The sequence below is a fragment of the Solanum pennellii genome, chromosome 9 (assembly GCF_001406875.1).
Source record: "Solanum pennellii chromosome 9, SPENNV200".
NCBI classification, from domain to species: Eukaryota; Viridiplantae; Streptophyta; class Magnoliopsida; order Solanales; family Solanaceae; genus Solanum; species Solanum pennellii.
The window spans coordinates 15957486-16029574 of NC_028645.1; the positions used below are offsets into that span (position 1 = coordinate 15957486).

At 34.7% G+C, this 72089-nt stretch overlaps 2 protein-coding genes and 1 long non-coding RNA gene across 22 annotated transcripts in view; all 3 read left to right on the forward strand.

Annotated features, from left to right (window-relative positions):
- Positions 1-14979: 14979 nt before the first annotated feature.
- On the forward strand, positions 14980-27132 carry LOC114073970. Its single transcript, XR_003574424.1, has 2 exons — positions 14980-15101; positions 26918-27132. It is a non-coding gene; the product is annotated as an uncharacterized LOC114073970 (long non-coding RNA).
- Positions 27133-31320: 4188 nt separating this feature from the next.
- On the forward strand, positions 31321-49320 carry LOC107031681 (ankyrin repeat domain-containing protein 26). Of its 5 annotated transcripts, none has more exons than XM_027911760.1 (16): positions 31321-31472; positions 32331-32589; positions 36970-37014; positions 37257-37319; positions 37449-37511; positions 37783-37845; positions 37986-38048; positions 38238-38300; positions 38495-38557; positions 38734-38808; positions 39007-39069; positions 39267-39329; positions 45673-45732; positions 46273-46413; positions 48293-48388; positions 48477-49013. In XM_027911760.1, exons 2-16 carry the CDS (start codon positions 32383-32385, stop codon positions 49011-49013), a joined length of 1665 nt encoding a protein of 554 aa, XP_027767561.1. In that variant the 5' UTR covers positions 31321-31472; positions 32331-32382. The 5 variants fall into 5 exon arrangements, with proteins under 5 accessions (XP_027767561.1, XP_027767560.1, XP_015088611.1 ...); XM_027911759.1 differs by having other exon boundaries at positions 31364-31501; positions 48477-49320; XM_015233125.2 differs by having other exon boundaries at positions 31364-31501; positions 38746-38808; positions 48477-49308.
- Positions 49321-70108: 20788 nt separating this feature from the next.
- Positions 70109-72089, forward strand: part of LOC107029392 — a 5685-nt gene continuing 3704 nt past the window's right edge. For 4 of the 16 annotated variants that reach the window (XR_001457986.2, XR_001457990.2, XR_001457989.2 and 1 more), the window contains exons 1-3: positions 70109-70273; positions 70364-70555; positions 71803-72089. The exon at positions 71803-72089 is cut by the window's right edge. Coding sequence is in view for 1 of the 16 variants with exons in the window: in XM_027911915.1 (XP_027767716.1) it covers positions 70199-70273 (75 nt within the window). In the remaining 15 variants the exon portion in view is untranslated. The remainder of the gene's footprint in view (positions 70274-70363; positions 70556-71802) is intronic. The other 12 variants (XR_001457988.2, XR_003574530.1, XR_003574534.1 and 9 more) reach the window with 9 other exon arrangements.

Below are 72089 nucleotides of genomic sequence, written 5' to 3' on the forward strand. Positions count from 1 at the left end.
ATATTGAAGACTATTCTGGTTGTTATACACTTCAACATGAACACCATGCAAGTAATGCCTTCATATTTTCAAAGCAAACACCATGGTGGCTAACTCAAGATTATGAGTTGGGTAGTTCTTCACATGCACCTTAAGTTGTCTAGAAGAATAAGCTACTACTTTCCCATGTTGCATAATGACACACAATAATCCCACTTTGGATGCATCACAATATTCCACGAACCCTTGGTACCCTCTGATAAAGTCAAAAAAGGAGCAAAGATAAGCCTATCTTTCAAGATTCAAAAGCTTCTTTCACATCCGTACGACCACTAAACTCTCACACTCTTTTGGGTCAAGGTAATAAAGGGAGATGAAATGGACTCAAACCCATATACAAACCTCCTATAGTATCCAGCTAGACCCAAGAAGTTTCTAATGTCGGATGGAGTCAATAGTCTAGGCCTCTAGAACTCATTCTGTACACAATGGACGAGTATGGGCGATGATACTGATATTGTCGTGACTATTGCTCAGCTGAATCTGGTCATATTCTTGATCAATTTTTGCCTTCTCGATCTTTGAGCTAAAGAGTCTGTAATGAGATTGATTCCATGACATTTGTGAGAGTTTCAGTGTCTACATAGAAGTCACTCAAGCTCAATGAGATGAATTAATGCTTTTGGCAAGCTGAGTTAATGAAGAATAGATAGTCCATCTGCGTCTTAAATTTTACGGAAAAGGGTCAAAATACGCCTGAATTATTGGAAATGGGTCAAATATACCCTCCATTTGATTTTGGGGTAAAAAATGCCCTTACCGTTAGTGTATTAGCTCACTTTTACCCCTCAAAACTAATAGATGCCATGTCACCTTACAAATCACATAAAATTCTTTTTTTTCCTTACTTGGAAATTCAAATGGACAAAAAAATCTAAAAATATTTTTTTTCCTTGACCCATCTTAATGGACACGAAGCATCTGGTGGTGATTGTAACTTTTACCCCTCAGATGCACATCTTGTTATGGTTGTAAGAAACACAAATCTTGCTCATCAACTCATTCAGTAATGGCGAAGAAATGAAACTGATTTGAGGCCCTTAAGCATCGAGGTTTTAGAGCTTGATCTCTTTTATCTAGAATCAGTTGTAAAATTTGAGCAAGAATGGAACTCGAGATCAAGTCCCCTGTATATTATTATCAATAATGCTGGAATCTATTGTATAGTACAACCACAAAAACACATATTCAAGTGAACCATCAAGCCCCTAAATTACTATTTGTTCTGCTTTGCCTTCCTTGAAAAGAGGCTCTCCCAGACAATGGAATGAATTCTGGTAGGCACACAATTGATACTCTCCCAACCAGATGCCTCGTGTCCATCACTAGTCGAGGAAGATGCGTTAAGGGAAAAAATAATTTTTAAAGATTTTTTTGTCCATTTGAATTTCCAAGTCAGAAAAAAAAATAGAGTTTTATGTGATTTTTAAGGTGACATGGCATCTTTTAGTTTTGAGGGGTAAAAGTGAGCTAATACACTAATGGTAAGGGTATTTTTGACCCCAAAATCAAACGGAGGATATATTTGACCCATTTTCAATTATTCAGGGGTATTTTTGACCCTTTTCCGTCGACTTTGTTTGGTTCTTTTTCCTTCTTAACTCTTCCTTTTTTTTTTCCATCTTCCATTTTGCGCTTGAGTCACTTTTGGGCTCATGTAGCATGTTTTCGTTGCGTTGTTTGAAAAATAACGGGTTAGGCCTATAAAAATAATGGATAAAGATACAGTCAAGTATAATTAAGTCAAGTTATGTCCAATCACCTTATAAATATATGTCATGTGTACAGTACAATAATTTATAGTTGAGATTTATTTAAATTATATACTCATTATAATAATAGCTAATAAAAATAACAAAGTTATGAACCTTTTTAAAAAAAAAAACTATCAAATAAAGCAACTAAGTGTATCAAGCTAATATTTTCAAAAAAAAAATTAAGATTGACGGGAATATGCGAACTTCTTCACTTTTTACCAGCCAAACTTCTTGCGGAGTAATTTCACACAAGCTTTCTCCAAATTCTGAGTAATCTTTAAAGTAGATCAAACATAAAAGGGATAATTCAAAAGTACCCCTTCAACCTATGTTCGAAATCTCAAAGACACACTTATACTATACTAAGGTCCTATTACCCCCTGAACTTATTTTATTAATAATTTTCTACCGCTTTTCGGCCTACGTGGCACTATCTTGTGGACCCAACGTTGGTTGACTTTTTTTTTCAAGCTAGTGTCACGTAGGCCAGAAAAAGGTAGAAAATTACTTATAAAATAAGTTCAGGGGGTAATAGGACCTTAGTATAGTATAAGTGTGTCTCTGAGATTTTGGGCATAGGTTGAGGGGGTACTTGTGCATTTTGCCAACTTAAAAACATCATTGAATTCTAAATAGTAATTCAATTAAAGAACATGATAATACATTTTTTTTAAAAATTATTTGGAGGTTTTCAAATAATTATAAAAATATATATAATCAGATTTTTCAAAAGTTTCAAATTCTTTAAAATTAGAATAATTTAAAATTTTCAATACAAGTACGAGGTTTGGCAGGTAAAAAAGTCAAGAAGTCCGCATATTCCCGTCGGTCTTATCTTTTTCTTGAAAATATTAGCTAGGGTAACAGTTAATTATTTTATTGAAAGTTTTAAAAAATAAAAATATTTGACAAATTTATTGTTTTTATTATTAAAATGAATATAATTTAAATGGATCTTATCCATAAATTATTATATAGTACACATGGCATGAATCTATAAGGTCATTGAAGATAACTTGACCTAATTATACTTGAACGGATCTTTATCTTAAAATAATTGATGCAACATCATTCTTATGATCTAAATTATTTAAAAATAGAAGGAAATAAAAAACTAATGCACAATCTTTTGAGCTCTTGTCAACATTCTGTCGCACAAGTCGAGCGTCTATCCCAATATCCCTTGAAATCAATTATGCAAGATCAAAGCATATCTTCAAGGGTTTGAATAGTGCGCTCCGCTTGACCATCCATTTGGGGATGAAAAGCGGTGCGTAGATTCACCTTGGTACCCAACCCTTTTTTGAGCGAACTCCATAACCTAGACGTGAAATGTGCATCCCTATTCGATATGATGTATAGATTACCATGGCGACACACAGTCTCATGCATGAAGATCCTTGCATAATCTTCTGCCGAATATGTAGACTTGATGGGAATAAAACGAGGGAATTTGGTCAACCTATCCACAACAACCCATAACTAATACCCCTGTCTGTATACAATCTCGGGCATGAGTAGCTGACTTTAACTCCTTGTAAATGATCATGTTTTTGCTGGTATATATCTTCTCATTTCGTCTTGAGTTGTTTGTATGTATAGTTCAACCCTTATGTTATTGCGCAAATTAGGGATTTTTCATTTTTTTCAATTCAAGAATAGCTTGGGCCTGAAGTGCTAACCTGGTTGTATATTTGTAATTGTATTGTGTACCTGCAAAACCAACAACATTATTATTTAAATAATCTACCAATTTGTTCCATTTTCTATAGATATGCTCAATCTCCACATTCCCTTTGGTCAAAAACTCCTTAATCCTTCTCACATCAATAGATACAATCGAAGGAATCTCCCAAACACCACCAAATATATGTTTTGTGAATAATGAATCAGTGTCTATAGTCAATGGTACAAGACCACTAGTGACAAAGTACTCCAGCCATGATTTCACTACTTTAAACTTCTACTTCAATGGCTAGGACCTATCCTAGTTGTCTTGACTCTATATGCACCACATCACCTTCCCATTTCTCACACAAAAGGCTAAGGCTCCACTACATTTATTACAACCATTTGTGTTGCATTCAAAGCTTCCCAAAGTTGGCTACAATTTAAAGGGGCATAATATACAAGGAATTTAAACATCACAGGCCAAGAGTTAGGGTTATCTAATGGCCATGGATACCTGACTTTAGTGAATATGAATAACTTCCTATTAATGCCTAAAATCATAGCATGTTTTGAAATATTCCCACCATATCAAATGAGCTTTCTTCTTCTCCAAATACACCAAATGATAAAGACAGGGACTGCCATAACTAAAGGTCTCAACTTATTACCACACACTACATCCCACCATGATTCAATTACTTGTCTGAGTTGTATTAATGGACCCTATAATCTGGCAGTATCTACAAAGAGCTTCTAGAGACTAGTGGTAGTAGAGCGATGAATGAAAAGATAAATCTATAGTTTAGGCCACCTTATCATCACAATGACATTCTACCTAAGTAGTGATTCTCATTCTCACCAGGGCTTCCCCAACAAGGATCCTTTTATGCCACAACCTCCACATAAGAAACAAAACTTTGAAAGGAATGTGTCTCTCCCAGATTTGCATTATATTCTTCTGCTTGTCTTGTCTTGTCTTTGTCTAATCAACTCTCAAGCACTTCCTACTGGAAATTTTCCATTTTCCAGTAGGCATATATCAAGTTTTATCCTTTTCTTCTAAATTTTTCCCTTTGCCCAATGCTTGAATAATCTGACCATTCACTTCATCAGTGAAGTACTCCAGCAATAAGTTAGCATTCCAGCTATCTTCTTCTACTAATTCATGTACCTCCTCCACATTCCCATGTGCATGATTGAGAGTCATGTTGAAATGCAAAAGCACCTAGCTGAGTCCAATTATCAAACCAAACATTGCATGCCCTGATCTTGGTTCCCACCATATTTCTTGATAAAAGATGTTTCTAGACTGTAACATTAGCTTCTATATTTAAGAACCCTCTCTCCATTCCACCATTTGAGGTATATGTCTTTTGCAATATTTGTTTCACATAAAGTTAGACCAAAGAGTACTGTTGGTCCTAAAATTCCAGAGTTAATACCTCAGATGGTCACTCAACTATGCACTCTTCTCTCAGAAAGTCACTCAACTTTCAATTTTCACAGAAAAGTCACTTAATTATGCACTTTTTTCTCAGAAAGTCACTCAACTTTGTATTATGACTCAAAAGTCACTCAACTATCTACTCTTTCCTCAGAAAGTCACTCAATCTAATTAATTGTTTTTTAATTAAAATTTAATGATATTAATTGTTTATGTAACAACCCAATTTTTAAAAAAATTAAAAATACAATTTTAACCATTTAATGATCCACCTACCTAACCCGACCCATTTAAAAATATAATATGATCCTTTTTATTTTTTCTTTCACCTAAATTATTCCCTCTATTTCTCCTCTACATTTTTATTTTCCATTCTCCGTTGTTGCTTTTCTTTTTGTAGAGGCACCAACTACGTCATTATAGATTTGAAACATAAATCACAACAATTGGAAATGAATCCAAATTATACAAGAATGTTGGACCCTGTCGGGAATCCCAAAATTGATTTCGTCAAAAGGTCCTAATCGACTAACTAAGCTTGTGCCCCAAAACGGGGCTCAATTTCATGCCCGGAACAGCCCAAACCACCACATGCTAAACACAAATTAAAGAAAACCAAAAGAGAGACGGCAGCAATGAAGAAGAAAAGAGTTTGGCCTGGTGACTACCGGAAAAAGGAGAAAATGAATGTGGTTTTGGTGGTGGACTCGCCAGAATCCGCCGAAGCTTGTTTGAGTTTGTCACGGAAAAATAATGAACAATAAAAGAATTTCTTAAACCTTAAAAAAATCAAAAAATTACCCCTGAATTTTATCCACAACCCATTAACTTAATGAGCAAGCTATTATTAAATAGGGAATTGAAAACCACCAATAGTAAAATACCACTATTTTAAAATCATGGGCCAAAACCACCGAGTAATAAAATATTTTTGTATGAAATCTTATTCATATCAAAACGAATTTTTGGACTGTGCAAAACATCAAAATGAATATTAACAAATATGACAGACAAAAATTAATGTGAAAAAAATGTAATGAATGTAACCGTGAAGTGTATAAATGCAATTGAACACAAATAATGATTTTGTAAAAAATGAATAAATATTTGAACGTATTCAACCAACTGTGAAAAAATAATATAAAAAAATTAACCGATAGAAATCCTAATACTCTGAGAATAAGGATAAATTTACACCAAATTGCATTAAAATGGAAAAACAAGTATTTTGAACTATTTAAAAAATAAAATACTTAAAAGTATTAACTTTAGAAATAATAGACCAAATTTTGGTGTCAACACTTTGCCCCTTTGTTTGATTAGGATTGATGAAAGAGATCCTGGTCAAACAATGTTGGCGAACCAAACTTTGGTTTGATAAACTTTGAACAATACAATATGAGATGTCAGTAGATATTTTGAAAAATACTCTACATCCACCTACGGGCTGAGAATAACAAACAAAAGGCAAGTATTGAATGTAAACTAAACAAAACTCACATACATCCGATTTTACTTTCAAAATTGCACAATGCAGGTAATGTACCTCTAGAAAGGAGGAGGATGTGAATAATGTGTCATTATGAATGAGGTGACTGCTTAACTTGTCTCTTGAAAGGCAAGTGAACCAATTTGAATATAACATGTCTTGAACCACTTTGAATAAATAGGGAATTGAAAACCACCAATAGTAAAATACCATTATTTTAAAATCATGGGCCAAAACCACCGAGTAATAAAATATTTTTGTATGAAATCTTATTCATATCATAACGAATTTTTGGACTGTGCAAAACATCAAAATGAATATTAACAAATATGACAGACAAAAATTAATGTGAAAAAAATGTAATGAATGTAACCGTGAAGTGTATAAATGCAATTGAACACAAATAATGATTTTGTAAAAAATGAATAAATATTTGAACGTATTCAACCAACTGTGAAAAAATAATATAAAAAAATTAACCGATAGAAATCCTAATACTCTGAGAATAAGGATAAATTTACACCAAATTGCATTAAAATGGAAAAACAAGTATTTTGAACTATTTAAAAAATAAAATACTTAAAAGTATTAACTTTAGAAATAATAGACCAAATTTTGGTGTCAACACTTTGCCCCTTTGTTTGATTAGGATTGATGAAAGAGATCCTGGTCAAACAATGTTGGCGAACCAAACTTTGGTTTGATAAACTTTGAACAATACAATATGAGATGTCAGTAGATATTTTGAAAAATACTCTACATCCACCTACGGGCTGAGAATAACAAACAAAAGGCAAGTATTGAATGTAAACTAAACAAAACTCACATACATCCGATTTTACTTTCAAAATTGCACAATGCAGGTAATGTACCTCTAGAAAGGAGGAGGATGTGAATAATGTGTCATTATGAATGAGGTGACTGCTTAACTTGTCTCTTGAAAGGCAAGTGAACCAATTTGAATATAACATGTCTTGAACCACTTTGAATAAAGTGACAACCCAATTGTCTCTTTGAAAGGCGGACGACCCAATTTGAACATAACATGTCACTTTGAACGAGGTGACAACCCAATGTGTCTCTTTGAAAGGCAGACGATCCAATTTGAATATAACATGTCACTTTGAACGAGGTGACAATCCAACGTGTCTCTTTGAAAGGCGAAGTACCCAACTTGAATATAACATGTAACTTTGAACGATGTGACAACCCAACGTGTCTCTTTGAAAGGCGGAGACCCAACTTAAACATAACATATCACTTTGAACGAGGTGATAACCCAACATATCTCTTTGAAAGGCGTATGACCCAAGTTGAATATAACATAAAACATTGAACGAGGTGACAACCCAATGTATCTCTTTGAAAGGCGGACGACCCAATTGAATATAATATGTCACTTTGAACGAGGTGACAACGCAACATTTTTGTTTGAAAGGGGACGAGCCAACTAGAATATAATATGTCACTTTGAACGAGGTGACAACCCAACGCGTCTCTTTGAAAGACGAACGATCCAACTTGAATGTAACATTCACTTTGAACGAGGTGACAACCTAACATGTCTCTTTGAAAGGAAGACTACCCAATTAGAATATATCATGTCACTTTGAACAAGGTGAAAGCCCAATGTGTCCCTTTGAAAGTCGGACGACCCAACTTTAATATAACATGTCACTTTGAACGAGGTGATAACCCAACATATCTCTACGAAAGGCGGATGACCCAATTTGAATATACCATGTCACTTTGAACGAGGTGACAACAGAACTGTCTCTTTTAAAGTGGACGACCCAACTTGAATTTAATTTGCCTTTTAAAGGGAGATGACAACCTAATATTGAACTTAATATCAATAGTGTATCATAAAATATGCAATAACAATGTTAGTAACAAATATAAATTAAATGCAACATAAATAATACAAACATAGCCCCATATGAACAATGTACCAACCAATGCAACAATTCAAACTTAAGAACATCATGAAATTAAAAAAGTTCTATTTGAAATGGAATAAAAAATAAAATGTGTCATATTGAACGGCATGACACACAAATTTTAAAAAGCATCATTTTATTTGAGATGACAAATTAATTTTTTTTGAAATGTCACTTTGAAAGGTATGATGATCAAAATTTAAATTAGATTTCATTTTAAAGGGTATGACTATCCACATTTAAGGAAATATCATTTTGAAGGGTATGCCAACCTAAATTTAAAAAGATGTCATTTTGAAGAGTGTGACGAGTCAAATTTTTAAAAAATGTCATTTTGAAGGGCATGACGATCCAAAAATACAATTTTAACTATGAAACAGTCCACACAGTTATTTTGAACAAGTATCAACATTGAAACGATGCACAAATTTGGTTTGAACAAATATCAACAATGAAACCATACACAAAGTTGGTATGCACAATATTGCAACTTGGGTTTCAATTCGTTTTTATTTTATGACCAATGAAACATATTTAAACTTGGTTAGCGCCAACAATAGATTGTACAAAAATTTCTCACGATTCTTTCTTTGTCAACTGAGATTGACTTCAAGGTGATTCTTATGTATTCAAGTGGTACCTCAAATGTACTCAGCTAACAACAAGATTTGTCAATCTTGCTACAAACAAATTCTTTGAACTAGACCCAAAATCATGTTTCAAATGCCCTCACTACAAATAAAGTCTCAATTTGCACACATTTAAAGTATTTTGATTTGAAAACATTTGGAAAAGCACACTCATTCTCAGAAAAAATGTTCAATGTATGCAATAGTGATACCATAGGCTTGACTTTCATATAAATCTTCATTAATGTGAGAACATTTGAACTGAAATTATGTAGGATTTGTTAATAGCTTGTAATGTAGGCTTAGGGACGAGAAGGATAGTCATTTCGGATAAAAGTGACTAAATCCTTGACGGGTAGGATAGTGATTTGGGATAAAAGTGACTTAATCCTTTATTTATCATTGCACTAAATTATTCTTTCAATGTTTGATATGTTTTTAGCATTTGATCCTCTTTATTGTCCCTTTCCTTTGCACTTTTTGACTTCTTTTGGAGATTTGCTTGTCTGAGTTTTTCCACTTCCTTTTTATCTTTTGAAGTTTCTCTAGGTTGTTTGGAGTGTTTTTCTTCTTTTGTTGGAATTTTACTTGCTTGAACTTGTGAAAATTTTCAAATTCTTTGTTGTTTTTTGAAGTCCTTTTTGTATTCTGGACTTTCTGGGACCTGGATAACTTTTGTTTGTGACAAATTTGAACTTTGAATATTCTTTTGTAACTTGCACATCTGCAGTGCACTCATAAAAGATATAGGCTAAAATGTGTTTTTCCAAATAAAAGGCTTAAGGCTTAAGGCTCAAAGTTGGGACATACTAAGGGTTAATGTCATTTGGTAGGCTTCAAAGGCTCAAACATATCAAAGAAAGCCTACGATCATTTTTAAAATCAATCATTACTCATAATTTTGCCTCAACAAACATTTAGGCTAAGTTATCGATCAACAAAGCATTACAATTGAATTTAATCAAAAACTCACCACGCACTGCACCTGAAACAGTGAATGTGACTTTGTTTTAGTTTTGAATGTATGCATGAGAATATTTTTCCACGTATCAAAAATATGAATGAGAGGTAATAAAAGAATATATGGTTTAACAAGATGTCAATCTTTTTTATTGTACAAATTATTTTTCATATGCACACTTTGAATTGTTTTGAAACCAACCAAGTCAAAAATGATTTCAAAAATATAACATTTTAACAAGAATAAAAAATAAAGAATATCGAACCCAATAAGGGCTGCATACATATCTCATTGATGAGAATAAGGTTTCTGTAATTCTTTCAGATAGATAAGTTTTTTTGAATAACAAATAAATTTTTTTAAAAGAAAAATAAATAGAATATAAAATTAATGAGCCACATTAAAAGTCCGACAACCCAAATTTAACAAACAAAAAAATCTTTTTTATTATTTAAGAAAACTTGACAAGAATGAAGAAATCGGTGAGTCACATCGAAGGACAGACCACCCAAATTTAACAAGTTTTATTTATTAATTAAAGGAGAAAATGGTCAAATGACCCCTCAACCTATTAGTCAATTCTAAACTACGCACCTAAACTTTACGGCAGTCCTATTATCCCCATGAACCTTTTATTTATGATGTTTTATAACCTTTAAACACTCAACTTTTGCCACACCCAGATATACACATATGTTTGAATACACGCGCTAGGTGGACCCATTTTATTAAATTTTATTTTCTTATTTATTTCAGATACAGATACAATAGACCCCACTTCTTTTAACTTATTTTTTTAAATTAGGTTAAATTCTCAATTCCAAACATAACCACATGTCTACTCTTGATTGGAGTATCAACCTTTCTTCTTCTTCTTCAAGATTAATTGTTCTGCACCTAATAATTTTAACAATACTAGGTATCATGTGATATAATTTTTAAAAAATAAATAAAATCGATTTTTGAATGAAAAATTAGATCTTGAAAATCGATATTTTCTAAATCTTGAAGGTCAACTGTAATGGTGAGGGAGAAAAATATTTCATGATTCTACTTGCTGGAGGAAGGTGAAAAGAATGAGTCTACATACGTTGTGGTTTTATATTTATGAATTGAAGAGGGAAATAACTTATTTTTGGTCATTGATATGGAGAAGAAATTTCAAGCTCCATACCTAAATCTAGTTGACCTTGCAATTTTATATTTATTAATGAGGAAAATAAATTTGAACCTTGAATCTAATAGCGAAAAAACTAAGAGAAGATTAGAAATCCTAAAGGTTCAAGATTTGAAATTGAATTTACCATTGAAGCGTTGAAATTGTTCCCAAGCTTCAAGCTTTTAAAATGGTAGAATAAAAGAAGAAAATGAAAGATTTGTGGGAGAAAAGGGGCTTAGAAATGCAAGTTGTAATTGGAAGACTTATTTTAGGCTGATTTGGACTTACACGTGGATTCCAAAACACAGAAAATACACTTTAGATACATCTTCACGCGCCTAAAGGAGGTGTATTCACCTTCTTTGACATGTTAGCGTTTAAGGGTTAAAAGATATTGAAAATAAAAAGATCAGGGGGGGGGGGTAATAGGACCCCCTTGAAGTACTGGTGTGTAGTTGAGAATTGACTAATACGTTAGGGGGGCATTTGACCATTTTCTCTTAATTAAACAAAAAGTAACAAAAAAATAAGGAGTCACATTGAAGGGAAGAAAAACCAACTTTAAAAAACGTCAAATTATTTTATTTTAATTTTTGAAACGGAGTAATTGAAATGAAAAATGAAGGAGTCACATTGAAGGGCGGACAACCCAAACTTGAAAATGTCAGATAAAATCATATATTTTTAATGAAACGTAAGATAAATAAAATCAAAGATATGCAATGAATATGAAATTAGTAAAAAAAATCATGTGAAGGTATAAGTAACTTGGAGTGATTCCCCATACATTTGGACTCTGAGTACAACCTTAGTGAAAGTTTTTAGGGCATTTCTTAAAGTTTTTCCATTGTTTTAACTTCAACAACCTTCGGTATTAATCTTGTACTAACTATCTCCTTCGTGAATTTTTGGATACCTCCTCAAAAGAATTGCTCCAATTTTCATTTTGAAATAATGAAAAGCTTACGGGGAACATGATTGAGCCACAGTGGCGCCTACATATCCCCTTGAAGAAGGAATTAGGTCAAACGTAGTTCTAACAAATTGTGACTTAAATAATGAATATTGAACTCAAATAATAAATGTTCTATCTCTAGGTGTTAAGAGTCGGCATCATTTGAAAATGGGACGGTGAGCCAAGCAAAATACTTGGAGTGGGAAAGATATCGATCGTTGACCATCAGGTAGCTGACTACATTCGCCAGGGTACCCCGATAAATAATTTGGATAACGAAAAAACTGTCGCCTGCATAATCGTCCTTTACGTAAGAAATAAAAAATGTCAAATGACGGAAATTATGTCATGAATGCAATGACAATGTTCAACAAATAATGAATAATTAATGAGTACAATATTCAAATAATCAACAAATTATACCAGATAAAATGAATAACACAGAAAAAGAATAGTCTCCTCATTTTTTAAAAGTGAACCCATAATGCTTAGAACATCTATATCCCCAGCGAAATCGTCATTCTATTGACATTCCTTTGAGAGGGCGCAACGTCACGGTAACTCAAAAAAATAAACAATTTTTAAAAAAGAGTTTAAAAATTTTAAAAAGCAAAAGGTGGTAAAAGGGAGTCACCACCTAATTTTTAGGAAAACTAGGAAATCAATTAACAAATTAACTTTAAAAAATGTCTATTAAACTAATAGAGTCGAGGTAAGTGGTTCAATTTATTTGAAGGGAATGCATTAGGCATCCTTCGAAATTCACAATTGTGGATCCTGACTGAATTATTTTTTTCAAATTGAGTAGGAGATAAAATCAAATATATAAGTATAATAAATATGTAATATACACAAGTAATAAAATAAAACAATAATGTGAGAAACGGCCTAGATTTTGTCTAACATCGATATATACAAGATTATGAATAATGAATATATGTCAAACTTCATTCGAATAGCTTCAATAGGAAGCAACTCCGCACACCTATAAAGACACTTAGTAAAAGTGTTAGTAATGAATAAATATGAATAAATAAAATAATAACTTAGATAAAAAAAATATGTCTAATTAATTTGGGAGACCTTGGAAATCGACAATAATTTCTTCATCGGCCACTTTTAACAAGTAAAATATGAACATAAAATAAATTTCCGTCTTTTAAAATGGAGTGTCATCCAAACTCAACGAAGAAAATTTCTCATTGACCAATTTTAATATAACATTTTTCGTTACGTTGAATAATATAATAAATAAACACAAATAACAATCTAAAAAGCGAACATATATCAATATAAAATAGAAATTGTCTTAAATTATTTAATGAAATAAAAATATCAGTAGATCCATTTAAAAAAACACAAAAACAGTTGCAACATTCAATAACAAACGACATAGAAAGCAAAACAATCAAATAGACAAGACATAAAAATTATTATAAAAAAATAATTGAGCAACAGACAATTAAAAAATAATATTAATGATTAAATCAATAATAAAAGGATAATAAAAAAATAGGCTAACCAAGAAAATTAACTTAATTAAGTGACCATAAACTCAATCAAAATATAGAAAAATAATACCCAGATAAAACGAAAAACTACACCAGTATATTCATGAAAAATATTAAAAAAAAAAGGCCATTAAAGTAATATAGCAATAAAGCATAAAAATAAACAGGAATAAATCAATTGAACAAAGCAACAAGACATAAGAAATAGCGAACAATAATAACTAAAATAGAGGAAACCAAATAGCTTCAAATTCAAGTGTTAAATAAGAAAAAGATTTCACGGAAAATAACAATGGTGTGGGTCTGGTTCGTATGATGAACCACTGAAAATGAGGAGTTCGCCGGTGTTGGAATCACGACGGAGTCGTGTTTGGCTACTGTTGTTCGAGCCTTGTGCTCCTTCGCCGGAAATGGTGTTTTCTTGTTGCTGGTTCGTCGGACATAAGGTGGTTTTGATTGTGATTCCAGGCTGGTTTTGGGTTAGTTTGTATTGGTTTTGGGCTGGTTGTTTTTTTATTGAATTTTGTGGGGAGAAGGGGTCGTTGATGGTGGTTGTTTGGTCGAAACAAATGGAAAACGGAAGAGGGGTTTGTGGTGGTTATTTGGATTGTTGTGCGGTGCCGTGACCATTAATGGTGAAACTCGAGCCAAGGAGGAATGAGGAAGGTTTTTGTTGGTCGTTTTGAAAGAGTTGCTGGCACCAGCAGTGACGAAGAGAAGAGTTTAGTCTGGTGACTGCTGAAAAAAAGGAGAAAATGAATGGTGTTTTGGTGGTGGACTGGAATCTAGCGGAGCTTCGATGAGTTTGTCACCGAAAAATAATGAACAATAAAAGAATTTTTTAGACCTTAAGAAAATCTTAATATTACACCTAAATTTTATCCACCATCCCTTAACTTAATAAGCAAGTTATTCTTTAAATAGTGAATTGAAAACCACCAATAATACATACCACTATCTTGAAACTGTGGGCCAAAATCACTAATTAATAAAATATTTGTGTATGAAATCTTATCCATAGTAGAATGAATTTATGAATCGTGCAAAACCAAATGTAACAGATAAAAATGAATATAAAAAAAAATGTAACGAACGTAACCACAGACATGTAAAAATGTAATTTAATAGAAATAATGATTTTATAAAAAAGAACAAATATTTGAACGTATTTAACCGGCTATGACAAAATAACGTAAATAAAATTAATCGATAAAATTCTAATAATTTGAGAATAAGGATAATTATCAACAAATTTCATTGAAATGGCAAAATATGTATTTCGAACTATTTTTAAAAATAAAGTACTTAAAAGTATTAACTTTAGAAATATCATATCAAAATTTTGTGTCAACATAGCACAAATATATAAGTATTTTAAACCCCAAAATTCCCCATTTTAAGTCATTCCCTCAAATCCCAAAATTAAACACCCAAAACTCCTCTAAAAATTTTCTCTAGAAGTAAGAAAAAGGAGAAAGAAGAGGAGGCTAGGTCAAGCACAAGTCTCCAATTTTCAACCTTTTATGGGCATTACGACTAAGCTAAGGTATGATTGTTTTTCGTCCATGGGATCCTTCCTCCCATGGTATCCCTTGAAATGCACAATTTGATGATGAATTTCCCCCATTCTAGTTAGGATTTTTTCTAATGTTGTGGGTTATGTTGAATGTTGATCCAATTGAGTGGATTATGATTATTTATGATTGAATTGATACGATCACATGTTTTTATGATGAAATTACATGTAGTCATGCCTATTCCATGATTTTACCTAGAATTTATATAATTAGATTGATGCCTTGAAAGAAGACTTTATGGATTTTGATTTCTCCTTGTAAGATTGCTGAATCATGACTAGAATTGTTTAAGTTTGAAGTTTAGATGATGATCATGAGAATTAGAGATTTGAGAGTAAAATGTACTATATGATTGTTGGTAATTAATGTTGTAATGTGCAAGAGATACTTCCCCTAATGAATTGCAAAGCATGATTGAACCAATATGAAAGGTTTATCACATAAATGATTCCAGGTTGAAAGAATTGCTCACTAAAATGAATATAGATTAAAATTCTAAAAGAATGATAAGGCTAGAGACAACTACCCTTGACCTCTATATTGAAGGATATGTGGTGATTCTAATACTCCTTAGAATTGAACATTGTATGTTCCCAAAATGATGAAGTGATATGGAGGCGAGTACCTATGCTCCTTATGAAATGATGTGGAGGCGAGTATCTGTGTCATATGATGTGACTGTGGAGGTGAGTACCCATGATATTAAGGTAAGTAAGGCAAGAGGAGAATACCCATTAGCCTTTATAAGTTAAAAAATGAGGCTAATCCCCATGTCTTTAAAAGTAAGTATGAACTATATGATTATGCTATGTTATGAAGATGCTTGATGTCACATCCGGGGAGCACCCCCTAGAAGTGACCAATGTCGTCGTCCTCGAAGAGGACTAAGACTAACCTCTTAGCATTTGTCATTACATTTTATAGGTTAAATTGCAGAAAATTTAAAACTTTTCATCTATTTCTACATTAAGGTTTACATAGATCTGTCGCTTACACATAATATATACATAGGGAGTTTATATAGACTCCTCTAATAGGAAGCACTACATAAATTTCTACTTTTATTTCACATACATAATATAGCAATATAATCTCATAAGAACTCTAGGACAAGTCTCAAATATAACCATCTAAGTAGAGCACAACATTCGGGCATAACCCTTAATTCTTTACAATAAAAGCAACATATAGGCATATACAACAATTATCTTCAAATGAAAAGGAAAAGAACTAAATTGTCTTTAAGATTAAACAACATCAATAGCTAGATAGTGGCATCATCCTCGGAAGGTGAGGACCTATAAAACTTGGAGAATGAGAGTCTAAGTTATTTTTCAAATGGCCCTTCTAGAATATCAACGGCCGGAACCTATATAATTATAGAAACATAGAAATATGGTTAGTACAACACTTGTATTAAGTATGGGAACATACACATAAAACATTTGAAAGAATGCATGAGAAAGGGACATTTACGTTTTAGAAACCATGCTAAGTCATTTGGAAACCTTTAGTGCACATACAAGAGAGCATGTACCACATAAGAAATCTCAATAGCATAAGTCATGTTCATAATCAATACAACTTAACATAAGAACCATGTATAGCACAAGACCAACATCATCCATACATAACCAAGTCAATATGTATACTAGCATACTTGAGTACATAGTCAAACCAACTCTAACATCATGCTAGAACAACAAAACACATATAAGAGTTTACATCATTACAACATATACAAGACCCTTACTCATAACTCATCATCAAGCTTACAAGTGCAGTGACCAAGTAAAGACCATAACCTTAATCAACCAAGTAAACCCAACAAAGGACCATAAGCAATGTCTAAACTCACATAACATAGCATTAAGAGTAATCATCATCATGCATTGGAACATAGACCAATAGCATGCTAAAAAATAAAACTAGTATCATACAGGATCATTCAACATGTGAAGTCAACATATGCATACCATTTACTTATAAAACATAAGAACAACCTTCCAAGACTTCCCTCAAGGCCAACTAGTGCAATGTATAGGTAGAGTCCCATACCCCTACCTAGACTAAGTCAAAACCCTTAAGTCACCCTATTTATTGTTCACATTATTACTTCATTTTACTTTCAGGGACACTTGCCTTAACCGACATAGACCAGAAGAGCTAAATACAGAATCCGGTGTCATAAAACCTACACCGAGAGTTAGGTGGAATACTTGTCAAGGTAGTACCAAAACATAAAAATAGCATTCTAGGTGGATCCACTAGCTAGTATTCCTATGGGGACAACATAGTTCAAGAACTAGGAGATATACTTGGACCCTCTTTATGCACAATTCATTATAGTCTCCAATCTCATGAGTAAAATAGTGAACCTACCTTCCCTACTTGGGAAGGGACGCTCCTCACTTCTAGTTCACCCGATGCTTAGCTAATGTCCCTTTTTGAAATGTCTTTAAACCTTTATCAATCTTCATAACTTAGTTTAGGCCATAGGAGACTAATCCCTTGTATATTAAGAGTCATTAGCTCATTAGGAATTGCTTGAGAATATCATTTCAATACAACCCTCATATGTGAGATCAACACATTATCATCATCATCATGTATAATAAGGCACATAGGCAATTCATAACCAACCTTATTTCATTACATCTTAAACGTAATCTCACACTTTCACATAATCAATACATTTCAATCGCATCATCATATCAACACCCACTTAATAGAATCAGAATACATGCTTCAATTGAACTTCATCACCAAGTATAAGCCATCACAATTGAAGCAAAGGTTTAAGATCACAAGGTCTTTCCAATTCTCCTTAAAAAGCCATCATTATTGGTCTTACTCTCAATCAATACAATTTCATCATCAATATCTGTAACAACATCATTCAATAGTAATAACACAATAACTAGGTCAATTGCATCAATACTAATGAATTTAACATGACTAGATAACCTAGGGTTAAGGAATTTGGGTCAATTCATGATCTATTCCACATACTAGATTAAATCATCAAGAACTACTATAATTGAACAATAATAGATCATAATCTAATTACAATAACCAAAAGAAACCACAAACAATACAATTTAGAAGATCAAATTTGGATTAGAAATAAACCCATATGAAATCATTTTTTTGAAAACCAATTTTTGAAGAACCCTTTGGAGAAAGAAATCCCAAAGGTGAAAGTTCCCATACCTTGATATTCTTTGAATATTGATGGTGAAAAGTGATCTTCTTGCTTCACTAGAACTTTAAGACCTTGGTCTTCTATGGAGTCTTCTTTGAGAGAGAAACGAGAGAGTAGGAAGAGCATTTTGGGTTTGGGAATTGTGGGGTGTTTAGTTGAGTTTAGGCTTAAGGTAGGTTATGTAGTTGCTAAATTAATCTAATTAACCAAACCTTCACCCTAATTAAACCCCTAACTATCTAAATTAATTAAATGAACATTTAAAAAACTTAACCAAAAGTGCAGGCCTGAACTACGAGACCCCGACCTACGGGTTGTAGGTTAGTCGACGGCCTCACCCCTCAACCATCCTGCACAACTGTCATTTTTACTCAGAGAGTTGTATTTTTGGATAATTCCTGAAATTGTCTGAGTGCTATTCCACAGATGAATCGATGCCTCGTCGCGTGCGACCCGTAGGTAGACACTGCTTCAAGGCAATTTCTTGACCAATCTGGAAGAGTCCTCCGCAAGGACCCTTTGGGTTGTCGTTAGGGATTTATAGCAAGACGTTTTGACCCTAAACAAATTTTAATACGTGATTAACATCTTTTCCATCAAATTTCATTAAATTTTGACTCCTAAAACCTTACGAAATAGGCTAAGGCACATTAGCACCTCTTCCACTAATCTCCGAATGTCATGAACGTTTCTTGACGTCTTGACTCTAAAACTTCCTAAATGACTTATAAACATTATTTTTGACCTTAAAACAGTGCTAAAAACTTTATACACTCATGTGAGGCTCTAGATTTAGGTCTTGGACTTTTGAAGTGTTACACCTGACTTTGAGTGTTGCTAGATATGCTTTTATGTTTTAAGCTTGACTAGGTGTGGATGACCAAAGTCTTGAATAAGGTTAAGTGAGGTTACTTAATTAAGTATTTATCTCTCATTATTATGCTTATTATGTCTTCATTATGCTTACGCCTTATGTCATTTAAGGAATAATGATTATGTTTATGTTGTTTATGCTAGCCATCATATTTAGTACATGATTGCACCAACGCATACTCTTGCTATATTCTTATCAAATGTAGGGTTCGACAACAAGATTCTCACACTCGTGTCTAGATTCCTTGTTGAGCAATAAAGTGAAGATTTGGTTAGTCTTCATTGTGTTTGAGGATGTGATCACCCTTTTCTCTTATGCCTTTCTTTTATGTCTTGGACTATTGTATGGGCTACGTCCCAAGACTTTATCCATGACTATGCTATTAGAGTTCTGATTTATTGTAAAGGACTTTGATTATGTTGAAATATTTTTAATACTTGCACCATTTTCTATTACTTTATGTTATGATATGCTAAGTGGCTTGTTTGAGGACTCTCGGGGCCTTATACACCTTATTACATCTAGGAGTACCCCTGGAATGTGAAAAACATGGTATCAAATCACAGGGTTTCAAAATGTTTCAAACCGCGTCTAGTAGATTTTTATTCATGGATGTGAAGTGTGCCACATTTATGAACGAAAGGGTATTAAATGTTTAGGAAAATTTACTTCTTTACTTTTCTATGTCGTGTCATGGAGTTTAACTCAATAATTTTTTTCTCATAATCCTTACCCAATGGTTTTAGGGATATTACTACTAAAAGGGGTAATGTTAGAAGGATGGAGGGAAGCAATGTTGATCAAATGGTTCCTCCTCAAGTTTCTCCCAGGCTCCTCCTCAAGCTCCGATTGACCCATTGAATGAATTTGTACAAATGTGGACATTAGGTCGACTTTCCAAGTGTTGACTCAAGTAGTAATGGCTCAATACTATAGAGAGGTTGTATCTCCATGAACATAAATGTGGGTACGACAGTGGCAAGAGTGAGAGATTTTAGAAGGATGAACCCTCCCAAATTTTATGGCTTCAAAGTTGAGGAAGTTCCTCAAGAGTATACCGACGAGGTCTACAATATACTTGTTATTATGGAAATGACTCTGGTAGATAAGGCGGAGCAAGACTCTTTCTAACTCAAAGGGGTTTCTCAGATTGGGTTTGATCAATTGAAAAGGTTCAAAAGTTTTTTTCTTGATCGATTTTTCCCTCAAGATATAAGAGAGGCCAAGGTGCTTGAGTTTATTAACCTTAGGCAAAGAAATATGAGTTTAACGGAATACGCTTTGAGGTTCACTCAACTATCTAAGTATGTTCCTTCTATTGTGGACCATTATAGGACCAAGATGAGTAAGTTTGTGTTGAGGTCCGACTTGGTTGTCAAAGAAAGTTGCACTGCTATGCTTGTCTATGACATGTACATTTATCGCCTTATGGTGTATGACCAAAAAATTGAGAAAGAAAAGCTCAAGGAAAGATCTAGGAGGCAAAGAGAGCAAGAGTGGATGATGGTAACGATTCAGATTTTAGGTCCGGTGGATGGGATCATCCAATGTTTTGACAAAATTTCTCCATGAATGGTTCTTCAAATGCTCCTCCAAGGTTTAAAAATGAAAGGGTTTCTAACCCTAAGCTCAAGGAGATGGTGGTAAGTCCTCAATGCCTACTTGTACCAAATGTGGAAGAATCATGAGGGTAAGTGTCTAGTGAGATCCATTACTTGATTTAGGTGTGGTTTGACGGATCACAAGATAAAGAATTCTCATTCGATTGCAAAGAATGATGGAGATACTCGTCATAGGGTTCAACCTTATCCTTTATCCGGTCCAAATATTTCATGTTCAACTGCTCCTAAGCGAAACCATTTTACGCTCTCCTAACTAGAGGTGATCAAGGGAACTCCTCAGATGTGGTGACCAGTATGTTAAAAGTTTTTCTTATAGATGTGTATGGTTTACTTGATCTAGGGGCTACTTTATCCTTTGTGACTCATGAGGTTTGATGTGCTCCTCGGTGTGTTATTAGAACCTTTTTCTTGCTCTCCCCATGTTGGTATTTCTATGGTCGCTAAGAGGGTCTATAAAAACCTATCTCTTTATCCCATAGAGTTATTTGTTGTTGATTTTGTAGAGATTTATATATTAGACTTTGATGTCATACTTAGGATGGACTAGTTGCGTTCGTGTTATGCTTCTATTGATTGTAGGACTCGAGTAGTCAAATTTCAATTCCAAATGAGCCTATCCTGGAGTGGGAGGGGGGAATTCTATGTCTAGAGGTCAATTTGTTTCTTACCTTAAAGCTAGGAAATGATTTTTAAGGGTTGATTTACCATCTAGTAAGGGTGACAGATGTAGATTCCAAAACCCCTTCTTGAGTATGTCCCCGTTGTCAATGAGTTTTCGAAAGTGTTTCCCGATGATCTACTCGTTGTTCCTCCTGAAAGGAAGATAGACTTTGGTATTGACATTATTATGGATATAAAACCCATATTTATTCCTCCATATCAAATGGCTCTGGTGGAACTTAAGGAGTTGAAAGAGCAATTAAAGGATTTGTTAGATAAGGGTTTCATTCGACCAAGTATCTCTCCATGGGGTGCTCCAGTTTTGTTTGTTAAGAAGAAAGATGGGTCCCTTCATATATGTATTAATTATCTACAATTGAAAAGGTGAACATTTAGAATAGGTATCCTCTTCCAAGGATAGATAATTTATTTGGTCAGCTTCAAGGGGCAATTTATTTCTCTAAAATTGATCTCTGTTCGGGCTATCACCAATTGAGAGTGAAAGAGGAAAACATTCCAAAAATTGCTTTTAGAACCCGATGTGGCCATTATGAGTTTGTGGTAATGTCATTCGGATTGACCATTTCTCCGACAAACTTTATGGATTTGATGAATAGGGTGTTTAGACAATATGTTGATATGTTTGTTATTGTGATCATAAATGATAATTTTATTTACTCAAGGAGTGAGAATGAGCAAATTGATCATTTGAGGATCATATTGCGAATCCTTAACGACCAACAACTTTGTGCAAAGTTCAGTAAATGTGAATCTCGGTTAAGTTCTGTGGTTTTCTTAGGCCATATTATTTCAAGCAAGGGTATTGAGGTAGATTCGATCAACATAGATTCGGTCAAGAGTTGACCTAGACATATATCATCGATCGATATAAGAAGTTTCTTGGGTTTGGTTGGTTATTATATAATATTTGTAGATTGGGCCTCTCCATTGAGGGCTTTTACTCAAAAGAAGGCCAAGTCTATATGGTTGGATGCTTGTGAGAAAAGTTTCCAAGAGTTGAAGGATAGACTCACTTCCGCTTCGGTATTTACTTTACTGAAAGGTATAAATGACTTTCTGGTATATTGTGATGCCTTTAAAGTTGGGTTGGGATGTGTGATTATGCAAAATAGTAAAGTGATAGCCTATGCTTCAAGGCAACTAAAGGTTTATAAGAAGAACAATCCTACCCAGAACCTTGAATTAGCGATGGTGGTATTTACCTTAAAGGTTTGGAGGCATTATTTGTATTGGGTTCATGTTGATGTTTTCACAAACCATGAGAGTTTACAATAGGTTTTTACCCAAAAATATCTAAATCTTCACCAAAGAAGGTGGTTGGAATTATTGAGAGACTATGATATGAGTGTTCTTATCACCCCATATGGGCAAACGTGGTAGCAGATGCTCTTAATCGACTATCAATGGGTAGTGTTGTGCATGTTGATGATGATATAAAATAGTTGACACAAGAGATGCATAATTTTTCTCGATTGGGTGTTCATTTGGTTGATTCCGACAAGGGTGGTGTCATGGTCCATAATGGTTCCGAATCATCCTTTGTAAATGATGTGAAAGCTAAGTAATGTCTTGATCCGACTTTGGTAGAATTGAAAGAAGTGGTACTCAAGGAGTTCATTGAGGCTTTATCCCAAGATGGAGATGAGGGGTACGTACAAACCAAAGTTGACTATGTGTTCCAAATATTGATGAGCTAAGGGAACAAATTTTGGTAAAAGCCAACAGTTTGTGGTATCCCATCCACCCAGGAGCCACCAAGATGTACCATGATTTATGGGAAGGATATGGTAGAATGGGATGAAGAAGGATATTGCGGTATTTTTGGCTAAATGTCTGAATTGCCAACAAGTAAAGATTGAGCATCGAAAACCGAGAGGTTTTTTAAAGATATTAGCATTGTCACTCAGAAGTTGGAATATGTAAATATGGACTTTATAGTTGGTTATGGACTTTATAGTTGGTTTGCCTCAGACCCAGCACCATTATTGATTCTATTCGGGTAGTTATTGATCAGATGATGAAATCAACACATTTCCTTCCCATCAAGGTTTCTTATTCGGCGGAAGATTATGTCAAGTTGTATTTGATAGAAATAGTAAGGATACATGGAGTGCCTTTGTCCATAATTTCCAATCGTGTACCCAATTTACTTCCTAGTTTTGGAAGTCATTTCAAAAGGGACTTGTCACTAATATTAAGCTTAGCACAACTTTTCACCCACAAACTAATCGGTAAGCAGAGCGAACGATCTAAACTTTACTGGATATGTTGAGAGCATGTTTCATCGACTTCATGGTAAGTTGGGATGATCACTTGCAATTGATAGAGTTCGCTTATAATAATAGCCATCATTCTAGTATTGGTATGACCCCTTTGAAGCCTTTTATGGTAAAAGGTGTACATCTCCCATAGCTACCGTTTAAAGTGGGTGAAGTTGCTTTGATATTAGTTTATGAGGCAATGGAGATCACTTGCCATTGATAGAGTTCGCTTATAATTAAGTTGGGATGATCACTTGCCATTGATAGAGTTCGCTTATAATAATAGCCACCATTCTAGTATTGGTATGACCCCTTTGAAGCCTTTTATGGTAAAAGGTGTACAACTCCCATAACTACCGTTTAAAGTGGGTGAAGTTGCTTTGATTGGGCCCGAATTAGTTCATGAGGCAATGGAGAAAGTTTGTCTCATTAGAAAGAGGTTGAGAATCACCAAAAGCTGACAAAAGCACTATGCCGATGTTAGAAGAAGAGACCTAGAGTTTAAGGGTAGTGATTTGGTCTATTTGAAAATATCACCCATAAAGGGTGTGATGAGATTTGGCAAAATGGGAAGCTTAGTCCCTGATACGTGGGCTCGTATCACATTTTAAGATGTTTTGGTAAGGTCGCGTATGAACTTGATTTGCCAAATGAGTCAGTAGTGGTGAATACCATTTTCCATGTCTTCATGGTTAAGAAGTTAGTCGGATATCCAATATCTATAGTTCCCTTGAAGGGTTGGTAGTTGATGAAAATATGTCTAATGAAGAAATTCTGGTTGAGATCCTAGACCGGCACGTTAAGATATTAAGGAACAAGAAAGTTGCTTCCGTAAAGGTTTTGTAGAGAAACTACTTAGTTAAGGGTGTTACTTCGGAGGTTGAGACCGATATGAAGTCCCGCCATCCTCACTGTTTTCCTCCTATTCTAACTTGAGGCAATGAGTTCCTCTTGTTTGCTTAGGTTTGAAGTCATGTGTTTTATGTATTTCCATGATTTCCTTATTATTATGCATGTTCATGAATTGCTTAAGTTGTGAAAGAAATGGCTTATGTGCATTACTTTCCTCATTTTGTAGTGTATTGAGTATGAGTTGCCTATAATCTTCATGAGATGAGTTGTTGAACATGCCTAGACTTGGAGTGGAAATATCCTCTGAGAATCTGTACTTTTTAGATTGACTTGCATATGAGCTCCATGAGATTGTGTGAGCATGTTTTTAAGTTGAAGATGGTAAATCCCTCCTTAAATGTAAAAATCTGAAAATTTCATGCATATCGGGTTGGCAGATGTATCTCCCACTACCATAGAGTGCATTTAGTATGATTGGCTTGGAGTTAATATTTCCTCCTTAGTTGTATGAATTTAGATGAATTGTGTGTATGATGAGTTGCGAGTCTTAAGTCTTTTCGTTTAGAAACGTATTTAGCACCTCATTTGAGGACGAATGATCCCAAGGGGGAGATAATGTAATACCCCATACCCGAAGAGGAAGGATTAGAAAATTTCAAGACTTTCAAGTGTCACCCATATGGAAAATCACGCCCCGTGGTTGGACCCATGCCAGTGGGTGAGCTTCATTGGTGGACACCTTGGAAAATGCCTGATGCAGTGAACCACGACCAGGACCCACGACATGTGGATGGGTCCAAAGTCCATGGGTAGGGAGTCGTGGGTCAAAGTCCAAAAAACCAAACCAAACCACCAACCCATTGTTCACCAGGACTAATCGTAGGTCTATCTAAGGTCCGTTGGTCGTGGTCTCATGGTTGGTGACTCGACAGTTATTGTACGAACTTAAGGGTCTTTTTTATTTTAATTAAATTGAGGTGGTGGTGTTTTACCTAAGTCTAGGACACCTATATATTTATTTTTAACCCCCCCCCCCTCCCTCCAAATTCCCCAATTTAATTCATTCTCCCAAATCCCAAAATTAAAAATCCAAAACTCCTCTAAAAAAAATTATCTTTATAAGGAAGAAGAGAAAACTAGGTCAAGTTCAAGTCTTCAATTCTCAATATATTGTTTGCATTGTGACTAAGGTATGATGGCTTTTTATCCATGGGATCTGACCTCCCATGGAGTCCACTAGGATTCCACAATTTGGAAGAATTCCTCCAATTCTTGTTAGGGTTTTTTCTAATGTTGTGAGTTATGTTGAATGTTGATCCAATTGAGTGGATTATGATTGTTTATGATTGAATTGATAGGATCACATCTTTTTAGTATGAAATTACATGTAGACAAGCCTATTGCATGATTTGATCTATAATTGATATAATTAGGTTGATGCCTTGAAGGGAAACTTTATGGATTTTGATATTTTCTTATAGGATTGATGAATTATGCCTAGAATTGTTTAAGATGAAGCTTAGATGATGATCATGAGAATTAGGGCTTTGAGATTTAAGTGTATTATATAAAATATTGGTAATTGATGTTATGATATTTGGAAGAGATACTTCCCACCTTGAATTACTAAGCATGATTGAATGAATGTGAAAGGTTTACTCACATAAATGATTCTAGGTTGAAATGATTGCTCACCTAAGATGAATATAGATTAAAATGCTAAAAGAATGATGAGGTTAGAGGTGAGTACCCTTGACCTCTATATTGAAGGATATGTGGTGATTCTCATACTCCTTAGAATTGAACAAGAGGTGATTCCCTATGTTCCTAATATGATGAATAGACATGGAGGTGTGTACCCGTGTCATATGTTGTGATTGTGGAAGCGAGTAACCATGATCTTAAGGTAAGTAAGACAAGAGGCGAAAACTCATTAGCCTTTTTAAGTTAGGCAATGAGGTGAATCCCCATGTCTTTAAAAGTAATTATTAACCATATGATTATGTTATGAAGATGTTTGACTTGGAGTGTTGCCAGATATGCCTTCCACGATGTAAGCTTGACTAGAAGTGGATGACCCAAGTCTTGACTAAGGTTAATTGAGGCTACTTAAGGAAATATTTATGATGTTTATTATGTCTTGATTATACTTATCCCTTATGTCATTTGATTATTAATGCTTATTTTTGTGTTGTGTATGCTAGCCATCATATTTAGTACATGATTGCACTAACATATACTATTTCCTACATTTTTATCAAATGTATGGTTTGGCGACATAAATTCTCAGACTCGTGGCTAGCTTCATTGATGAGCAAGGAAGTGAAGATTTGGTTAGTCCTCATTGTGTTCAAGGATGTGATCACCCTTTTCTCTTATGTATTTCTTTCATGCATTGCACTATTGTATGAGATGTGTGCCAAAACTTTATTCATGTTGTTTTAAATGGCTTGAGACTATGGTATTCTTCAGCTCGTTTTATAAAAGACTTTGATTGTGTTGAAATGTTTTAGATTTTCGCACCATTTTCTATTACTTTAAGTTATGATATGCTACGTGGCTTGTATAAGGTCTCTCAGGGTCGTGATTGAGAGGGACGATTGACCAGTGGGGTTTGTTTTGTAGTGACTGGTCAAAGCTCTGGCGATAGATAAATGAAAAGTAGAAAAATAAAGTAAAAATCTTAATATTGAACCCCTATTCTGAATTTTATTTACCACCCCCTAAATTAATGACCAAACAATTGCTTGAATACAAAATTGAAAACCACTTAAAACCACTTTTGTACAATACCATTACCTTAAAACCGTAGGTCAAAACCACCAGTTAATAAAAATATCCATGTAAGCAATTCTTAATCGGTTTTAATGTATTTATAGACTATGTCAAAAACACAAAATGAATATAATAAAAGTAACAAATGAAATGAATTTTAACAAATGTAATGAATAAAATGAATGACTTGTAAAAAATGCAATTTAAAAAAAATAATTTAATAAAACTGAACAAATATTTGACATATTCAACTGATTATGCAAAAATAATAATATAATCAAAATTAACCGATCAAAATCCTTACATTTTTTTAAAAATATATATGAATAATTATTTTAAAAAATAGCATTAAAATTGCAAAACATATATGTTTGAACTAATTAATAACTAAAATACTTAAAGTATCAACTTTGAAAAATATCTTACCAAAATGTGGTGTCAACATCCTAGACTGAGCAAAGTTAGGACCAATCCACGACTAAAACGAGCCACCAAGGTCACAAGCATCATCACAAGGAGAACGACCTGTAACAAACCCGTAGGAGCAAACTATAACTACGAGGCGATAAAACATGACCTGAAACATCTAATATCAAACCTTGTCTAAGGCAATCACGAATCAAACCTAACAAGAATAAGTAGGATAATTTACTCCACAACAAAGTCATAGTCTAAACTAAGGTTCCCAACACCCATAATAAGACCAAGGCTCCTACCGAATGAAGAAAAGAAGGAATAACAAGAGGAAAGCTAAATACCCTACAAATACCATTCAAAAGTACATGAAATGTATAACAAACATTATCTAAGAAGCTCAATCTAGAACATAGATCGAATCCTATCTTGAAACTAAAGACAAACACTCCAAATCCACCACGCTTGAGCTATCCACATCCAAAATGCCTTTGAACATCGCCAAAATATTGAATTATTAATCAAAATGTCATTACATACATTTTGACACTAAAATCACAATTGGAAATGAACCCAAAATTCAATCAAAATGAGGATGTGGGACCCGTGTTGGTAATCCCAAAATTGACTCTATCAAAAGGTCTGAATCGACTAATGAGCTTGTGCCTCGAAAAGGGGCTCAATTCCATGTCCGGAGCATCCACCATATGTAATAAAACACAAATGGAAGAAAACTAAAATAGAGTTGGCAGTCCCTTTCGAGAGGAAAATGCATCAAATAGAGAGACTCTAACACCCTCCAAACACTCTAACACATAACCTCGATTAATACGAACCTTTACGAATCTGAATTACCTCAATCGGATGTCCCAGGCTCAAGAAATTGCATTTGGTAGAATGAGGACTAAGTTTTATGTATAAATACTCAAAATTGATTGGTAAAACCAAAATCTAGTCTCTAAAATTCAGATATCTGGTTGCTAAAAGACTGCACTAGATATCAACACTTCATTTTTTTTGGCTCAAACTCTGAATTCTCCGACGGGTTGTGTGGGATTCATTTAGAACCTTGTGCACGCAAACAAAATATGCTTCCCATTGTATTCAACATTCCAAACTCAACTGAACCATGATACTTCCATATGAGGTCGTTACAATGAAAAGTGGGTCTCACGCCCAAGTTTCATTTTAAGCTAAATGCCACAAGAGGGCTCAAAATGAGATCGAAAGCCTAAGAAAACCGCACGAAAGGTCATTCTAGACCAAACTTCACATTCTAGAGGTAACCACACTAATGGAATCCTCATCGGAGAATGATTACCAAGTATATTGACCAAAGCCAACTCTTGGCTTAAGCTTCAAATTTAAAACGTCTAATGACATAAACTTACATCGGAAGTCTCGGGGTCTGAACCAACTACGCCCTATCCTAAAATGATCCTTCTATAGCTGATGAAACCTTCAAAATTGTGGCCATCTTCCTTAACTATTGACTGAAGTCAACTGTTCAAGTTTCAAAGCCTTAAAAATACAAAAACTTGTACAAAATCCAAATGAACGACCTAGTGACTAAATTGTCAGTCCCAACAAGTCATAAATGACTTGAGGTCGCTACAAGAAAGTGTTGGAAAGATTGGTAAACAAAGAAAATGACTTAGAAGGTCATTACATATAGTGATATTCCTACTCCACTAAGAATTGTCATAGACATTCTTATACATGAAACCAATACGATAAATGTTCTCATCTTGGAAATTGCTTTTGCTTTATTAAATAAATTATAAAGGCAAAATGGTTTGGGAGACCCTTGTTCTTGGCTCTGTTTGTATTTTGACCCCTTATACTTACAACTTTGTCAACTAGACCCTTGAACTCGATTAAACACAATATATTAAATGTCTATAACCATTGACTGAGCACATGTGACATTAATATTGTTGACTTGGAACAATTTGTAATGTCACGCATTTTAAAGTAGGTATGTATAAAATTTATATGAAAAAACATTGAAATTTTAAAAACAAATAAATGAGAACACCAAAAGAAAGGGGGGAGTCATTCTACTTCAAATCAGCCTATTACTGCTACCCACCTCCACCCCCACCCCCACGCCCACCGCAACCAAATTTCTTAAACCCATTCCACTTCTTTCTTTGGTTTAACCCAACTTTTCCTCCTCCTCCTCCTTCTTCTCTTTCTCCTTCTCCTTCACACTATTCCACCCCTAAATATTTTTCTCAAATTCATTCTTTTTGCTGCAAGTCAATTTCCCTCCTAGTTCTTTTCATTTGCCATATTTGTTCTTTCAAACTCTCGACTTTGTGTGTATTCTTTGATGATAATGTGTATTGAAAAAGGAAAAACTTCATTGATAAGTTTGCTGAAGATTCAAAAATAACCAATGAGTTTTGTGAATTTATGAAATAAATTTAAAATTGAATAGAGATTTGTTGGTTGATGTTTGTTAACAATAGTGTAAATTCAAGTCAAATAGGTAAGAATTCCACCAATTTAACATGGATTGTTCTCAATTTGAGAGCAAAAATGGAGAAAATAATAAAATTTCCCGGTTATGCTTTTATTTTTATTTTATTTGTTTAATATGTAATTTCTTACGTGTCATTAAAAATAACGTGGAATCTTACGCGTAAATAAGTGTATCACACGTGCACACATAAGATGAGGAAAGAGTTTAAAATATTGTGTTTCAGCGAGTTTAAGGGTTTAATTTACAAAATTGCAAGTATAAGGGTCCAACAAGTACCAACAGAGCCAAGTATAAGGACCTATCGGGTCATTCCCCCAATTATAAATAAATTTTGATGAAAATATTATATAAGATATTTAACATCATTTATAAAAAGAATATATTATGCATGTATAATAATACAATATATGTATATACTTTATCAATTGTGTTTGGTTATTTCTTCAATTTTTAAAATAAAGCTAAAATCAAACCAAACACTATCAATTTTTAAAAATCTAAAACCAATCCAAACCCAAGTAACATTGGTTTGGGTTTGATTTGGATCGATTTTATTCAAACTGTAAATACCCCTATATGACTCGGTTACATGGAATCATAATTAGGTGTAATTTATCTAGATAAATTATAACAGTATAACATCTCTCCTATTTCATCACTCATATACTATCTCTCTATCGCTATTTATTTGTATATTAGATATATGTATCTAATGTGATTCACATGTATCTAGTATAAACAAACTCTTAGGTTGACCACACTCTTCTCTTTCCTTATTTATCTATATTTCACAATGTATTTTATAGGAAAAGTTTATTATCTAACTCAAACTTTAAGTATAAAATTATAAACTAGTGAGACAACATAAAATTATTGGAAACTATAGATAGAAGTAATAAATCTGAGTGAAATATTTATAGAAGTTTTTCTTATATTTGTACAAATGTTGTTGAGGCCTTTTGACTTTCTTTCATATGACTTGTGAGAACCTGAGTTAAACAGTGCAACGTGTAGGCAGATGATTGGAAGGACAACGCAATAAAAAATTGGAACATAAACTAAATTTTTTTTAGCAACAAGACCATTTACCTGGCCGTTACGCTCTTGACCTCTCCCATACCCCATACCCCAAATTCAGTCGCTTCAACTTTACGGTGTCTTCTCAAAGGTTGAATCTCTTGTCGATCTCTTCTTTCGGTAAATGTTCATCTGATTTTGTTTTTGCATTAAACATTTTATTTAGCTCTGCTAATCTGACCTACTCCTTTTTTGTGTAATTTATTTTCTATGTTCATATAGAGGAAATTTATATTTTCTGTAACTAAAAAAAAAATTAGTGTCCTACATTGAAGTTTAACATTCGTTTGCTGATCGATTTTGAAATTGATCTGCATTTAAGGTTCCGAAAATGCCTCCTTTCTAATTTCTAGTTTACTAATTGATTCTGGAATATCCAAGTTTTACATTATTAGCTCTCATGTTTCAGTGTTCATCTTATTTTTTGGTGTAATTGAAGGTTAATACATTCTTGATCTAACTCTAATTTTTGACGTTTCACATTGTTTGGTGGTTAATCTGAAACTTGAAATGGATTTTGATTTGATTCTATAGTCTATTGGTTTATTCCGAATATTCAGGTTCATGCTGGACGGTGCTTCACAAGTTTAACAAGGAAGAAACTTATATGCTCTCTTGTTTTTTGTATAGCATGTTGAAATTTGAATTCAAGTTGATTCTTATTCTCAAGTGTTGCAATTAGCATTTCCAGCTGTGTTCATGCAAAGTTCTTTCTTTTATTTATGTGTTTATTGGTGAATTTTACATCTTGAATTGAAAAATGACTTGATTTGAATTTAATGTTCCAAAGTGCCTTATCAGATGGAGAGTTTATTGATAGATTCTAAAGTCAGATTGATTTTTCGCGGTGCTCTACAAGTTCTAATGAGAAAGAGATGTTAAATGCATGTCAATTTTGTGTCTAATTTGAAATGGCATGCTTGATTACAATATTTTATGGTTTCTGTAGGCTGTGCTGTTCCATTGCTACTTACTGAGTTTTGATTGTTGGCCCCGTGCCAATGGAAGAAGAGAAGAAGAAGAGGAAGAACAAGAAAAAGAAGAATAAACAAACCAAAGTAATAGAAAATAATGCCGTCGGTGTAGAAGAATCCGCTTCCTCCAATCAGAACCATCCTGCTGAAATACGTGGTTCTGAAGCACATACTGATGATACTTCGGGGATAGATGACGATTCTAATAGACATGACACTGAGGGTGCCAAAGTCGTAAGTTAACTTCTATAACCAAATCATTCTGGTACTAAAGGTTTATTTGTTTTCAAATCTAAGAGGAGTCATGTTTCTAGAACCATATATGGATTTTGCCTTCCACTTTTTGCTGTATTTCTTTTTTTGATGTAAGAACATATTCATACTTTCAATATTACTGGGTGATCTAAAAGTACAACAAATAGATGTTATTTAATTGATAAGTTGCCTTTTTCCAAATGACCCGAAACTTGTATCCATGAATTAATCATCATGGATAACTTTGGTGGGTTTTAGGAGAGATAGATGTAGGCCGGAGAAGTATTAAAGAGAAGTGACTAGACAAGACATGAAGCAACTTCAGCTCACCGAGGTCATGACCTTAGAAAAGGAGGTTATTGAGGGCACACATTAAGGCGAGGGTTAGTCGGCAGTTGTGCGTGACCTAGCTAAGTAGTAATTCTTGTCCTTCTATTTTGCTGTTATCTGTTGTTTCTTGTACTTCAATTTATTTGTTGTAGTTATTGTCAATTTTAATTATTCCAGCATCTTTTATCTATTATTTTTCCTTTGCCATCTTTTCATTGTGCTGAGGATCTATTGTAAACAACCTCACTACCTCCCAAGGTAGGGTAAGGTCTAGTACACTCTACCTCCCTAGATTCCACTGGTTACATTGTTGTAATCAAATGCTATTATGAGCTTCTTGCTCCTAACTAAACTGAATTCAGAAATTGAGTTGTTAGAGAATAAAGGTTGCATTGGTCGAGAAGAAAGGAACTAGAAAACATATTTGAAGGAGAGAGAGAGAGAGAGAGAGAGAGAGAGTGTTTTGAGTCCAATTCTTAAAGAATATCTTTTTCACATCATGATCGTCTATATGTTTGAGATTAAATAAGGGCAGAATTTTTTTTGATTTAAAGCCCAAAATGTCGCCTCACTTTGTCACAGTTCAACATAGCTTATTCTCTTCTCTGAACCCACATTTGGGGTATCTGTATATTCAAGATTTATGCTATAAGTAATCTTCTTAATTTGAATATGTACTTTTTAAAAGTTTTGCTGCATCATTAATGTGAAAGTGTAATAAGAAACCATAGTTTCAACATTTAATTTTCCTTATGCTCGATCAGTAAGTGAATTGGTACAGAAAACTTGAAAGCCCTGTCATACAGCAGTTTTTTCCTTCTTTTCATTTATGAACAGATGCAGATGCAATATTCAATGCCTACTGGTAAAGTGTTCTCTTTTAAACTGTGAATTTAAGCGGATTTCTCATGAATTTATAACCACAGATGAAAGTCTTTACTTGTCAAATTTTTATTGCAAGCTGGAATCAGATCTTCATTTTCTTTGGAAATAGAGAGGGTCCTTTCTCCACTAAGTGTGAAGTTAATAGGAGAAACTCATGATAGGAAGGGTGCATGGAAGAGGAGAATACGGAAAGAGAAAATGGAAGGAAATATATTGGAATGTCTTGAGAGAAAAGAATTAAAAAGAGAAGGATTAGAACTGGGGCTGCCTCAACATTACCAGTTTCAAAAAAAAAAAAAATGGGGCTTCCTGGTGGAGAGAAGAAATAATTGAAGTATGTAACATGCCTTCTCACCTTTAAATTTAAAACCATGATAATCGGCAACTTAATAGCAAATGAGCAAGGGATTCCACCCCATTATCTCTTGGCAGTGAGGGAGTATAAGCAAGGTTCTCGCATCATGAATGAGTGCAGGTAAAGAAGTTAGTACCGCCACATCAAAAACCGATTGTGGTACAAAATATAGAAGGGTTCCCACATCATGGATGGGTGCGTGTAAAGGACCTATTTCCGCCAAATCACAAACTCGGATATGGTGCAAAATAAGAAAGGGATCTGACATATGAAAAAAGTTAGTACAAGAGAGTCGGATTCGGGTAGATACCTAGAATATAAGCATTTTGGCAAGGAAAACGATGGAATTAGTGGATACTCTAAAAAGGTGAGTAAGGCTAGAGAGATAGGTAACACGAGTTATGAGTTATGGTATCGTGGGATAGATAAAAATAGGATCGGAGTGAGAATTATTGTAGAACTAAGTCGTAAAGATAAGGTTGTAGAGGTAAAACGAGTTGGGGATGGCATTATTGTTGTAAGGCTTGTATGGGGGAAGGAGACAATCAATGTTAATAGTACCTATGTGCTGCAAATAAGATTAGATGTAGAAGCTAAACCCAAGTTTTGTGAGGATATGGCTAACTTGGTTCAAGGAATTCCAGGAGGCAAGAGGCTGACAAATCCTTATAGGTAGAGAACTAAATGGCCATGTAGGTAAACAAATCGATGACTTTGAACAAGTACATGGTGGTTATAGTTATTGTGAGAAATATATGGAAAAAATATTATTGAATTATGGTTTTAATTATTACATAGAGAACCCTATTTATAGACACTATAAAAATACAATGTCTTAACAAATAGGAGACTATAAACTATTCCGATTTTGTGTAGGATTGTGTTTTCCTATTCTATTCTAAACTCCCCTCAAGCTGGTGCATACAAATTATATGTATCTAGCTTGTTACAAATGTAATTAATACGAGGACCTGTAAGGGACTTGGTGAAGATATCTGCAAGTTGATCATTTTACTTCACAAATTTGGTAACAATATCTGCTGAGAGTATCTTTTCTCTTACAAAGTGAATCAATCTCAATGTGCTTAGTCCTCTCATGAAACACTGGATTTGATGCGATATGAAGGGCCGCTTGATTATCACACACAAGTTCCATATGACCGGTTTCTCCAAACTTCATTTCTCCAAGAAACTGTTTGATCCAAACTACCTCACAAGTTGCTACAACCACTACTCGATATTCTGCTTCTTCACTGGATCGAGCAACCACACTTTGTTTCTTACTCTTCCATGACATCAAAATACCTCCAACTAAAACACAATATCTGGATGTAGAACGTCTATCAAAGGGTGATCCTGCCAATCAACATGACCTTGATCCTCAAAGAGTAGTCCTTTACATCGTAGAATACGAACAACTACATCCCAATGACTATTAGAAGGAGAAGTCATAAACTGGCTTACAACACTCACAGGAAATATCTGATGGTATACATAGTCAGTCATTTATAGTATTTAGGATTTTAATAGTTTCCTGTATTCTAGGTCTTCTTGTGGTTTGTGCCTTATCAGATTAGTATTTTCAAAAGAGCATATTGTACGTGAATAAAATCATCTTTCTCTTCTATGTCTTAAACCCTTATACACCCAACACTAGTTAGTAGTCTTAGATGAAAGGTTAACAGTAGAGTGAGAAAGGTGCACCTCTCACACAACTGTGAATTAGGTGTTAGGCTTGAGACTTAGAGGGAGACTCAGATATCTTGTGGAAAGAAATGTCAGTTTGCATTAAAACCATAGCAACTAAAGTTTTAAGTATGTCTTAAGGTCTAGGTTCTCAACCAAGAAATGATGGTGGTGGAATGAGGAGGTAAACAAAGTTATTTAAGATAGTATAATGTTATGAGAAGTTGCCAAAGGCAAAGGACGGAGAATCCTTATACTATGACTAGATAAGATTAAAAATGAACCCATTTGCTAGAAGGTCCAAGTCACATGCATTGAGGATATAATGCGAGAAGGTCGCTTGAGATGGTTTGGACGTGTTCCGCATCAACTTACATATGTATTAGTCCATAGGAGTGAAACTATTGTAAGTGAATGGTAAAAGGGACAGGGTAAACCTAAAATCACATGGAGGGAAGTTGTCTTGAAATGCTTGTGTCAACACAAACTTTGCTAAAGATAGGACAAAATAGAAGAAAAAGATCTATATAGGTGATAACAACTATCCCCCTTTGTCCCAATTTATGTGATATCTGTCCCAAAGAATGACACATTTACTTATTTGGCAAATAGTGACGTTACCAACATTAAACCCATGTTGGGTCTCACTTATTTGGCAAAAAGTCCACAAAAGGTGCACTCTTCTATGTAAAGATTCATTTTTAAGGGGTAATTTTTGGAACATTGCAATGTCTTCTCATATTTCTTTAAACTCCATGCCCTATGAAACTACATCACATAAATTGGGACAGAAGGAGTAGTTCAAAATTAGTCTTATTGTTATTAATATTATAATATTATTCCTTCTCAAAAAAAATATATTATAATATTATTATAATTAATATTTATTTTTTTTTTTAATTATTATTATTATTATTATTATAGTTGTAGAAATATTTAATTTATTTTTATTTTATTTAGTATGATGATGCTACAAATTTAGATGAAGAAATAAGATCCGTATAACCAAACCCAACAATTTTTGGGACTGAGGCCTTGTTGTAAACATCTAAGGTTCTTGATACTTTCTGATATGTTGTCTTTTGACATTCTTGTTTTTACAGTCATCTTTAGCGGAGAACGAGAAACACCGTAGGATGGATTCAGAGGTGAGTTAAGGCCTCCTCTTTTAGCAACTGCTGAGCCATTTTCAGTTATGGGCTCATAATTTTATGATAATTGTATTCTCTTCCCCTCTCTCTTATCTGTCTATTGTATAACTCATGACAAGTCATTGCTTTCTCTATTTTATGGACAGGCCTTTAAATGAGCTTACATCTGCATGGAATCCCATATATAATTTCTATCTACATTTTAATTAAAACATTTAAAAGTTACTGCTGTTTTACAGGCTATCTTCGAGGAGAAACTTAAACAGTTCTCATGGGAAAAAGATGCCAGTTTACTGAAGGAGGTAATAGAAAGTACACACAATTTGCATTGTAAAAACCTGCAACTTGCTAACTCATAGGCCTGTGGCTGGTGCCTAATCAGTTTTTTAGGATTTTCACTCCTAATCTTGCGGATTTACCTTGATGTGCAGTCTAACTTGAACGAGAGGATTAAACAACTTCAGAATGAAAATAACAGTCATCTGCATAAAGAGGTATTTTAGTTCTGCCTCTGTCTGAAAGCAGGCACAGTGAAAAAACAAAGTGATTTTGACCAAATATTAAGAGTTCCCTCTCATGATTCAAATGTGGGGAAAACTGTGTTGTACTTCTCGTGTGTTGTTCGAGTTATGTAGTTTCATTTTCAAAAATATATTGTTCAAGTACGGTTAAATTTCGAAGTCTGATGGTATGCCATGCTGCTACGTGCGTCTTGTCCTATTTATCCTATCTATCTCGAGTTTTACGCTCTTCTGTGGTCCACAGGCTAGTTTTGAGATGAAAATCATGCAATTGCAAGATCAAATTAGTAGTCTCAGGAGGCAAGAGGTAATGGGAAAACATGGATAGATGCATACTACTATCACAATAGCTGTGCTTTCTGGAACGTATTATCCACCTAAAATATTCTTTCCTTGTTTAGTCAATGGTCCTTCTACAGAAATCAGTGACCTTTTAAACTTTTTCAGGCTAACCAAGAAGAAAAGATAAGACAATTGCATATGGAGAAGGATCTTTACTTGCAGAAAGAGGTACTAAAACTTTTAACCGTTCTCATTTCTACTTCTGTGGAAGTTTTCAAAGATATATTGCATTTAGGACACCAAATTGACATTTCTTAGTTTCCATTGCCGGTTTCTTTTTATTGTACTTTTACTTCCACAACGACTCTTTAAAATTTAGGTCTACATGACAAGAAGTATGCTCTCTGTAATTTTCAGGCTGAGTTTGAGATGAAGAATTCTCAGTTACAAAGTGAAAAGAATTCCTGGCTTCTAAAGGAGGTGATAATCCCATATTGGCAAATAAATTTTCTTGTATATCAGAACCAAGTTTTTTTTCCTAAGATCATCATTTTGTTTTACCATCACTGGTTATAAGCAATTCAGTGTCATATCCTTAATCACATTTTCTGCAATTTTAAGATTTTCTTTTGAGTCCTGCAGTAAGTTCCAGAGTAATACCTTGTTCCTTACAGGGTGGCTTAGAGAAAAGAAATAATGAGTTGGTGGAGGAAGTGGAGAAGTTGAATTCAAAGAGGGTAATAAATCCTGAAGTTTAATTTTTATGTGCTTCTGTTGTTTCCCTTGATCATGGGGGTTTATCATGCCATTGAGTTTTGTTGCATACCTTTTATCTTCATGTATTGTGGCAATATAGTGGTACTTCTCCTTGAGAATTTGCTTGGTTCAAAAACATTCACTAGAATAACTTTAGCATGAATATCAGGTCAATTTGGAAAAAAAAGTAAAAGAGATGGAGAAGGAAACAGAAAACAGGGTCCAGAAGGAGGTAATCTCTCTCCTACTTTAATACTGGTAACTTTGACAGGGAACTGTTCCTAATAACTGTACTGATACTTTTTGTTTTCGTTTCGTCCTTTGTTTCTCTTATTTTTGTTTTTGGTTCCATCTGGGGAAAAGAAATGACTAGAAGCTAGCATGCTTTGTTGAGCAGATTTCATGAGATGGAATACCTTCATCCTTGCAGGTTAGCTTGGAGGAAAGAATCAGTGTGTTGGTGGATGAAGTGGAAAATTCAAATACAACGAGGGTAAAATATTTAATATCACTTCAGTAAATTTTTGATCACCTTTATTCTTTCACTTGACAGTGGAGTTTTTTCTTGCTTTTGACTTCAGTCTCATACCTTATTACATTCATGCTGATAAGCAATTTATTTGTGTTTCTCTTTGATAATTGTCCTGGTCAAAATAAAGGCTTTGAGAATAACTTTGGCATGAATATCAGGTGAGCTTGGAGGAGGAAGTAAAAGAGACGGAGAAGGAAAGAGAGAACTGGGTCCAAAAGGAGGTACTTTCTTATATCTTAATGCATGTAGTTTTGAGTGGGCTTTGTTGCTAATATCCTCTATTTTGAGACCATGTGTATTGTTTCAGTTGCGGTCAAGTAATAACAAGAATTTAGCAAGCTAGGTATTCTGGGTTGCATGCCCTTCCCCAGACCCATGCATAGCAGGGGCTTAGTGCTTTAGGCTGCCCTATTGATTCGAATCATGTTATGCATCTGTCAAGTTGCTATGGAAATTTCACGAATAGCGATATGATGTGCTTAATAGATAGGTGAAAGAGCAATATGACCTGCTATGCATATGATTTAAGATGCTTGGCTATTTAGAGGAAACATATTCATAAAATATATCTGGCTTCAATTAAATGCTCATGGATATAATTGTTTAGTAAAACAGAACAGATACCGAAGAAATTGTTAAAAAAACAGTGAACAAAATTCAATCAGATGGTTTTGAATACTTGATGACATATAAAGTATGGCTTCTATTAAGAGGAATTGTATTTTTTCTTGATAATGAAGCCGTCAGGTCTGTAAAGGGAGTAAAAGACAAAATAACATGCAAGAAGGAATCATGACTAGACAACTGATGACCTTAAAAGTAACAAAAAACCTTTGGAAGTGCAATTTTTATGATGTTCATTCATGTGGGTGGCATTCAAAATTACAACAACTAAAGGGGTATTTGCCACTAACCCACACTCAGGGATTTCGGGAGAAGGTGGTGAAGATGAGGCTGAGGATGTCGTGTCTATTACCGAGAACCAATTCGGATCCCTGCCGCCAAGGTCAACTACAGAAGCCATTCATCCCGTAAGTAGATTGATGGAGCAATATAGTGAGAGGAAGAGGGACTTACATACGATGTTCATCGACCTAGAAAAAGCATACAACAAAGTTCGTGAGGCTTTTTTTTTTCAAAATGACCGTGGTGTCCGTTTTGAGCACCTCGACTAATTTCCATGGGATACCTACCACCTCCCACCAACAACGGATACTAGGTAACACTAACTCTGTCCACCAAAGCTATAAGACGTATGTAGTTTTTTTTTTTTGTCTCCGTTGAGTTTTGAACCTAAGACCTTAGGGTTCTCAACCACTTCATTGACCATGTTTGGAGGCTAGAAGTGTGCCTGTAACTTACATTAGAGTGATTAAGGACATGTGCGAGGAGCCAAGATATGAGTGAGGATAATTGGAGGAGACTCGAGCACTTTCCAGGCAATGATGGGGTTGCACCAGGGATCAACTCTTAGCCCATTTGTTTTTTCCTTGGTAATGGATGAACTGATGTGACATCTCCAAAGGTAGATGGCCATGGTGTATATTTAACGCCCAAGCTTGGACGGGGCGGAAAAACACAGTATGAACACCTGCTATACACGAGGCAAATAATGAGGAACCGTACCTATGCAACACTGACCAACTGGCCATACTAATGTGATGGACAAATGAAACTATAATCATAGGTGACAATTTTACAAAGTCTATGAAGCCTCTAATGGAATTCTTAACCGTACCTTATTAAATGGTCGGGACAGGGCCTTAACATACCCAACTATAATTATAAGAACATCTAAGTAGTACTAGGCACCTATTACCTCCAGGTGATAATGGAGCTACCAATATTTTGCTACTTTGCTGCGTATGCAACAAGAGACTACTGCGGGAGTCTACTAATCTGTATACCTGATCCTGCATTCATAGAAATGCAGTGTCCCAAGCCACTGAACATCTATACATATACAACATGTACTATTATGTAAAACAAACTCAATAACAAGTAGATACATGAGGATGCTCGACCAATCAAATAATAAGATGAGCAACTACAAACAACTGAACATCAGAACCCTTTTTGTCTAAAACTTTATCTTATGGATAACCTTATAAACTTATTTAAAATGTATTTCGATTGTTGCTTAAAATGTTAACAAGTGTTAGATTTACACATGATATATGCTATGTGTTTCATCCCTGTAAGTGATCAAATGAAAGGCCTTTAAAGGCTACTTGTAACAATGTACGGATAAGCCTCTTGGGGAAATCTTGAGCACATGAACGATATGAATATTGAAAGTATAATATGAAGCTGTAACTTATAACTATCAGTAGAAATTCTCACATGCTTGAGTTATTTTTTTAATATATAATATGTAGTAGTTTGCCTAGGTGATGTTCTACCTCTATCTTTAGTACAAGTAAACAAGTAATCACATGATGGCCTCCAAAGGTGATCTATGACACATGTAAAAGATATATTGCCAAATTACATAAGTTGCATGATGTTGATAAGTGTACATCGCAATCTGCTGTAAGGTACGCCTTCCCCAGGCTCCTATAAAGGGTCTGCCCGTAAGCTTGTAGGCCGTCTTAGTCAGGGGAACCAGGGGAACTAGTGCATGACCTTTCAGTTGTCTACTATCTATCACATATGCCATAAAGGGCGGTCTGTCTCAATAATGTGCACAAAATTCGCGTCACTTTGTCTGTGAAGTGGACCTATGAATACCCATCCATCGCTTTAGAGTAGGTTTTAATCATATATTTACAAAGCCTATAACAAATTAACAACTGAGTTACCATCTTTATCTTTCACATAAGCAAGTGAGGAGCTTTATGTTACGCACAAGTAACATAATATATATTCTAGTCTATCAAGTACTTGTTTTTGCTTAAGAGTCATATGACTATGTGATCTATGCAAGTGCAGGCCATATGGTAGCCAATTGTTTTCCTTTTAAACACGTGACAGATATACTAGAACCTTACGTCAAATTTGCTGGAACTTACAATCTCTTAACTTGACATCTTCAACCCAAACAATTTTCTTCAAAACAAAACCCTAGGACAAGAAGAGATCACTTGAAAACAACATCTCACCAATATGGGCGGCCTAGGGAACTCTTTCTCTAAAGGCTGCCTCAAGCTCTCAACATGTGACCACAAGTTCTCCCACTCCCTTACAAGTTAAAACTATGTGAAATACATACAAAATTTTTACCTTAGGGGTTGTGAAAGAAGAAGAAAATTCAGGAGCCCTCTTTGTAGAGAAAGTCACAATCGAGATAGAAAGACTTGTGAAATTTTCTTTGGATTAATATGATATTTGGTCTAAGTAAATAGATATATGTCACCTCTTGGAAGACAAGTCTTGGGCTTGACCCAATGACCCGCCCCATCTCGCTCTGGTCCAATTAATTTGGGTCTTCCATTGTTCAAGTAGGTGATTACTAAACTATGTCAAGTGGGACCCTCACCATATGTTGTCACATGGGTTTGCGTAATCAAACAAGTGGCACATTAGTTATCTTTAAGCACGTGCATCTCGCAAGCAAGTAGGATGTTTAAGAAAGTAGCTCGAACAAGTAGGATGTCTAAATAAGTAGGTTACTTTGTCCTACATTTATTTTGCTTTCCATATCTTAATCCCTTCAACTAGTACTTTCACATTTTGTACACTACAACACTTAGACTTTAGGCTCAATTATTAATCACCTTTTTCCAAGCTCAAATAATCTTGTTGACGTTGACTTAGTCATGAACATGAGAGTCAAACATAAATGGAAATCTTGCAAACAATGTCTTCTTCAAACTTGCATAGTTCTTGACATTGAACTTGGATGGACGAGCGATTTGTTTTTTAAGAAACTAGACTCAAAGACCTTTGATTTGATCAGTTAGCTCTCCATCTGGGAGATCTGCTCGTTTAAAGCGGACAATATGCTGGATCACTTGAAGTAGTGACCCTCCACAGGGCATTCTTTGACTTGAACTTTTGTTTGAAGGCTTCCTTTGGGCTAAAACCTTAGGTTAACACTTCAACAACCTATATATATATATGTGTTACTTAACATAATTATCAATTTGTATTTTTAGTCTCTCGGTTTCATACCAATCCTTTGCTATTTGAGTAGTTGCATGTTAACATAGATGTACAAGGTATTACAATATGCTTTTTTCAGTTGACATAGTATTGATTGATGAGACATGCAACAAAGTTAATTATATGCTAGAGGTTCGAAGACAGACCTTTGAAGCCTAAAGGGTTCAAGTTGAGGATTAAGACAAAGTACTTAGAGTGCAAGTATACTGATGAACTCATGTGGCAGATGTGGAGGTGAGGATTGATACACAAGTTATCTCCAAGTAAGGAAGTTTCAAGTATCTTGAGTTCGTAATTCAAGGATTTTAAGGAGATTGATGATGATGTTGCATATCGTGTTAGAGCTAATGAAATGGAGGCTCGTATTAAGAGTGTGCCACCAAGGACCTAAAAGTGTGTTTTATAAAGTGGTCCTCGGACCATCTATGTTTGGGATGGATTGTTGGTCGGTCAAGAACTCGCACATCTAGAATATGAAAGTAGAGGAAATGAGGATGTTGCTATGAAAAAGTATGTAATATGAAGTGATTGTTACGGACAGAGTGTTGGTCGATCAAGAACTCGCACGTCTAGAAGATAAAAGTAGTGGAAATGAGGATGTTGCAGTGAATGTGTCGAAATACTAGGAGCGAAGATAATTTGGATTAGGTGGGAGTGATCTCCGCGGTAGACAGGACGAGGGAGGGAGGCGAGATTGGGATGGTTCGGGCATGTGAGAGGAAATGTGCAGGTGCCAGTGAGGAGGTGTTAGAGGTTGGCTTGGTGGGTATTTAGAGAGGTAGGCCAAAGTAGGATGGAAATTTAGTAAGTAATCGAGCGTTGTCAAGTTTCCTCTGTCAGTATTGTTATTACTACACTTCTATTTTATTACATGTTGTATCCTTTGCTTCAGTTACCGTATTGTTTGCTGTTGCTACTGTTCTCTTCTCCTTTCTTTTTAGCATGACTTCTTCACTACTGTAATTCCACACCATACTTGATTTTGATATGCCTTACTTGAGCCGAGGATCTATTGGAAACAACATCTACGTTCACAAGGTAGGATAAAAGCTGCATACAACCACCCTCCCAGACCCACTTGTGGGATTGCACTGGGTCTGTTGTTGTTAATGTTCATGCATGTGGATATATGACAGGAAACTTCTGTGTTTCCATCATAACAAATATGAGAAAGTCATTTTTGCCTTTCAACTTGTACTTCTCTTGATTTCGATCAAGTGACATTTTCTGTTTAACTGTACCAAGTCAACAACAACGTACCTAGTGAAATCCCACAAGTGGAGTCTGGAAAGGGTATAGTGTACACAGACCCTACCACTACCCTGTGGAGGTAGGGAGGGTTGTTTCCGAAAGACTCTTGGCTCAAGTGCAACACATCTAAGTACTAAGAAGAAGAAAACAGTGTAGAGCGTTACAAGAACAACAAACAAGTCATGTTCTGTATATTTGAACCGAAATGTCATTGGGATGTGCTGTTAAGATTAGAAGCTGAGTTCTTGATGCCATTTAATGAAATTCATTTATCTAATCAAAAAAGGATGAAGAACTGAGATATTAAAAAGTGAATGGCAGTATAATTGAACCAAAATGTCACTGGGATTTGCTATTTAGATGAGAAGCCGAGTTCTTGATGCCATTTAATGGAATTCTCTTACTTCATTATGAAAATCTAAGATAATTAAAAGCCGAATGGCAGTAAAATGTTCCTTGTTGAAAACCTGTTGTAGTGATCGATCTAGAATCTAGATACAGAGTTTTCTTCAATACGGCTATAATAATAAGGTGGTACCTGAGAGTAAACGTGCCTTGAAGTATATTGTATATCAGTTACTTCAAACACAACCACTTTGTAATTTTGAAGTAAATTGCACAGCCACTTGGACTTTTCTGGGCATGCACATGGAGCTTAGTACGCTCTTAGCACTTCTAGTCGAGTAGAAAGAAAGAGAATAGTTTACTGTTTTGAGCTGCATAGATAAATCTGCTTGATTTTCCTTTGCTAAATTATATATAAGTCAATTGTTGGAGGAGATCAATTCATTGCTCTTTTTTATACTATGCCTCAATCCCAAACAAGTTGGGGTCGTGTGTCGACTATATGACTCCCCTCTTTCATTTAAGCTCAAAATTATATCATCATCATCCTCAATTAAAAATGTGAAAAATAAGTTGAATTTACATATCAATTTGATAGAAAAGAAAATAACAAGAATAATAGCAACAACAATCTCTATCCAAGTCAAAAGTCTATCCTCAAGTAGTAGCTATCACCTATATATGGATCTTTTTTTCCCCACTGTGCCCTATCTTAATCTAGGTCTGCATTGTTACCAGTTCCCCAATATAAAAAGAAATTAATAACAGGGAACATAACCTAATTGTTAGTTTTATCTATTAAGTGATAGGTTATTATCAAATGCTTCAGAAAGTTCAAACCGTAGTCTCTTCTTTTTTTTGCAGAAATCATTCAGAGAAATAATTTCCAGCCTAAGTGGTGATAATGCACTTTTAGAGACGCAGGTATGCAGTCCCAGCGACAAAAATGTATCATGTTTTTCTTGACTGAACTTTTCTCGTCAAACTGTTATGAACCTATATATGGCTTTTAGTGTCTATCATATAATGTGTTCTTTGTTTGCTAACGTAGCCAATTGCAGGCGTTTCATAAAAGAACATGAGAAATCATGGCTTCCTTTAAGAATTCAAGTATACCGAGAGGAGTGTTCTTCTTTGTGCACGTTGGAATTTTGATTTGAAAAGTTCGGCATTCATATCAGGGTGTAACTCTCTTAATGGATACAAATTGTGATGTTAGTTTTCAAAGAATTATCGACATGTTTTGTTCTAATCAACCAAATGTGTATCCTTACACATAGAAGGCATTGGGAGTTGTAGTTGGACATCTACATTTTTTCTTTTAAGCTTTGCTTTCCTGATGTTGTATCCTGATTTTTGACATCTTGTCCTTATTATGGCTGTTGATGTCAAAACCCGTAGAAAAATTGACAATCATTGCTTCTGTTAATTCCTAACATGGAAATTAAAATCAAAGCCTCGCAGGTGAAGGAGTTCGAAGAGTTGAGGACCAATATATTACAAGAAAATCAGTTACTGAAAGCAAATATACAAGTACTGCAGACACAAGTCTATAATCTCGAGAAGAGTGCCGGACCACCTTGTTTACCAACTGGACATGAAATGGTCAGTTGTTAATTCTGTCTTGCAGATTAACCGGTCCTATATTCTGTTTTCATTCATTTCTATTTCCATGAGTGATAGAAAGTAGCACACTGTTGGTTGGCTGACAACCTCATACCACATCATGACTTGTAAGAAGATTGAGACAATAGTTAAACATGATATGCTTTAAATATTTTTATTAAAAAAATATCATTATTGATAGCATAAGACTGTAGTTCACTTGATATGTCATAAATGACTATGTTGTGCTGAGAGGGGGCAGGGGGTGGGTAGGAGTTAAAAAATAAAAATTTGAAGTTGAAAATATTTTTAAAAAGCAAAATTATTTTTTTGGGGAGGGGGTGGAGTTGTGGGGGGTTGGCCGGTGGTAGGTCGTGGGGGTCAGGGATTGGGTAAAAAAATAAAATTTTAAATTGAAAATGTTTTTTCAAAACTGATGTTTTTCGAAAAAAAAAAAGAAATTTGAAATTGGAGGAGAGTTTTGAAAATGTTTTCCTTAATTTTTGAAGGGAAAATCATTTTCCTTAATTTTGAGGAAAATGAGTTGATTTGGAAAAAATTTTCCAAAACTTTTGTCCCAACCAAACATGAGAAAATTGCTAAACACACTCGTAGTGTGTATATAAATAGGACTCATAGTAAAAATGTAGATGTACAATTCAATAATAATTTTCCTCTTATATTTCTCACAACATATAAATCAATACCATTTAAAATGGCACTTAATGTATTAGGTGGTCTTTTCCGTCATGAAACACATTTAGGGGTCGTTTGGTAGGCTGCATTAGAAGAATAGTCCATGGATTATGTAAGGTATTATTTAGTACTATATTTGGTAGGAATTTGAGCCTGTGTAAGTTATAACTAATCCATGGGATAAGCTATGTAAAGACAAAAATATCCTCAACCATTTCAATTATTTTGTGTATTTTCTTGATTTTATTATTTATATTTGTATTAGTAAGTTTATTTAAACAAATTGGCTTACAAATTATTTAGAGAGAGTTGTTTGTTACTAATATATCCAATATAAATCAATACAAATTTGAAATGTGAGTTGTATATTTGTATATGAAGTTTGTGATCTAAATTGAATGTGTGTGTGTGTATATATATATATATATATACATATATATATATATATATATATATGTATGTATGTATGTATGCTTGGTTTTCTAATTATTTATATTTTAAACAATTTAAAAAATTTACATACATATTAAAACTAAAACTTGCAATTTTTTGTGTCCATGTAGATGGTTTATTCAATTTTACCGTTGTTGACCACTTTCTCGATTTTGAAAGTAGATGGTTTATCTTTTTTTAATTGAAAAATGAACCTTTTGTGAGTGATCAATTTATTAAGATGACAACTATTTATCCTCAAATAATTCAAGTGAAAAAAATAACAATTAAGACAACTAAATTGTTCTTCCCATAGCTAGTTAGAAGGTTATGAAAATAATATTGTCCAACAATTATCTACCTTGATCGAATTACATAATAATTCAAGGGTATAATTGGAAAGAAGCTTTTTATAGAGCTATAATCCAAACACAAGATGAGGTGGGAAAAAAAGAACCAAACACTTGATAAAAATAAACCCTGCATTACTAATCCCTGCATTACTAATCCATGCGTTATGAATCTTAGTACCAAACGACCCCTTAATGTGTTGACTGTAGTCACTCACAACATGTATTTAAAAGTGCTAAAAGCATTCTAGTCACACAAGTTCACTGTCAATTTGGGGTATAACCAAAATAAATTTAAATGTATGGACAATATATATTGACGATTGATATATCTGTCCTTACATCACATTGTTGCAAATTGACATGTTACCATAACCTATTTTTGCTTTGTCTTGATAAAGAATACTCCTGAAAATGGGGATCTGAATTCTGAAGTAGTTGCTACCCAAGCATTGGTGGACAAACTGATTGATGAAAATGTGGAGCTTGTTGAGAAGGTTTCAGCTTATTATTCTCTTATTGCTAGTATCTTAGATATTATGATATACTTTTCGGGGTTAGTAATCATTATTTTTAATATATTAGGTGAAAAATTTATATGTGGAGCTGGAACGAAGAGATCCACCAATGGAGATATCTTCATATTTAGGTTCTGATGTAATTACCACAAGCTCTGAGGCAGCTCGCACTGCCAATGAATCAGCCCTTGGGTCACACAAGATGCCTGGAGCCGTTCACAAGCATGAAGTTGATCATACTACAGAGCCAAAATCTCAACCCAGTGAAGCACTATTGCAGTCAAGTGAAAGGCTGCAATCTCTGAAAGACACCATTGACAAAACTGTGAGTGATGATGAGCATGGGAGTAAGATAGATAGCAGAATTGTTGTAAATTCATCAGAAATCGAGTCTGATGAAATCGTGCAGATTCCTTTAGATGAAAATGAAGTTCAGTCAGCAGATTTAGAAGTCACAAGTGTGGATCAGGATCAGTATGAGGAGGAGGTTCCCCTCACCAATGCACCATTAATTGGTGCTCCATTCCGTTTGATATCCTTTTTTGCTAGATACGTGAGTGGTGCTGATTTGGTTAATAAGAACTCGGCAACCTCAAACCAATAACCTACTAACAGCCTGCAGCTGTGAGAAGTTAGATTTTATACAGCAAAAAGGAGTATGACACCAAAGATTAAACATAGTCACATCTCAAGTTGAAGGATATACTTATTATAGTACAAGGCTGGATGCTGCCCCTTTTTTTGTACTAATTTTATTTTTATAGGGGTATTAGTTGTAAAAGATACAAATATTGATTTGGGCCATTCTTACACCTGCCTGAAAATTTGGTGACGTAAGAACAAATGTTATGCTAGAGATGAGAGTTGGATATTTTGTGTTTCTTTAAACTTCATTTGGATATTTTGGACTACTCTTACGCTTGTGGTTTGTGGCGTACTCGTAATTTCCAACACAGGTAGCAGGTGTTAGTTATGGTTCACCCATAAATATTCGTGCTGTCTGTTTTGATGTGGTTATAGTTCACCCATAAATATGCGTGTTGTCGGTTTTAATGTGGTTATAGTTCACCCATAAATATTCGTGCTGTCTGTTTTGATGTGTATTTTTAGAGTGTCCTTTAGTACTCAAAAAGTGTCCATTTTAAAAAGGCTAAAAACTTAAATAGAAGAATATGACCTACAAAGATTGTGTTAAATACTAATGATCTCCATGTCTTGACCTAAAGATCTCCTGTGAAATGGGTGATACAATTTGTAATGGGGCATATGACTGACCTCACCAGTATTTATATGCATGAACTCATAAATTTGAAAGTTAAAAATATTATAATAATTATGAACTCTCTAATCTGAAGTTAAATTATAATAATATCCTCAACTTAAAACATCCAATTTAGTCTATCTTCAATATCAAAAATTATATAATACTACTTATTTATACATTCAATTTAGTATATCTTCAATATCTAAAATTATATAATACTACTTATTTATACATCCAATTTAGTGTATCTTCAATATCTAAAATTATATAATATTACTTACTTATACATCTAATTTAGTATATCTTCAATATCTAAAATTATATAATACTTATTTATACATCCAGTTTAGTATATCTTCTATATCTAAAATTATATGATACTTATACATATACTAGATACTTGAGTCTGAGCCAGCACGAGCTCAACATATATTATTTATTTTCTCATAATTTATGTGGCACATATGAAATTTGGAGAGCTACACAATTTTTTTAATATATATTTTACAAAAAAATAAAAATTAAGTGGTTAATTATTGTGACTTATAAAATTGACATAAATTTTAAATAATGCTATTCACTATTCCTCAATTTATGTGGCACGAATAAAATTTGAAGAGTCTTATTTGTAACACTTTTTAATTTTTTGAATTCAATGACATATGTTCTTTTCTACTAATAATATCAATGATGTAGCATTAACACTAGATATAAAAAATTCTTTACACATAAAAAGATGGAGAAATAAAATAAATAAACGGATTACTTACTAAGTAGTACCTATTTGGTATGTTTTTTGTAGTAAAGATTTGCTTCTGCAAATAATGTTTTCTTAAATAATAATAATAATAATAATAATAATAATAATAATTAACAGTATAAAACAAAATATTTTTAATGACATTTAAAAATTAAATTTCCTTTATATTAAATAGAAGATGAAATAACTAAAATATAAAATTTATGTAATACGAAATATTCCTTTTTAATTAACATTATATTAGATAAATGATAAAACATACGTTTTAATAAATGAAAACACATGAAAAAAGGAGAGGATTAAATTGGGCCCCGCCAAAAAGCTATAAATAAGTAAATTGGCTGAACTAAAAATTCAGGAATAAAAAGCGTTACAACTCCAATCAGTTCAACAACTTAATGTTGCAACAATCTGGAAGAGTCATCGAGACAATTTCTTGTTAAATTATTTGTACATTGCACAATCAAGATACTTTAAAAATTAGTTGATGAAAAATAAATACAACGGAGAGCAACTACACTAAGCTATGAACAAATATTTATATGTGATCTTCTAATTTCAGAAGTGGAAGAAGAACTTTACACTTTAGATTTTTGCAGGTAAAATGAGTGAAATTATCTCATACAACTACTTTGTCCCGTGTTCAGCTGTCTGAATTCAACATAATTTTGGGTAAGATTTGTGTACACTTTACCCTCTGCAAATCCCATCTATCACCTATGCATTGTTATTGTTATAGTGAGCAGAAATATGTTCAATTTATTTATGAGGGTAATCAAGGATCTATACATATACGTATGCATATACTGATATGTACATATGCATACATATGTATGTATAGTGTTATATATATATATATATATATATATATATATATAACACTATACATACATATGTATGCATATGTACATATCAGTAAATGCATACGTATATGTATACATATATATATACATATATATATATATATATACATATGTATATACATATATATATATATATGTATGTATGTATGTATGTATGTATGTATTTGTGTATGTATGTATTTATGTATGTATGTATGAATATATACATATAAATATTTATATGTATGTATACATATATACATGGCAGAACACATAAGCGGCCCCTCAAACTTGCACGCTTTTTCCGTTTAGGCACCTTAACTAGAGCTCCTACCTATTGAAAACTTAAATCACTCAAAGAGTGTACCTACCAAACACACGTGGCTGACTTGTCTTCTGTCGTTTGAAGCACGCCTTTTGAGCCCGAGAAGTGAGAAAAAAACTGATGTGCTGATTTGACATACTTAACGTACTAAAAAAATTTAAAACTTTCTTCACGTACGAAGAACTCTTTCATAAACGTTACACAAGCGGAAGACTTTCATTTAAAATATTAAATTTTTACAACATCTACTTAAACTATCTAAACTTTAGAGTATAAAATACTTGGGACTAATCCCATACAAGACGGTAAAATAAAGACTATATTATAAGGGACATGTGGATATTGTCCTTGAATTGATGAGGACTCACCAATACTTCATCTTCAAGCCTTAGAAATCTATGCATCCTCCATGGAACATAGAGACTTCAAATTCCCTACACGTAGTCAAAAAGAGAAAAGAAGGGGTTAACACATTAGATATACTAAGTATGGAAATCATGCAAAAACCATGAAAAAGGGACATTTAGTAAATAACATGCTTTTCATGAATTTCGATTAAAAGATCATACTATAATCATAAGAACAACATTTAACATCTTAGAAACACATAAGAAATCATTTAAGCAAATAGTCACAGTTTAGGAAATGTTACAATGAATTCATTTCACTGTACAGTGAACTCAATTCACTGTTACAGTGAAGTTCCTTCACTTCACTTGGCACACCTTATTAGCATAGAATTCCCTCACTAAAAGTCATTCTAAGACTCACTTAAGTAATACAAAGAGAGACCACCCATACACCCTCTCTAAGCACTCCTAAATGATCCTTAAGACCACCCATAAAGAGATCAACATACATTTACATGACATCAAACATATGAACATAAGATCCTCCTACCAAAGGTGATTCTAAGGTTCACTTGAGTTAGTTGTGAAGCGACTGCCCATACAATCCCTTTCACACACACTTAAGAGTTCTATAGACTACCTAGGATAGAATCATTCTCACTTAATACATTATCATACACATATACATGACATTCGCCCTACCAAGGTTATCAAAAGACTTACTTAAGTAAATCAAGAAGATAACGTCCATGATTCACCTCTTCAAGATTACCTAAGTAATCCTTAAGAATACCTAAGTGTGGATCATGTCTACAAATCAACTATCTGTGCTAACTAGAGTCATTCTTAAGACTTATCTAGGTAAGAGATGAAGTGACCATTCCTATGCCCCCTTCAAACCTTAACTAGACAACCCTTAACTACCCTAGATAAGTACTTATTCATTTAACATTCTTTTTTAACTTAAGTCATTACATTCATTAGTTCATTTAAGACTCCTTCATCACATAAAAGACATTCACGTAATGGTCTTGGACAAGACCGAGGGACTCTCACTAATACCTTCAAAGCCTATTGCGCAATGTCTAGATAGCGTCTCATACCACCACCTAAACTTCATAGAACTTCTCTAATGCTAGTAGGTATCCCATATGATGAGAATACCCAATAACCGACATAGACCATGTTAACAAAACATGGAATCCAGAGTTCTAATCTACTTAGATGAGGGTGTTCTAAGAGGACCTCTTTGGTAGGTTAAGTGTGATTGTGTTATGAATGGAACCGTTGAACCTTATATGTGAATTACTCTATGAGAACGAAGGGTAGTACCCAATGAGTATGGTAAGGGAAGTAGTTGTACTTAAATAATGAGACTAGATTACGAAGCATGCCCTTCATATTTCATAACCCAAGTTCTACCATTGGCAAGTAGAACACCCTCATCGGAGTAGGTTAGAAGTTCGGATTCCATGATTTTCTACCATGGTCTATGTCGGTTATTGCCAATTCTCATCATATGGAATACCAACTAGCATTAGATAAGTTTTATGAAGTTTAGGTGGTGGTACGTGACGCTATCTAGACATTGCAAAATAGTTTTTGAAGGTGTTAATTGGAGTTCCTAGGTCTTGTCCAAGACCATTACTTGAATGTCCTTTATGTGTTGAATGCCCCTATATGAACTAATGAATGTAACTACTTAGGTAAGAAAGTATGTTAAATGAATAAGTACTTATCTAGAGTAGTTATTGTCTAGTTAAGGTGTGAAGGGGGCATAGGAATGGTCAGTTCGTATCTTACCTAGATGAGTCTTAAGAATGACTCTAGTTATGGAAAATGGTTGATTATGACGACATGTTCTAAACTTAGGTAGTCTTAAGGATTATTTAGGTAGTCCTTGAAGAGGTCAATCATGGACGTTATCTTCTTGATTTACTTAAATAAGTCTTTTGATAGCCTTGGTAAGGTAAATGTCATATTATAAATGTTATGTATTTAAGGTGTCTTGTAAGTGTGTATGTGTCTCATTATGAGTAGTCTTGAGGGTCGTTTAGACATTCGAAGAGAGGGTGAATGGGAGGTATCTCTTTGTGTTGCTTAAGTGAGTCTTAGGATAACTCTTAGTGTGAATACTACATGCTAGAAAATGTTGAAAGGAATAAGAAAGTACTTCACTGTAAGGTTGTTCCAAAAATGTGTTAAATTGCCTAAATGTTATCTTATGTATTTCTAAGTTAATAAATGTTATTCTTATGATTATGATATGATTTTAAAATGAAAATATGCATATTTCTAATACATGTCCATTTTAATGATTTTATGCATAATGTCATACTTAGTACATATGGTTGTACTAATTCCATGCTTTTATCTATTTATATAGTTGTTGGAAGGTGAGGAGCATTTGGGAATAAAGACTTGGATCGTAGAATCATTCAAGTGACATATGTCTTCATTTGACTCAAGGGCATAAATGTCTTTTGTGCTTCTTATTGAAGTATTGTAATAGACGAAGTATGTGTACATTTTTGAAGTATGGGCCGTGTCCCAAAAGTATTCTCGTGGCTTAAGTTTGATGAGATTGAGACTTACTATTTCCTATGATTTTATATGAGAGAGTTTTTAAAGAATATGAAATATTTTGTGAAAAGTTTTAAGTCCACACTACTTTTCATTAAATATATGCGATGAATGATGTGTATGAAGTTGTACAAGACCTTCGAGAGGTCAAGTACCCTATTTTCAATACGAGATTGACCCTAACTTCTAGTGGATGGTCTCGGTATGTGAAAAGCTTGGTATCATAGCATAGGTTATGAAAGTAGTATTAGGAATCAAAAAGTCTCATCAGGTCGCATCTAGTAGAGTCTTGACCATCAGTGTGAGTCAAGACAGATCTATGGGCGAGAGGATATTGGATGATAAAGTTTCCATTCTTTTCTACTCATATGTCATGCCGTAGAGTACAATTTAGTACTCTTTTCTTATGATTTTCCTTGTCTTTCGAGGAAGATGAATACGAGGAGGACACTTGCTAGGAGAGTTGAGGAGAATGATTGTTCAAGAGGAGATTCCTCCTCAATTTGAGGAAGTTGAGAAAGTTCCTCAAGGTGACCAAATCCCTATTTTGGGTGGAGGTAATGATGTTCCGGTGGTTGCCCCAGAGTTGAGTAATAGTAATAATAGAGAGGCTTTTCTTGCTTTAGCCCGAGCAGTGAAAACTCAAGTGAATATGAGTATTGTTCCTAGGGTTAATGTTGTGGAGAGAACTATGACGTCTAGGTTGAGAGACTTTGTGAGGATGAATCCTCCTATATTTCTTGGCTCTAAGGTGGGAGAGGATCCTCAAGAGTTCCTAGATGGAGTGTACAAGTTGTTGAGTGCTATGGGAGTTACATCTAGTGAGAAGGTGGAGTTAGCTTCGTATAAATTGAGGGAGGTTTCTCAAGTGTGTTACACTCAATGGAAGGACAATAGGCCGGTGGAGTCGGAACCTATTGAGTGGGAAGAATTTAAGGAAGCTTTTCTTGGAAAATACTTTCCCCGTGAGAGGAGGGAAGTTAAGGTAGAGGAGTTTATCAAACTCAAGCAAGGCAATATGAGCGTTAAGGAATAATGTTTGAAGTTCTCTAAGTTATCTAGATATTCCCCATTGTCACATCCCGAAACCACACCCTAGAACATAGGGTACAATCTCGGATTGTAACCGTTATACTCGACTTCTCGGAGGTCTTATACAAGCCCTTTCATATCATTCATTGAATAAACATAGTGAAAAGTCGTGAATTAAAACCTTTCACAAACATAATATAGTCTTCAAAATCTCTTTCATAAAAAATTAATAGGAAATACTAAGTCTCAATCACAACATCTTAAGACACTAGAAAACTTAGGACACGTACCATACTTCAAAATACGAATATAGAAATACTTATTCTATTACAATACTTTGAATGAAAACATAAAAGACATATATGCCCTCGAGTCAAGTGAGGACATACTTCAACTTCTCCTGAACGATCTTCTATGTCCAAGTCTTCACTTCTTAAAGCTCCTCACCTACCAAGAACTATATAGATAGATAAAAGCATGGAGTAAGTACAATTACATGTACTAAGTATGACATTATGCATAAAAATCATGAAAATGAACTTTTATTGGAAATATGCATATTTTCATTGAAAAATCATGTTATAATCATAAGAACAACATTTAAAAACTTTGAAACACATAGGATAACATTTAAACCAAAAATCATATTTTAGAGATCACCTTACAGTGAACTCATTCACTGTTACAGTGAATTATTTTCACTGTACAATGAAGATGTTTATTCTTCGCTTACGACACCCTTTAGTATGTAATCTTCTCACTTAAAGTTATCCTAAGATTCACTTAAGTCACACAAAGAGAGACTGCCCATACACCCTCTCTAGATGTGCCTAAGCGACCCTTAGGATTACTTATAATAAGTAACATACACACTTCAAGACATCAAACATAGCAACATATAGACACTATGACATTTGGCTATCCAAAGACTTACTTAAGTAGATCAAGAAGATAACGTCCATGATTGACCTATTCAAGACTACCTAAATAATCCTTAAGACTTCCAAAGTTCGGATCATGTCACATAATCAACATCTCCCCTAATTAGAGTCATTCTTAAGACTCATCTATGTAAGATATGAAGTGACTATTTCTGTGCCCCCTTCACACCTTAACTAGACAACCCTTAACTACTCTAGATAGGTACTTATTCCTTTTACATACTTCATAACAAAAGTCATTAGTTGATTAGTTCATCAAGACTCATACATCACATAAAGGACATTCAAGAAATGGTTTTGGACAAGACCTAGGGACTCTAACTAACACCTTCAAAGCCTATTGTGCAATGTCTAGACAGCGTCCCATACCACCACCTGAACTTCATAGAACTTCTCTAGTACTAGTAAGTATCCCACATGATGATAATGGGTAATAACCGACGTAGACCATGATAGCTAGACATGGAATCCGGAGTTCTAACCTACTTCGATGAGGTTGTTCTACTGGCCAAGGGTAGAACTAGGACACACTCCATGTAGGCACATGGTTAAGGAGTATGAAGGGATTTTGTGTACTCTAGTGTCATTCTCAAGTAGAGGTACATTGTACTCTAGTCTCATAAGTAGAGCTACTTGCCATTATATAATCACTTGGTGCTAGCCTTGGTTATCATAGAGTAATTGACATTAAAGGATCACATGAAGAGGGTTTCTTATCTAGTTCATAACCCAATCACATTCACTCTATCAAGGAGGTCCACTAGGGCTACCTTCCAATGGCGACTAAGATAGCTCATTATGACTTTCCTAAGGATTAATAGGATGCCGTTCAAGCCAATTAACCTTAAGTACACCATTTATTCACATGAAGGTTACCATTACGGCTCTCGACTTCAACATTCATAACATAACCTTTACCACCTACATGACCTTCTTAATATCCTCTAAGATCTCACATATATTTCATCCATACATGACAAGGGTGCACTAATCCTACATAGTCAAGACATATCCTAATCTTATAACATTCATTGATATAGAAAGTAAGGGACAAAAATCTACGAAACAAGATACTACATTCTTTCACTTTATCACATATATCATATCATTCTTTAAGGAACTTAAGAATGACCCTTATCTTCTTACTGTTATCCTATACGTTACTATATAATTATAAATATAACCATCACAAATCATATAGTCAAGTAGGAACAATCATGTATCAACATCTACACATATGAGCACATGTTCATAGTCTAATATGATCACCTACATAACACCCATAGATCACATATAATTTCACATTGCTTAACAAGTAGATATATATCATCATACTTCACATAATCAATTACACAAAAAGCCACATTACTTCAAGTAGTGCCGACAAGGCCATAATCATAATATTGCATAAATAACACCGACAAGGTCACGTCAATTCACATAACACCGCAACTGTAAGTGAACCATAGAAATCAAAACATAATTGAAGTATAAATAACAATAAAAATAAGAGAAATAGAGCATCATACCCCCTAAATATCCTCAATACCTCAACTTTATGGTAATTCATCCAATTCAATAGCATAAGGCCCTTACCAATGGCCATGAACACAACGGAATGTACCGAAATTTTAGCACGTACAACCATCAAACAAGAGACCAAAGTAGGGCTCGACAAAACGGAATCATAGTTCGTCGTCCTTCCCTGAAATGGAACTCCCTCCCATCCCAGGAATAATTGAAGAGAGTTATCTCCAGTCACCAACGCTAGTCACTACTCCCACTGGGGCTAGGAAGTAAGCCCCACAACCCAAAGCGGCGAAGAACAAATAGAATTTGCAATTCAATGTAGGAACTATGTTAATCAGTGAAAATAGGTCAATTTAGTAGAGATTCAACAATATAAAATAACCTATATATCAATTTAAAACAATCATTACATCATTAGAAATCCCATAGAAATCTACATTAGAATTCAACAACATTAGGTTAATATCAAGTAACCCATAACTTAGTCAAAATCTAGGGTTCATCCAATTCATGGGTTCATAGGTAATTTAGATTAAAATCATCAATACAATATCAATTAAATCATTATTCAATGTTTAGAAATCATTAATGCAAGAACCCATGGTAGAGTCATGAAATTGGACAATTCAACTTGAAAACTTTAGAAAACATCTAGAGAATTGGGGCTCCTTGATGAAGAGAGTTTCAAGGATCAATATCCATACCTCAATGATGATAATTCTTCACTTTGATGAAGAATTTACTCTCAAAATGTCACCTCCAAGTTGTTCCTTGATTTGGACTTCAATGGAGTCTTTGAGATTTCTTAAGGTATTTTGGGAATTTAATTTTGAAGAATGAAGTCTTCAATGTGTTTAACACATATATACATATTTAATATACCCAATATACACCTTAGGAACCTCAAAAGTCTATTTTTGGAAGTGGGGTGAATTTACAAGTTCACCACTAGCTTGGCAGTAAAACTGCACGCAGGGACATGACCGTCGACGGCGGACAGTCGATGGACTGTTTTTCCACAAACCGACCATCCTGTCCTTCCGTTTGTTGGGTCAATGACTTGTCAAGGTCCGCCTTCCTCCCAATACTATGTCTCCACTGACGCCACCCATCGACGGAGCGTTGATTGTCCCTCGAGCCGTCGATGCCTCTGTTGTGTAGGGCTGACACAGACAGTATTTACATTGAGTTTGGGTAGCTCCTCAAGGACACTTGGATGGTCGTTGGGGATAATTTCTCGGATGTTTCCAACTCAAATGCGATTTTCTATGAGTTTAGCACCCCTCACATAAATTTCTTCAAAAACGAACACGTAAAACTCAAAAAATATGCCTAGACACAGAAGGTCACTTCAAGGCATATCTTTTAAACATCATGGACGTTCTTGGACGTTTTACCTCCAAACTCCACGAAACTTGACACACTGCCTATACTACTATAATTGACTTTATATGAAAGATAATTTTTTCAAGACTATGTTATGTTTGTGAAATATTTTATTCCACACTACTTTTCACTATGTTTATGCGATGAATTATATGTAAGGGCTTGTACAAGACCCCGGAGAGGTCAAGTACGCAGGTTGCAAATCCGAGATTGACCCTAACTTCTTGGGTGTGGTTTCGGGATGTAACAAGCTTATTATCTGAGCATAGGTTGTGAAAGTAGTTTTAGGAATCAAAAAGTCTGATCAAGTCACGTCTAGTAGAGTCTTGACCATCGGTGTGAATCTCGACACATCTATGGGAGAGAGGCTATATGACGATAGATTTTTCCTTGTTTTCTACTCCTATGTCGTGCCGTAGAGTAAAATTTATAATTACTTTTTTCTTATGGTTTTCCTTGTGTTTTAAGAAGATGAATATGAGGAGGACACCGGCTAAGAGAGTTGAGGAGAATGATGTGCATGAGGAAATTCCTTCTCAAGTTGAGGATGTTGAGCAAGTTCCTCAAGGTTCTCAAGGTGACCAAGTCCCTAATGTGAAAGGAGGTAATAAGGTTCTGGAGGTTCATCCGGAGTTGAGTAATAGGGAGATTAGAGAGGCTTTGGTTGCTTTAGCCCAAGCCGTGACTACTCAAATAAATTTGAGCATTATGCTTAGGGTGAAAGTTGTGGAGAGCACTATAACATCTAGATAAAGAGACTTTGTGAGGATGAATCCTCCTATATTTCTTCGTTCTAAGGTGGGAGAGGATACCCAAGAGTTCCTAGATGGGGTGTACAAGGTGTTGAGTGCTATGGGGGTTACATCTAGGGAGAAGGAGGGGTTTACTTCGTATCAATTGAGGGATGTTTCTCAAATATCATACACTCAATTGAACGATAATAGGCCAGAGGAGTCGGGTCCTATTGAGTGGGAAGAATTTAAGAAAGCTTTTATTGGTAAGTACTTTCCCCGTGAGAGGAGGAAAGTTAAGGTAATGGAGTTTATCAATATCAAGCAAGGTAAGATGAGTGTTGAGTAATACTCTTTGAAGTTCTCAATGCTATATAGATATGCTCGGACCAAGGAGGTAGATAATAGGAAAAGAATTATCAACATAGATTTAGTGTATACTATCTAATAGGCTAGTATTGATTGGTACGAAGTAATAACTTAGTCAAATATCGAATACAATGCTTAATATGAGGTAAAGGTAAGGGTTAGTATAGCAACACACGTAACTGGACCAAGGTGCGGAGTGAAACTTTCTAGATGCCAGACCAAGGATTTAGAAATACATAACTTATCAATTTGCATGCAAGATACTAAGAAAGAATTGTTATAGTTAGAATTATCAAGTTAGAAACCTATGGGGAACACGTAAACTCCTAGTTACTTTTATTAATTGATTAAACTCCAACATTTGAAGATGTTAGTTGTCTCCTTTAATTTAGATAGTTATTTTCATTCATTTAGAAGTAAAACCCCCCTTTTTATTGTCTTTGCTTTCAAAGGAAATAATTGACTAAATAGTAGTAATAATAGATTGAAGTTAAGTCTGAACTATTTTCCTTGTGGGAACGATCCCAACCTCATTAGTTGGGTTCTTTACTTGATACGACCGCTTTACTTCTTATTTGAGAAGTAAGTTTAAGCGTATCAAATAATGGTCTAGTACACAGAGCGGAAGATCGTTGAAGTTCATCAGCGCTTGGACGCTTTTGAGTTGCGAGTGCTAGCCTGGCCAGCCCCTCAAGTGGATGTGTCGACCCTTCAGGTTGCGATCGACATTCTTTGCGCAGACATCGATATTATATTAGAGGCTAGGCCACTTCTGCAGAGCCTGCTGAAGACATAGTGATGGCGGCCTTATTCGCCACTTCTCAGATTCCACCACCTCCCACTCGAGAGCATGCCAAGAGGCGTAGAGGTCGAGAGAAGGATGAGGCCCGAGCACGGAAGAAGGAGCACCGTGAAGATGGAGGCTGCGAAGAGAGCCTCGCTTGCTGATGAGGAGGCACGTCGGATGAGGGTCGTAGAGTCAGCTGCAGGGGCATCTAGCTCCAGAAATGTGGAGATAGAGGGAGGCACTGTTGATAGTGCTGTTGATGCTGAGGACACTACTGAGGGTGTCCAGATTAAAGAGGTAGTGGGTTCCGGGGAACCGGACCCACTAGCGTGCTGATCGTCGGCGCTTTGCGCCCCAGGTTTGCTTCACCTACCACTCTTGTATTTCAATTTTTTATGCATTGGGGACAATTGCATGTATTTTTGTTGGGGGTGGGGTAAATGGAAAGTGAGTGCTAGGGTGAAGTCTGAGTAGCCCAATTCACTATCCTCTTTTGGGGTTTTCTTGCCTGTGTTCTTTTTCCCCAAGAGACTGATTATTTTTACTGTTGAACCGGCATATCTATATCTTGTGTACATAGTTTAATTCTGAAACATGATGGCTAAAATGATATCCTGATGAAATGAAAATGATGCATGACTAGGCATACTAATTGACATAGAGGTACACTACTGCATGACCCTAAGTCTAAAATTCGAATTAGGTGTCTGATAATCTGGTAGAGTAATGAGATGTCAAGTGAGTGTGAGGAAGATTTGAATAGTCCACTATTTGTAATGAGCTAGAACTTGCCTGGTTAGTCCTGCTAAAAGTAAGTTGTAATAGACAATTAGGAAAGGATCATATGCCCTTGTTCAATATAGTCCATTTTTAGCCTAAATAAAAGAAAACCAAATGAAATTAATCCTTCTTTGATCCAAATGATTTGAGCTTAAACTAGACCTTTCCTTTTCACCCCAACTGATCTTTTCTGAGAATAATGTGTTGGCTTTGGTCCCTCCTTGGACATGTGCACCTCAGCTTATTCCAAAAGCATAAGTTGAGGGTGGCTAATGCAATAAACAACCCCTTTTATGGCCCTGACCCAACTTTGGGCATTGTGTTCTTTGACTCATGGCAAAGCCATGAGTTGAGGGTGGCTATTATGAGGAATGCTCTGGAAAGTGGGGTTGAAAGAACAAAGAGAGAGAAAGAACAAAAGTAAAGTGACTCAAGAATCAGTTGAAAGAAAAGTGAAAAAAAATACAAAATACAAAAAATTCAAGCAAGAAAAGAAGAGAGTCACTTATACAAATGAAGAAAGAAGGGAAAATAGCAAGGTGAAAGAATATGAGAAACTGGGCGAAATAAAATGATAAAAAGTGGTATGTTTAGCTGATATGTCAAGGAGGGCAAAAAGTCACTAAAGTATACCTAAATATACCCTACCTGACCCTGAGCCTATGTTACAAGCTAAGAAAGTCCTATCGTGATCCTAAGAGTTGTATAGCGAACTTAAAGCAGTGAAAATAAGGGCAAGCTTATGGCAATATGTATGAATGAGTGTGAATTTGTTCTGAGAGTGAGTGTTGAAAAGTAATCCTTATACTAAAACTGAAATCATTGTGTCAAAAATGAGGATATTATTTTGAAGTGAGGACACTAGTTGCACTACCAGAAATATTAGTACCTCGGTGAGAAATTGAAGAGGATAGGTGTTAGTGCATGGTGAGTCTGTGTCATGGTCTGATTCAACATAATTCAAGCCTAATAGTGATAGCATGCATAAATATTATGATACTGATCGGGATTGATAGCCAAATGATTGTGAAAGATAAAGCATGGATACTATTGTACAAAATTTTTGTATTGAGTCATAGTGCGTCGCATGAGGACAAACAACAAATTTAAGTTGAGGGTGTTGATATACCGTGGTTTCACGGTATTTTAATGCTTTTCCTTAAGTTTAGTGTGTCCAAAAGACTTTTTGTATTAATTTTTATATAAGTTTCTCTTTATTTGCAGGAAATCTGTCTAAAAGATGAATGCGGAGGTTTTTGAGCAAGAAATGCAGAAAGTACCACCTACGGAGCTTGTGACGATCCGTCGTGCCCATGACGGTCCGTAGGTGGCATGGTAGTGCAGCTGCTGAAGTAAGATGGGGAATTCTGACCAAGTGTGGGGTTCGGAGTGCGTGACGGACCGTCGTAGCCATGACGGTGCGTCCTGCTGGTTCGTCATGAAGATCAGAGAAGTAGTCCAGTACCCAAATTCCAAGAGTTCAAGTGTTATGGAACGGAGACCCCCGATGGACCGTTGTGCCTGTGACGATCCGTCATACCTGCCGTCGAGGGTAATGAAGAGAGCAGTAGAAGAAATTGCATAAGTATGGGATGACCCAATCCATGACGGCCCGTCGTGACCACGATCCGTCGCTAGGTCCATTGACCCAATCGTGTTTTGACAGATTTCCAGCAAATAGAGTCCTTATTTAATTAGTTTTTTTTTATAAATAGTTTGAAAAACCTCGTTTTTTGGGTTAGTCTCTTGATTATTTTTAGACTCTTTGGTAGTTAGATTTTCATATAGTTAGACTCTTGGTTATTTGAGCTTCTTTTGTGGATTAGACTTTGTCATTATTATTACACTTTTGGAGAATCTTTAGTCTTCAATTAATTTCAGTAATTGATTGTTGGTGATTTTTGTTGATTAATTAAGTGAACTTCTGAATTTTATTCTTTCTCATTAAAGTAAGTGCATGAATTCTTATATTACATATTTGAATATTGTTATTATGACTATTGGTAATTAAACTCCATAACTAGGGTTGTGGGAACCATAGGTCAATAATGAGGTAAAACTTAACTAAAATAACAATTCTAGAATAGTGTCTTGCATGTATTGATAATTCTTTCATTTAGAAGTCTTTTTGACGAATGACCAATGTTAGAACTCGCCTTAATGCTACTTGCCGTACCAAGGGGGTAGATAATAGGAAAAGAATTATCAAGTTAGATTTAGTGTTTACTATCTAATAGGTTAGTATTGATTGGTACGAGGTAATCACTTAGTCAAATATTGAATATGATGCTTAATATGAGGTAAAGGTAAGGGTTAGTATAGCAACACACGTAGCCGGACCAAGGTGCGGAGTAAAATTTTCTAGATGCCGGACCAAGGATTTAGAAATACATAACTTATTACTTTGCATGCAAGATACTAGGAAAGAATTGTTATAGTTAGAATTATCAAGTTAGAAACCTGTGGGGAACACGTAAACCCTTGTTACTTTTATTAATTGATTAAACTCCAACATTTGAAGCTGTTAGTGTCTCCTTTAATTTAGCTAGTTATTTTCATTCATTTAGAAGTAAAAAAAACCCTTTTTATTGTCTTTGCTTTCTAAGGAAATAATTGACTAAATAGTAGTAATAATAGATTGAAGTTAAGTCTGAACTATTTTCCTCGTGGGAACAATCCCAACCTCATTAGTTGATATGCTCAAACTTACTTCTCAAATAAGAAGTAAAGCGGTCGTATCAAGTAAAGAACCCAACTAATGAGGTTGGGATCATTCCCACGAGGAAAATAGTTCAGACTTAACTTCAGTATATTATTACTATTAATTAGTCAATTATTTCCTTGGAAAGCAAAGACAATAAAAAGGGTTTTTTCTTACTTCTAAATGAATGAAAATAACTAGCTAAATTAAAGGAGACACTAACAGCTTCAAATGTTGGAGTTTAATCAATTAATAAAAGTAACTAGAGTTTATGTGTTCCCCACAGGTTTCTAACTTGCTAATTCTAACTATAACAATTCTTTCCTAGTATCTTGCATGCAAAGTGATAACTTATGTATTTCTAAATCCTTGGTCCAGCATCTAGAAAATTTCACTCTGCACCTTGGTCCGGCTACGTGTGTTGCTATATTAACCCTTACCTTTAACTCATATTAAGCATCGTATTCAATATTTGACTAAATTATTACCTCGTACCAATCAATACTAGTCTATTAGATAGTATACACTAAATCTAACTTGATAATTCTTTTCCTATTATCTACCTCCTTTGTCCGGCAAGTAGCATTAAGGCGAGTTCTAGCATTGGCCATCCGTTAAAAAGACTTCTAAATGAAAGAATTATCAATACATGCAAGACACTATTCTAGAATTGTTATTTTAGTTTAGTTTTACCTCATTATTCACCTATGGTTCCCACAACCCTAGTTATGGAGTTTAGTTACCCATAGTCATAATCACAATATTCAAATATGTAACATAAGAATTCATGCACTTCCTTCAATGAGAAAGAATAAAATCCAGAAGTTCACTTGATTAATCAACAAAAATCACCAACAATCAATTACTAAAATTAATTGAAGTCTAAAGATTCTCCAAAAGTGTAATAATAATCACAGAGTCTAATCCACAAAAAAACCTCAAATAACCAAGAGTCTAACTATATGAAAATCTAACTACCAAAGAGTCTAAAAATAATCAAGAGTCTAACAAAGAGTCTAAAAATAATCAAGAGTCTAACCCCAAAAACGAGTTTTTTCAAACTATTTATAAAAAATAAAAACCTAATTAAATAAGGACTCTATTTGCTGGAAATCTGTCAAAACGCGGCTGGGTCGACGGACCTCGAGACGGATCGTCGTGGTCACGATAGGTCGTCATGGATTCCGTCGTCCCATACTTATGCAATTTCTTCTACTGCTCTCTTCATTACCCTCGACGGCAGGTATGACGGATCGTCACAGGCACAACGGTCCGTCGGGGGTCTCCGTTCCATATCACTTGAACTCTTGGAATTTGGGTACTGGATTACTTCTCTGATCTTCATGACGAACCAGCAGGACGGACCGTCATGGCTACGACGGTCCGTCACGCACTTCGTAACCCCAAACTTAGTCAGACTTCCCCATCTTCCTTCACAAGCTGCACTACTATGCCACCTACGGACCATCATGGGCACGACGAACCGTCACAACCTCCGTTAACATTATTTAAGGTCTCATGTCATTCATACATTCAAGACTAAGAAAATTTAACATCATAAGTCAAGACATCACATATTCATATTCATACATACATCAAGCAAGGAACACAAGTCAACCAAGACAAGACACCACATACTTCACTTTAACTCATAATACATGACATTCTAGAAACACATAAACATAAGCATATCATCTTCAAGTCATCCTATCCACTATCATACCATCATCAAAGTTACCAATATAGACTCATTTAGTCAATTAGGAATAACCAAGACTAAACCCTAAGACTATACACATAAGGTCAAAGTCATTGTCTAATATGATCACATAAGATAACATGAATAGAAGAACACATATACGACTTCACATGTAGATAGATATTTTCATGATTCACATAATCAACTACACAAATAGCCACATTACTCTAAGTAGTTGTCGACAAGGCCATGATCATCATAATGCATAAAGTAACACCGACAAGGCCACATCAATTGCAAGTAAAACACATAACACTGCCACCATAAGTGAACCATACCAATCACAACATAATTGAAGTATAAACAACAACAAAATAAAGGAAATAGGGCAGCCTACCCCCACTCCATCATCAACATCTCAATTCAATGCTAAATCATAAAATTCAATAGCATAAGACCCTTACAAATGGCCATGAAAATCAATTCAACATAAAAACTACAATAATCAATGAACTAGGTCGATTCAATGTAAGTTAATAAATCTAACACAACTTAGATATCAATTTACTTCAATTATTACAATGAATAGCCCACATAAAACTACATAAGAATTAATCAATATTAGATCAATATCAAATAACCCAAAACATAGTAAAAAACTAGGGTTCATCCAAATTCATGGGTTCATAGGTAATTTAGTCTAAAATCATCAATACAATAACAATTTAATCCATAATAAACGTTTAAAAACAATTGATGCAAGAACCCATGGTAGAATCATGAAATAGGACAATTAAACTTTACAAACTTTAGAAAATATCTTGAAGGTTGGGCTCCTTGATGAAGAGAGTTTCAAGGATCAAAATCCATACCTTGATGAAGCTAGTTCTTCACTTTGGTGAAGAATATCCACTCAATTCGTCACACCAAGCAATTGTTTGACTTTGAACTTAAATGGGGTCTTGGGGAACTTCTAAGCTATTTTGGGGTTTTGATTTGGAAGAATGAAATCTTCTAAGTGTTAAACACTTATATTCATGTTTACAATACCCAAAAGACCCCTATGGAACTGCCAGTTCTCTTATTTTGAAGTGGGATGAAATTCCCATTTCACCCCTCACTTTAGAGTGAAGCAGCGTGTAGGACACAGTGGCATCGGCGGACACCAACCAACGGGCCATCCCTTGACCTACGGACCGTCTTGGTTGTCCGTGGTCTTGGAATGGGGCTTTCCCTTGGTCTCTATCCTCCCCAGGATAAGTCTCAATCAACGAAAACCAGCTAACGGGGCGTCGATTGACCCACTGGGCGTCAACTGCCTCCGTGGTTCGGGCTGTCTTGGGCAGCGTTGACATCAAGTTTGGGTCCTTCCTCAAGGACCCTTGGTTGGTCCTTGGGGATGTTTTCCCGGACGTTTCTAGGACAAACATGACCCTTTATGAGTTTAACACCTCTCACATGAATTTCATCCAAAACGAACACGTAAAACTAGACGAAACATGCTTAGACACACAAGGTCGTTCCAAAGCACATCTTTCAAACATCATGGACGTTCTTGGACGTTTGACCTCCAAACTTCACAAAACTCGACACACTGGCTATATATGCTATAAAAACTCATTGAAAGACCTTAAAACCTCATGAATCATACAAAAACACATAGAAACACTTATGAGGCATATAGGTGACTTAGTCGTCAAACGTCTTAGTCATCCCTTGACGTTTCACTTCCAATACACCATAACTCTTAGACACTGACTCAATACCATATAATAGACCTATTTAGGACCTTAGATCATCATGAACAACATTTTAACGTCATGGAGATTTGGCCTCTAAACTCCACGAAACTTGACACACTTCGTATTTACACAATAGTAACTCATTTAAGGACCTTACAACCTTATTAATCACACATAAACACATAGAACCACATATGAGGCACATAGGTGACTTAGTCATCGAACTTCTTAGTCGTCCCTTGATGTTTTGACTTCCGATGCCCCTAAACTCTTAGACACTACCTCAATACCATATAATAGACCTATTTAGGACCTTACACCACCATGAACAAACATGTTAGACTCTATTTCACCTAAGTCATTTGTGAGGTCTTACATAACCTTACTCAATCTCTAACTTCACATAGCATATCATATAAGAGTACATATCATCATACTTTTGAAATAGAGACCAACACATACTTATAAGTGGAACTAATCATCATGTAGTATCATCGGTGTGCAAGATCATCGTATACATAACCAGTGCAATTATAAGCATATTCATATATAATAACATCCTCCTAAGACTTCCCTCAAGGCTAACTAGTGTAATGTTTAGGTAGAGTCCCATATCCCTACCTAGACTAAGCTAAACCCCTTAGGTAATCTTAGTTAGAGTTCATTCTTTTAGTTCATTTTACATTTTGGGAATATCTTGCCTTGACCAACATAGACCAAATGAGCTAATGTGGAATCTGGTGTCATGAAACGTTACACCGAAAGAAGGCGGACTACTTGTCAAGGTAGTACCAAAATATGAACATAGCAATTACGTGGATCCACTAGCTAGTATTCCTATGGGGGAAACATAGTTCAAGATCTAGGAGATATAGTTGGGACCATTCGTATGGTACATGCATTGGAGTCTCCAATCTCAAGAGTACATTAGTGATCCTACCTTCCCTATGTGGGAAGGGACACTCCTCAATATAGCTCACTCGGTGCTAAGCTAGAGTCCCTTTTGAAATGTATTTAATGTCTTCGTTGATCATCACTGCTTAGTGTAGGTCATAGGATTTATCCCTTATATAAGCATCATCGTCATAGCTCAATAAAAATTGCATGAGTATAGTCCTTTCATTACAATTTATATAAGTGAGGTTAGAACATTTACATATCACTTCAAAATAAGGCACATTGGTAAGTTATCACCATCCTTATAACATTTACATCTTAGCCAACACCTCACAAACCATAGTCAAGACATTTCAATTCAACATCATACGATACCCTAACAATCTTAATACAAGATATACTTCAAAGCAATACCATCAATTAATCACAATTTACCACAATTGAAATAAGGAACAATGATTTCAAGACTTACAAAGTCTCCTTCATCATCCATCATCAAGGTCTTACCATCAACCCTTACTCAACCCCATAAGAGTATAATATCATCATAAATCAATAACCAACATGACAACAAAACCAATTGAATCACTCCATCACAATCCATTACTAGTTCATAAACTACACTATTTTTGGCCTAAGGCAACATCAATTCTAGACAACACTTGAAAAGTGTTTCCAAAAGTAATGTGGAAAGGCTTTATAGGTGTGGCCTTTGAACAGGGCTTTTGGCCACAAAAACATTGGCAACACTTATATACTCTTTAATAGTATAGACTACACTTTATAAGTGTTGCTGAATAATAATATAATTGGCAACACCTCATTATACATATGATTACACTTTTAAAATGCGTCATTTTTATAATTTTAAATACAACATCTTATAAGTGTGCCCTAATAATTTAATAAAATTCACCAAGATAATAGTACTTCCCTCGTATCTAATTTCCCCCCAATTTATAAAAGGCAAAACTAAAAAGTTACAATTTCTCAAACGAAAAAATAAGTAGTCAAACGCTTATTTTTCCCCCCAAATTAGAGAGCGCTGATATTAGGGTTTCTTCTCCCAAATGCCTTATAAGAATTCCTCTGAAGTAATTGCGGCAATGTTTTCACTCGCTTTTTACTTCCTTCCATGTTTAAAGGTACACATTTTTTCACTTCCTTGCAATGTTTGATCTCTAAATCAGTTGTAGATATATATAATCTGAAATCTGCACCGGCCAAATGCCTAGGTATATAACTCTTCTACCACATATATATGGGTCCCAGTAGAAGACAGTACCGGTTGATGTCAGATGAGGAGTTGATGAGGCGGCAATGCTTTAGGTCATGTTGAACAGCACTGCCTTATGAGTGTATTATCCTCCCTGTGTTTGAAGCATAACCCAACAGGGATTATTCATTAGGTCTGGTTTGATGCTTAGGTAGATTTCTAAGAACCTTTTATCCGAATGAATTTTTTTGTTTTGGTATGTTTTTAGCTTGTCCACGCTAGACACAAAACATCAATATAAAGTGTCTCAGTTATGTTGTTTTTGAATTTCACTGGCTCTAGTATTCTGTTACTTTAATATTTTTTCCAAAACCACTGCCTTCATTATGAAAAGTAGATTAATATCTTAAATGTTTTTGTAATTTCCATGACAAAAGAGTGTTATATGAAGAATAAGAGAAAATAGGGGAAGAGTGTCATAAACTCTTATTACCTCGCAAATAAGTATTGTACAACTTATTACTTCTCTTAGTGTTAGTGTCTAATTACTGGTCGGTCAAACACTTGTATGAACTAAGAAGTGGTAGTCGGGGAGTTGATCAATCATAACGACAAAAATTTGTGGAAACAAAGTTTGAGACTTTGATCCAAATGGAATTTTGTTTGCTTTTACTACTTAAACTAAGAGACAAAAAATAAATACAGACAAAAAGTATATATATTTATCTTGTCTCCTTAATTAGTAATATGTGAATTTTATTGTGCATTTATATTATATTGAATATAAAATAATGACGAAGAACAAGAATGACATGCATCTGTTAATTCATATGTAATAGACCATAGCACTACATCATCACTAAATCGTTGTTCATGCAGAAGATGATTTTGGTTGCTCTGAATTAAGATTATGGTCAGACAATTTTTTATTTATTTTTAAACAGTTTTAATGGCTGTAAACGAGATGAAGCAGTCACTGTTGATTGTCCATGTATGAGTATTTGGTGTGTGTGTCAAAAGTCCCCACTAGTTTTGGGTGGCATTACTCTTATTGATTCATATTATGCAGTTTGATGAACAAAAGGATCGAGTCACTCTTTACTGTTCTCAAAAGGTGGTATTGTTAGACCTTGAACGACCTTCTCTGATAAGATTAAGGCATGTTATATTTTTATTTGTTCATCGTGCTAGTATCAATCTCCAACTGAAGAAATTTGAATGACTAAACACACTTGTCAATAAAAATTATCAACTAGACAAAGTTAAGGCTACAACAGAAGCTAACAAGAAATCTTTAAGCAACACAGGTTCAAAATTTATGAGGAAATGTTTAAAAGTAGATGAATGTGTATGTGTATCTTCGATTTGTGTAAAGACGTGGATCAATTTTAGTCTTATCCTACATCAGTTGTCTATGAATGTATATCTAATTTATATCTTGCTCACTATTCTTCATAGGAGCGAATGTGTGATAGCTTCTTCGGCAACAGGTTGAGGGAGTGGATTCAGTAAAGCAGTAGAGGCATTTTTGTAAGTGCGTCTTTTGCTAGAGTAGAAACAATTGATAGAAAATTAATGCAAGGCACTTATGTAAATGCATTGCATGTGTGTGCATGTGCACTTGCAATCTTGTGCATTATAATTAAGTCATTGCCATATGAATATGGAAGAAACTTATTTTCATGTGATTCACTTGAAGAGAATACTGCATTGTGTATTTGTGTTAATAAAGTATTGATGGTGGT

Coding starts and splice junctions, on each gene's coding strand:
- LOC107031681 (XM_027911760.1), top strand. CDS start 32,383: ATGGAAGAAGAGAAGAAGAAGAGGAAGAACAAGAAAAAGAAGAATAAA. Junction 32,590..36,969: donor ACACTGAGGGTGCCAAAGTC/GTAAGTTAACTT, acceptor TTGTTTTTACAG/TCATCTTTAGCGGAGAACGA. Junction 39,330..45,672: donor AGAACTGGGTCCAAAAGGAG/GTACTTTCTTAT, acceptor TTTTTTTTGCAG/AAATCATTCAGAGAAATAAT.